Source organism: Pteronotus mesoamericanus, unplaced genomic scaffold (genome assembly GCF_021234165.1).
Source record: "Pteronotus mesoamericanus isolate MK-2021 breed Mesoamerican mustached bat unplaced genomic scaffold, CSHL_Meso_final contig_82, whole genome shotgun sequence".
Classification (NCBI taxonomy): Eukaryota; Metazoa; Chordata; class Mammalia; order Chiroptera; family Mormoopidae; genus Pteronotus; species Pteronotus mesoamericanus.
This window is the reverse complement of record NW_026555265.1, coordinates 28919932-28992020: the sequence shown is the minus strand read 5'-3', so window position 1 is coordinate 28992020 and position 72089 is coordinate 28919932. Positions and strand designations below refer to the sequence as shown.

Genomic DNA, 72089 nt, shown 5'->3' with positions numbered 1-72089 from the left:
GCTAATAAAACAGAGCAATCCTACTTGTTTTTAATGTTCTGCCAATGAACATACTGCTAAGAGCAATAAGTATGAAATAAATTCTCATATTTTTTTTCAGAGAGAATAGGTTTTCTGTTTTTTTGGGGTTTTTTTTACCATGAAGTTTGACCAAGTCAAGCAAAATAAACGTAGGTGGTAAAGCTTCAATTAGATATGTTATAGCACACACTTACATGTAGAGTTCCTGAGCAGATTGCAGTTATGGAAATAAATGGGTAGTATAAAAATCTCCATTAGCCTCTGATTTTTGTCTGGTTTTAGTAGTACGTGAGGTCTGGGACAGAACTGCCCTGTGTTCAAACTCAAAGATTCAACCTGGTACACAGCTTGATGTGTATAATTGCAGACACTTCTTTTCTCCTTCAAAGTTATTCATCCATCCATTCACTCGATTCACTTCAAGAAATGCATACTCAAGTTCTACCACTTATTTGTGGTACGATCTTGGCTGAGTTGCTAAATTCTTTTGGCTTTAGTTTCCTCATACATAAAGTACAGATACTATTTGTTACTATCTTATAGTATTGTTGGGATTCAGGAAGATAACATATGCGGTGTTTGAAAAGCCTTGGCATATGATGAGACCTCAGTAAGTGTGAAATCTTTTTTACTGTGTCCCAGGCCTATGCTAGGAATTGAAGGTATGGTAATGCAAAAGATAGGCTTAGTTCTGGTGCATGGTAGCTCTTGATCCAGGGGGCGTCATCATTGTAAGACCAGTCTCTGTGGGTCTCTAGTGTGTCCGCCTATCTTGTGAGCAGACGCACTGACAGCTTTTGTTCTGATTCTCTTCTCAGGGATGTTTAATAGAGACAACATTTGAAGACAGAGGTAGGGACAGTGTCACCCTCCAGAGCAGAGAGCAGGTTTATTGTCCATTAAAAAAAAATAATAATAATGCCTCTCCTTGTGGCAAAATGTGGGCAGCCAGTCAGTTCTGGATGACTGACACTTCCTAAACCTGGGATTCCTTTCCTGCAGTGCGACCCATTTCACGTGCTTGTCACCAGGACCTTGTAGACAATGGGTCTCAGGCAATCGTTGCAAATGTTAATATTTTGGCTACAGATATTGCTGTGAATAATAAACTGTGCTTTGTTTCTGATCCAGGAGTCTTTTGCTTTCTGCTAGCATCCAAGCAAACTTGTTAACTTCCAAGTTGAAAAAAATCTCAGATTCTTCACAATTTCTGGCAGTCATTATGTGAATTATCAGAAATAAAAAACATGTCTGTATAAATATAAAAATGTGTATATACACATACACACATATTCTCGTGTATATAAAAAATGAGGGTGGCTAAATGTTATAGGACCATTCTCCAGTAGGATGTGATAGTAGCAATCTTCTATTAATTTATTTAATTGGCATTAAAAACCTTAGAATTGGAAGAAAACATGAGAATCACCCAATCTAAACCACTAGTTAGTGCTGAGAGGTCATGCTGGTCTTACCTACCACTTTTTCTCCAATGCATAATAGAAAATTGGCACATAGTATGTACTCATTTAACACATAGTTTAATAAATGTACAAATAATTTATGAATACATGATAATGTATTAAATGTATTCTTTTTTACTATTTGACAATTTCCTTAACAGGTAGTGTGGATTTTTAAAAAAAGGATTCTATGGAAAGAAACCTCACAGGGTGATCTGATCATAAATTCCTAAGTAGGCAAGTCATGGTAGGTAGTCAGGCCTCAGGCCTATAACTTTTTTAGTGAAATGTGATAAGCCACCCCTGGCCGTCATTCTTGTGCATCTAGGTTAACACACCTTTGAAATACCAAACGGGGTATTAACACTCAAGAGAGCACATAACCTTATTAACTGCCTATCCCATAATCCAATCCCCACCTTGCTTTTTCTAATCTTTCAACATCCTTAGTTTCAAATGCATAAAAGAAGCTGCAAAACTTTTTTTTTTTTTTGGAGCATTTAAGATCTTGCTCTCTGGCATACATCATCAGTTTGGCTTAAATAAAATCTTTTAAAAATTATCTAGACATTTGGACATCTCTTACATTGACAGTAGGTACTTCTGCTTGGACAGTCTAGCCCATTGCTAAACTGCTTTCATTGGAAGTTTTTCCTTACTGTACTGTTATCAAACAGCAAGTGGGTTCCTAAAGCCCACCACCACCATGCGGGCAAAATTCTGGAGGCAAGGAGTCTTTATTCAAAAGCTACATAATTCTGGAATGACAGTTTTCTATGTGCATTAGTCACTTATGCCTATCAATTAAGGTTTAAATCTTTTTTATGTTAATTAGTTTCTTAGATGATATGATAAGGGATACGAATGGACAGCCAGTTAGACACCTTAGGGCAAGGTTTAAGAGGGTCCCCACCATAGAAGTTTCTGTCCCTGTAAAGTTGGGGCACCTCGCCCTCTTGCTGTGGACCTGGAAGTTCCCTGAACCCCATACTATGGGTATTTTTACGGGAGGCTTTCTCACATAGGTATGATCAGTTATTGAGTCTGTTTCCAGCTCCTTCCCTCTCTGAAGAACGGGGGAAGAGCTGAAAATGCAAAGCTCCTAATCCTGCCTTGGTCTTTCTGGCGACCAGCCCGCGTCCTGTAGCCCACCAAGACTCACCTTATTAGAACAAAAGGTGCTCCTAGTGCTCTTATCAGTTAGGAAATTAGAGGTGGTGGTTTTTTTTAAATTTGTGTTTTTTTCTTTTTCTTTCTTTTTTTATTGTTCAAATACATTTGCCAGCATTTTCCTGCCATCACTTTCCCTTGCCCCACCCATCCCCATCCTCCATCCTTCCCCACTTTGGCTTTTAACTCCTGAGTTCCCTTATCATTCCTCCTTAGTTTTTAATTTTCTTATTTCTATAGGATTAGTTTATAAACTAAAATAACATAAGATACAACAGTTACACAATTTTGGAAGAATAGCAGGCTTCTGCCTCAGAGCCCGTCCCCTCTAGAACACGCAGAGAAGAATAACCCTGCCGCCCTCTGCCAGTCCAGCCCGATCCTAGGCTGCATCCAGAGTTCCTTCCTATCCAAAATACTGTCCTTTAGGAAATGCAGGCAGCTGCAGCACAATCTTCCAGGCATCCTCGAGGAAGAGACCTCTGCCCTCCTTTTTTTTTTTTTTTTTTTTTTTTTTGTATCTTCTAGCCCATAGTTCCAGGCACTCTGGAAGCATTCAGCTTCTCAGCCAATCCCGTCCTGGGCTGTTTACTATTGCCTTGGGAACCTCCTCCTATGGCCCCTCCCTTCTCTTCCCCTGTGACATGATGAGATCTCTCTGTATAAGTATTAATCATGCTAGGAGGAAATATGCTCTGGTAACATAAAAATCACAAAATATAAGTGAATTACATTACATAACAAAGAAGTTTATTTCTCTCTCACATCATCATTAAATAGGGGGGTTAGGAAGCTTATCTTCCTAGAGGCTTTTTTCTTTCAAGTGATGACTCAGAAATTGTGACACTTCTATAATGTTGTTCTTTCCAGGAGTAAAACAAAAATGGCATTTTTGTTTCTACTATACTTAATTTAAATTAAAATTTGATTTCTTAAACTTAACTCATTAAATCTAATTTTTTCTTTGATCCAAACACAACAAAAACAGCAACTAAAGTTTACTCTTTTCCGTATGATGTGATAGACATTCCAATATTTCTTTCCCCTTAGTCTTGTCAATGTAAGAATGTCCAAACATGCCGAGAATTTTTATAACAATTTATTTGAGCCACCAGAGGATACACCTGGAAGTAAGATCTCAACAGACTGAAACAAATGCTTTCAAGAAATGACAGGTTGCAGCTTCTTTTATTCATTTGGAATTTAGGAAGATTACATGAAGGTGGGAGAAATCAAGGCTGGGATCAGATTACAGGATAGTTAAGATTATATGCTCTCTTAAGGTTGGTTACTTTGAAAAAGAGGCATTTCAAAGGTATTCTCACCTGGGTGCAGAGAAACAAGGGACAGGGCTCGCTTACAGTAAAGATAGGCCTTTTTAAAAAGAAGTTATGTGCCTGGGGTGCCACTACCCACCATAAGCTTCCAAATTAGGAATTTATGATCAGATTACCCTGTGATGTTACTTTCTACACAACACCTTTTTCATCTACTATCTCTACTTTTCCTAGGCTAAATGAGCGCAATTCCTCCAATGAGGCCTCACTTGAAACCCTTCTCAGATACCTTACCCTTTTGATTGTTTTCCTATAGCCATCCCTTAGGTTGTCAATAACATTTAAAGAGTGTCACTGAGAAATGAACACAACATTTCAGATATTGCCAGAAACACAAATTAGAGTGAACCTAAGTTCCCATGATTTAAACTCTAGAGAGTCCGAGGCCTCCAGTCTGTAATGTTATCTCATGAGAATTATAGGACACCAGGAAGGGAAATAAATATTTGTAAGCATTAATCGACACTTGCCGTATCGCATTCCATTTTACCCTGTCACCTCACCTCCATGTGGGCCCCTAACCTCAGGCAGGCATTGCCTCAACAGGGAGTGGCAACCAGGGAAACTAAAGAACAAAAATATCAAATTTATGACTTTTAAGCTTTAAAAAAAGCCACACGAGAAAACTTGAAGATCAAGTTTTTCCTGCCCTTGAAGAGATAAGAATTTGTGGACGAGAAGAAATAGGGAAGACTTGCAGAATCTTGAGTTAGACACTGGTGAGGGCATGTGAGGTCATGTGCCTGTGTCCTGTCTACCCCACTCCCACCCTCACCTTTGGAATCAGGTCCTGGGAAAGGAGGAGAAATAACATAAGTCAGGCATGAGTAGAATTTAAAAGGATACAGTATCTGTGCCTCCGGCATGTGAAGGCAGTAGCCTCACAAGAATGTCACCATAGCATAGGAAATGAGTAAAAATGACTATGTGAATGATCAGGACTAAGAATCTGAGGCAGCTGTGACACAGGCATGCATGTACTGACCAATAGCTTAATATTATTTCAGACAGGCAAAAAAGGGAAAATTCTGGAATGTCCAGTTTAATATGAAATCATTGTGTACACCCAGAAAAAGTTGAGAAAATCTTGAAGTAGCTAAGTTTACTTGTATTTCACCAAGAGTATCTTCTCTGCTTCCAGAAGGAGCGAATGCTACAATAGGGAATAAATTTTGTCTTAGAAAAGTACATCAACTCCTTTTGCATATCAAGGACACAACCTAAAAATATTCTCACAACTGCAGATGATTTGCCTGTGAGTGGAAAAGCTTCTAGATATGGATTTTGATCAAATTTTACATCACCTCCTCCATGCATTTGGCCCCACGACAGTTTCTCTCTTAGCAATAGTTTTACCATGAAAACACATGCACATTTTTGACTTTCTCATGGGAGGTATGAAGTTATTAAATGAGGTAAAAGTTTTGTAATATTTACAAATATTAAAAAAACAGCTTTGTAATATTTAAATTGCCATAAATATATCAGACTAAATATATTGGTCTATTTCTACCAGGTGTCTGCAGTCTCAGAACTAGGCTCAATTTAAGGTAAGTCGTTTGATATTACATTTTGATATTGTACAGAGAGACACCCTAGTTCAATGCTTCTCAAAATTTACTGTGCAGAGGAATCACCTGGAAAATCTTATCAAAATTGAGATTCAGAGTCAGCAGGTTTGGGCTGTGGACTGAGATTTTCCATTTCTAATAAGCCCCCTTGTGACAATGATCCTGCTGAACCACAGACCACACTTTGAGGAGCAATGCTCTAGTTAATGACTAATTTTTGCACATTTTATGATCTTAAAATAATGTGGCATCACATTCCCCTAGAATAGCTCCCGTATTTCTTATCTTTCCCATCTGTCGATAGAAAGTTCCTCATATTCTCAGCATATCTGAGGTTGATAATGTCATGTCCTGATTATCAAATTCTCTCAAATTACTTTTAGGGATTTTTTAAAAAATGTGTGTTATTATACATCAAAAAACAAACAAACAAAAAAAAAAAACAACCAACATGATATGCTTCCAGAGAAAGTATAAACAGTTCAGTCCTTGAGAATTTATGAGACTTAACCCCACACAGTTGGCAGCATATATGCCATTATCACTGTTATTCACCTTTTAAAAAGAACATTTATATTTGGATATTATAAGAAAGGAAACTGGACAAATATTAAGGCAGTAGAGATACTGTTTTATTTTAGTTGGTTTGTTTGCTTTTTGCTGTGCTGGTCTCCTTGAGATTCCAGAAGGATGGCGTCTTCTGTAGAGGACAGGCTGTTATCTCTCATGCTTTTGTCCCTCAGGTGAAGACCACTGCCATCTAGGTACGGAACACCATTGTAGACATTACGGATGACGTGGCCTGCTAGCTGCTAACAAAGCTTTGTAGAGAAAAGACAGTGGCTTCCTATGACACAATAGGTAACATTATCCAGAACTGCCAAAATTACCCATCCACTTACTATTTTTTAATTTTAATTTTTTTTATTGTTGTTCAGTTACAGTTGTCCCAATTTCCCCCATTCTTCTCCCCTGCCCTGACCCCTCCCCACTCCCTCAGACCCATCCACTTTCTTTAACACCCCCTTTAAGACATAATATGTATGCTGGTTAAAAGTTGGTCTGCGGAAACAGGTTGCCTGGGTGAATAATGTTGAGCAGATCACTTCACTTGTGACTTGATTTCCTAACGTGTATAATGGAAGTAATTATTATACATACCTCATGTAGCTTTTATAAGAATTAAATAAATTAGTATACGTAAAGTGCTTAAGATCTGCCAGGCACATAACAAGCACTAGATTATGTAAAAGCTAACAATGATTGTTACTATTCTCATTACTATTATTGCTGTTACTTTGTTTCCTTATTCTGATCAAGTTTCTGTTATGGTTAGATAATTTCAGGAAATCTACCCTTAACTATATCAGCATGCATTTGATTTTGCAGTCTCTTTAGACATTAGCATATGAAGGATGAGCTGCTATAATTTATTGTTACTGGAGATGATATATATATTTTTGAAATCTTAATAGACTTTTCTATTACTCAATTGTACTACAGTTGTACTAAACAGAATGACTGCTCATGTTAAAATCTTTAAAATATAAAGAAAATATTTAAAAAATATTATTCATCATATTTAACATTTTGACATTATTTTGTAGATCATATGAAAAGAGACATGTATCTGAAGACATAATTTACTCATCAAAGAAGAGACTGAAAATTAGGCTAAAAATTATGAAGGTATATAGTCTGTGTAAAGTTCACATAAAAAAGTCCTTAGCATCTGTGTTCTCCCTAAGAAACTTTGAAAGAGACCAAAGCCAGGGCATTTATAAATTAACAATCTTTCAACATTCACTGATCACAGAGAGAGAGAGTTCAATTCAAATTAACTTCTACAGGTTTACACTGTACCTCCCTTTGCTGCTGAGTCACTGAAGAAATATCCAACTCTGCCTTTCTCCTCATGGAATTTATAATTTTATTTTTTCATAAGAGGCAATTATGATAATTAAAATAATCAGAGCGACATACAGACCAATACTAATCCAGGCAGTCTTGATTTGTGAACTTTTGACTTGATGGCATTCTGAATTTATGATGGTGTGACGAAAGTACACATTCAGGAGAGACACTACTGCAAATTAGGAATTTTGGATCTTTTCTTGGGCTGGTAATATCCTTTACAATGCTTTCTCCTGATGCTGGGCAGAAGCAGCAAAATGTAGTATTTTGCCTAACTGTAGGTTATTTATAAGTGTTCTGAGCAGGTGTAAGGTAGGTCAAGCTAAACTATGACGTTTGGTAGGCTAGGTGTATTGAATGCATTTTTTATACTTACAATAGTTTCAATTTATGTGGGTTTATCTGGATGTAACCCAATTATAAGTCAAGGAGCGTCTGTAATTGCACACAAACAGGTCACCAAATATTACATAAGGTGGGGGCAATACAAATGATAATGGTATGAAGGAGGTCAATTTTCAAATTTTAAGGTGTGCTTCCTAGAAGAGGTGCTGCTTGTAATGTGCCTGGGATGTAGGTGGCATTTTGAATATATTCCAGGCATCTAAAGCCACAGGGACAATAATGTTAAAACATCCTCTCCAGTGACCTAGTTACACAATAGGAATAAAGTGGCAGCTGGGATGTAACTAAATTACTTTTAGAATTTAAAGATACATGCATACCTCATTTTTTGATAACACAATGCATGGAAAAACACAATGCATAGAAATCTGGCAAACGCAACAAAACAGTAGTAATTTTTGTTTGTTTGTTTTATGAAAGTTTGTCGTCTTTAAAATGGTCCAAAACCTTTTTCTTAAATGCAAAGCTTCTTTTGTTCTTATCAAATATAAATCACTTGGAAAAATTGTGATTTACTCTCCCTCTTCCCGGCTGACACCTTTTGTGAGAGTGAGAGCACCGCCCTTTGTGTCCCATTGTGCCCTAGCGACTGCGGGAAGTTGTGTGACATAGCTTTCCTGCTCTGCTTTCCTTCTTCTGAATGACAGCAACATGAGTCTTTGGCTTCATTTATCCTAAAATATTTAAATCAAATTATAAAACTAATATATATTAAAAATGAGAAATAAACTCAAACCAGACTGTTCTGGCTGCTGTGATTTATTAGTCCAATTGGACTTTGTCTGTGGCTAGTTAGCCGGGTGGGTTAGAACACAGTGCTAATGATGCCAAGATCAAGGGCTCAATCCCCCCTGGCCTACTTCGCTTTGTTCCATTCCGTGTAGAGAACTGTACCCATACTTAGGCCAGACTTTATGTGAATGTATTCCACTTGCCAGAACTGACAGAGGGAATGTAGTTAAATTAGCCCAAATCTGCCATTACTACCAGGAAAACTAACAAAGAAACAAACAAACTCAAGGTACACATTTAACTAATGGCCTGTCATTATCTTCCACAAGGACAAATGAACTTATTTCATGGGTAAGTACACACTCTGCTGATTTTTTTTTTTTAATAGAGACTAAGAAGTGTCTTCGTATCTCTTCATCTCATCTTTCCAACTTGGCTTCTTCTCTTATTAAATCTCTATAAAATATATTAGGTGAGGACTACTATGAAATCCTATTATTCCAGCCAAAGTTACTAAAGGAAAAAAAAGACAACATAAATTCTGCAGAGAGTGTGCTGACTATTTCAGGAACACATTCTGGTGGTAAGCTGAGGTACTAAGAGAGGGCTGTGGCAAACTTCCCGTGTGTGAGAAACTTGTGAAGAAGGTGTTTCCATTTGTGGTATGTCTCTACTGGGTGATGGGGATATTTAGTCTCACTTTTTATTTAACAAACCAAACTATGAGGATTCAAAAGAGCCTCATTATCAATTATAAGTAAAGGAAACTTCATCCTCAAAGCCTTTAAATGAGGTCTTCAACTTCTAACTAGCGTTGTGTGCTCTAATTTAAAATCATTGCAAGAGGGATAAATATTTTAGATGTTGAAAATTATCAGAAGGAAATAATGAGTACAAACACTATCTCTATAAGAAGTACTGCTCATGAAATTCTTGTATAGATGTTTTTAAAACACTCTACAGAGAAGACATGCTGACGGTTACAAGCTTAACCTTTAAATCTTACCAGGGTGATGAGAATAGAACAATGCAAAGCATTATAAGCATATGCCATGTAAAACTCTTACATGTCCTCCACCTTAGGTCTTACACTCTAGGCTGTCCTTGATCCTTGAATTCGCAGGACTGATGGTTGGCTTGTGCATTTAAAAAGATCCCCCAAATTATGTTTTTTAAAAAGAGTTTTTAGTTGTTCAATGATAGGTCTTATTCCAGATTGTCACCTCATCCACAATTTACCTAGGGAAGCTTGTGACAGGCAAACACTAACATTTTAAAGTTCAGCATGGCTCAGGTTCTCCCCTGTGAGCTTAATATGTATGATTTATTAATCCTCATAGGATTCGTATGAATATGACTATCTCCACTTCGGTATGATGACCAGAGTTTTGTCTGAAGCCAATGTTTGTGCTCTTTTCATTCTTCATGTGAACATCTGAGGGCCCAACTGTGGCCCTGGTTGTAGCCGTCTCCGCCCAGCTCGGCCAGCCTGCGCCCTCCTGGCAAGGAGGTCTGCCACTGGCGGCTTCTCCAGTCACCCTCATCTACGCAGCTTGTTGTCCTGTCCCGCTGCCTAGTCTGGCCACTCTTCCCTGTTCCATTCAAAGTCTCTGTTTCCTGAAGCAAAGGGTCTGTTCCTGGTAATAAAATGTTTTCCTATTTTTAATAGATTAGAAAGAAACTAAAAAAGAAGAGAAAAAATACATAGGAAAGTCCTTTGAGATTAAAGTGTTCAATTCTACCCAAAGAGACAATTTTGAAGCTACTTTTATAATCCCTTGCAATTAATTTTTCCATTGAACTTGGGAATTTTAAGAATGCCCCTATTTGCTCTTGCCAAACCAATTCTTAGAGGTAGAAAGGCAGGCTCAACAGGATTTTTAGTTAAATTGACCCATTAGGCGAATCATTGACCTAGGAAGTTTTCTCTGAGGCTTGTCAATTCTTTGGTGAATCCATTTTCTTAACCTACTTCACACAAATATGTGAAGGTGAATATATACATAGATGGTTTTATGAGAATTAGTGCAGATTTTACTATTAGACAATATAGTATAATTATAATATTTTGAAAAAACAAATGTGTTTTGGAATCAAATCTGAGGTCAAATCCTGGCTCAGCCACTCCCCTAGCCCAGTATTTCATTTCTCCGACCTTCAGCTTTTCCTTATGTAATATGGCAGTCATAAGTATTTCATAGGATTATTGCAAGAATTAACTAAATGAGAGAAAGCAATTTTAACATAAATGCTTGGTCCATTACGGAGCTTCATAAAATGTGAGTTCCCTTTATTATCATCTTCCCCATGAAAGCACAAAAAATCATAAACACCTGATCTTTATAAACCCCCTTTATTATTCTTCATCCTCTCATAAAAACACATGCTTTAAATTATCTAACAAGTCTATAACCTGCATTTTGGGTAGTAAAAATCTACTTTTAAACACACCCTATCCTTACAACTGTGACTATGTTGAATCCCAAAGGAAATTATTCTTTAATAAAGCATAAAATCATTACCTCATTCAATAAATATTTAATGAATACCCATTAGGTGCTATGATAGTGTAGTAAATAAAACATATATGTTTTATGTCTTTATGGACATAATGGAGAGAAAAAAATAGTTGAGAAAAAGCTTGCATTTCAAAATATGGTAAACACAAGGAAGGGGAGGGGTGAACAGGTTGTTATTCAAGAGAATAGTGGGTGTGGGACGGGGTGTACTTTAAATTCAGAAATGTATTTGAAGGAACATGTTGAAGCTAAGACCTAATGGTCTTAGGGGGTCGGGGACAGGGAGAGAATTATCCAAGTAAATAGTGCATGCAAAGACTGAAGGAGAGAGGTCATGGTATTTGTCAACATAAAAAATGTCCAAACTTGTGGGCAAAAATGTCCAAATTTTTATGAGTTAATGTGAGCAAAACTGATCACATATGCTAAGGAGCAAGATCTCAAATGCTCCAGAGAATAACAGTTTTGCAGCTTCTTTTACACATTTGAAATTAAAGAAGAGATGTAACGACTGGAGAAAGCAAGGTAAGGATTGGATTACAGGATAGTAAACAACATTAGGTGCTCTCTTGAGGATTTACGCCCCCTTTGAGGGGGATATTTCTGATATTTCTGTGCTAACTTAGATGCACAGAACAATGGACAGAGATGGCTTAAAATCTTTCACTTAAGAAGTTATGGGCCTCAAGCATGACTACCCACCACAACCTGCCCAATTAGAAGTTTATGGTCATAGAAGCCCCACCCCATTTTTTCATACTGAAGGATAAAATGGATGATGTATTCTAGAAAAAAGTTAGAGTTGACAGGGAAAAAGGGACAGGTTGTGAAGGTAAGCTGGGGGAGAGAGAGAGAGAGAATTTATGATAAAGAAGCACTATATTCCTATATTCACCATTCCACTCCTTCAAGTCAGTGAACATTGAGCTAGCCCAGAGTAAGTGTAAGATGAAAAACATGAATTTATTATTCCTTCAGTTGGTCTAAATTCCCACATGCCTCTCTCACTTTATGCGTATAGCTTGCCAATTTGAGAATGATTTTAGCATTTAAAGATTAGCATTTTTATGAAAGACATGGCTCCCAAACGTGAACCAATATTTCATCTGGTGGCCAATCTAACAAAAGGAAGCCTTTTCAATGCTGGAAACCAACTGTGTCAAACTTACTGAGGGGAGGCCCCCAAAACCTGGAATTTATTTATAAAAAAATTGCGTATTTATTCTTACATGTTTAAACTTCAGTCTCCTTCCAAGTACCCTCCAATGTACCTATTGAGACACTTTTTTCCCCACTGCTCAAAACAGTTTTTGAACTCACTGATTTTGATGTCTTTTAGTGCTTCTGCAGTTTTTTGTTTCACCTCTTTCTCAGCGCAATGTTTTCCTTTGAGGACTTTTTTCATCTGGGGAAATAAAAAAAAAGTCATTCAGGGCGATATAGGGTGACTATGAAGGGTGGGGCACAAGGTCATGCCATTTTTGGTCAAAAACTGCTGAACACTTAGTGCTGTGTGGGCAGGTGCGCTCCTAAATCACCCATCATGAAATGGGCGAATGTATTAAAAGAGTCTTCAGAAAAATTCACTGGGGCCAAAGGCAGCCTCTCACAACAATGCCAGCTTTTACCCTGATACAGATGGGTTTCGAGAACACTCACCTAGCAGGGGAAGCCTGTACTACAAGGGGCCCATTCTCTAGAAGGTAACTCTGGAGATATATATATGTGTGTGTGTGTATTTGTATGTACATGTGTATACACACATATACATATACACACACACACATATATCTCCAATTTATTGTGGGACATTGAAAAAATATTCAACAGTACTTTGAACCTTATATGGTCTCATTTGCTTCATTTATTAACTTCAGAATTCTGTACAAGATAAATATCCATTCTAGAAATCATGGGCTAGTTTTTCTAAGTAATTTGCATGTAGAGGTGAGTTGAGGATAGATAAGATTTCCTTTTTTAATTATTTTTAATGTTCAATTACAGTTCACATACATTATTATATTAGTTTCAGGTATACACCCCAGTGATTAGACATTACATAACTTACTAAATGATCATCCTGATAAATCTCACACCCATCTGACACCATACATAGTTATTAGAATACTAGTGACTATATTTCCTTGTGCTGAACCTTATATCCTCATGACTATTCTGTAACAACCAATTTGTACTTCTTCATTCATTCATCTTTTTCACCTATTTCCCCAACCCCAAAAGAAGAAAAAAATTTAAAAAATGAACAATAAAATGACAATAAATACATATCTATCAACAATTGAATTTAAAAAAACAAAATAAATGGACAAGCAGAACAGAAACAGACTCATAGATATAGTGAAAGTTTTGATGGTTGACAGCTGGGAGGGGGGTTGGGGAGATGAGATTTCTTCGGGTGAGAGGATAAAGTAAGATGAGAAAAGGGCCCAGGACTCAGCAATTAAGAAACTCAATATTTAGAGCTTAAGTAGAGGAGGATTTCGCGGAGGAAACTGAGAAACAATAACCAAAATGTAAAGAAACTGATTAAGACGGGGGATGTCATGAAAGGAAGCAAAGAGGGAATTTTAAGGAGGGGCTAATCTATAATGGTAAAATTTATGAAGCATCAATTAAGATGAAGTTTAAAAAATGAGCTTCAAACTTGTTAATATGTTCATTATCGGCAACCTTAATAAATGTTGGTGGGGTGATGGGGCAGAAATCTGATTGTAAGTGGCTCAAATAGTACAGGGGAAGGAAGAAAATGGAGAGAGCAAATTTGAGGGATTTGGGAATGGTGAAGAAGACATGAGGCAACAGTTGCAACAGGACATGAGTAAGTCCACCAGAGAAACATAGTTTAAAGCAGGTGATTCTGAAGGACAAATGAATAAGGAGGTTTTATTGATTTATGTACCAATTTCAACCTTCTCTTTTCACATCTATTCAGTTAATATTATTGCCACGGTCCTTAGATCCAGGCACCCGTAGTCCATCCGTGGCCTCTGAGCTTTACAGCACTCTTCACTGGCCCTTGTCCTATTGTGCCTCTCCTCACAGGAATCTATAGGGCAAAGGGGCACCTCACCCAAATCCCTTCCTTCTATTGTATTGTATTCCTTCTACTGTATCTCCATCAAACTATTACATTAGTTTCCTATTGCTGCTGCAATGAATAACCAAAACGCAGTGACTTAAAACAGTGCACATTTATGACCTACGAATTCTGGAGGTCAGAATTGCAAAATGGTGTCGGCAGTGCTGTGTTACTGTAAGGGATCTCTTGCTTTCCTGCCCTTCCCAGGTCCTTGAGACTCTGCCTTATTTCTTGGCTCATGGCTGCCTTCCAGCTTCAGTCATCCACGGATGTCTGTAGAGCCTTTTTCATTTTACATCACTATGACACTAACTCTTCTACTTTCTGCCTCCCTCTTAAAAGGGCTCTTGTGATTATACTGGACCCACCCAGATAACCGATGGTAATTTTATCTTAAAATCCACTCATTAGTAGCCTTAGTTCCACCTGCAATCTTAACTCTCTTTTGCTATGTAAAATAGACATATTCCTAGGCCCTGGCCAGGTGGTTCAGTTGGTTAGAGCAGTGTCCCAATACTCTAAGGTTGTGGGTTTGATCCCTGGTCAGGACACATGCAAGAACCAACTGATTAATGCATAAATAAGTAGAAAAACAAACAGGTGTTACTCTCCCCCTCCCCATCTAATACCAATAATTTAAATTAAAAAAATCCACATATATATCCATAGGTTCCAGAGATTGGAGTGTGACATCTTTTCACGAGGGATGTGATGGTGGCATTTTTCTTCCTAGAGCAACCATGCATCAGTACTGATGGCCTGAAAATTTCCTGTTCAGAAGACCCAGGCCCACCTTCTCAGAGCCATGATTTCTATCTAGAGCATGCTGAATTATCAGTGGGTTCAGCTTAGGTTGGAGGGCTGGCCAAGAATCAGCTGTTTAGTGGCTTGGAGGAGGGTTTGGATATACAGGTTAATACATCCACACATGTGTACTGCAGGTCCCATATGATTTTTTGCACTGATACCCAAATTAAGAACAAGGTTTGTTGTCAAAAAAAAAATCTTCAAAGCAAACAGAGAAACAAACAAACAAACAAAAAAGCTCCCTCTTTTTCCTCCCATCTTATTTCGAGAGATATTGAAAGATCCACTTTGTTACCCCCTAAATAAAACTGGTTTGAGGGGTTCACTTCATTAAATTCCAGCTGAAAAACTTGGGAGTATTCTGGGAAATTTGGTGAGTGGGGCCAAAAATGTAGTGGCTGTAAACCTCTGACTCAGAAGAGTTGGAAACATTTAAGGACATTTTGGTAGTCTGTTAAAATTGCAGTGGTTTGGATAGACACAAGTAGGAGGATAACAACAGATGGGTAGGATCAGGTTCCACATCGGGACTGAGCCAGAAGAGGTGGGAAAGTGTGAGAGGAGGAGAAAAGATAAAGGAGTACATTTTGAGAAACTTAAGCTCAAAAGTACAAATAATCAAGTTTCATCCCATTACTATTTTATTCCAAGTAATTGTGACAACTGTACAAAATAGACATGACAATGAGTACACCAGTGGTCAGATTGCATTCTCTGATCTGGGTGACTCACTATTGTTAAATGCAATTGGCCTACATTTCTCCCCATCACCTCACTCCTTTTTCTGTAACTCCAAGTTGACCAAAAGAGGATACGATCTAAAAAGCTTCTTCTTTTATGTATGTCTATATGTAGATGCTGAAATGAATATGTATGACTATGTACATATATGCACATGCGTACACCCAATGTATGCACTTGTGTAAGTATACATGTGTGTTTATTTGTATGTCCTTATCATGGCCAAAAGAAAAAGTAATGTGGCAAACTGAACCAAGAGTCAAGAGACCTGGGGCTTTGGTTTTAGTTTTGCCTCCTGTTCTCTATAGTTTAACCAGACTACATGTTTGCTTATTTTTGAAAGAAGATGTTTAAAACTAGATAATCATTTTGATTCGTTTCCATTCTAAAACCCATTCTAAAACATCTGCTCTCCTACCAGAAGTCCAACTTTGCTTTCCTGAACAGGAATTACTCTATATTTTGTTAATGAGCAAACAAAGACTCTCGCTTTGACATGCTATTTTCTCCCTCTGTATATCCTTCTTATAGATTTTACTTCTGGATAAAATGTATTATTATTTTCTCATTTTCTTCTATCAACACCGTGTAGAAATGAGGGAGGTATCAAAAAAAAAAAAAAGATAGTGCATTATAGGAAGATTTTGCCAAATACCTCCAGACTTTGGAGTCCATGAGTTATAGTGTTCAAAAACTATATCTTTGTCATACAATAAAAAATCTGCGGCATACCAGAGGCCATCTAGGTTGCCAGGAAGATGCAGAAATTGTTGGATCTAGTTCTGGCTTATTTTCTGAGTCAACAAATACATGTGGAATATCTTCTGAATGCTAGCTATACAAGCTATGAATGGTGTCTGCAATAGTCTAGTGGAGGAGAGAAATATTGAATGCATTATACCAAAAAATAAAATACCAACTACAGATATATTAACTTATTTAAAGATGAAGTAGAAAGTGTTAAATACTTAAAATAGGAGGTCTTGTTTTTGAGGAAGGATTGTCTCACAAACTAACTTTATGGCCTAATTCAATCACTTTAAAATTTAGGTCCTAAATTCTCTCATATCACAAGGCTCTTCTCATTCTAACATACAGTAAAAAGCCTGGAAGAAATCTGAAACCATGTTCCATGTTTTAACTTTCACTGATTTCATATGTGTTTGGATCCTCCACAAGGTATTAAGCTTCCCTAAAGTTATTTTTTTTTTTCATTCCTCTTTCTGCTTTATTTATTCAATGAATGTTTGCTAAGCCAGGCATTATTTGACTAGGATTCAGAGATAAAAGTCACAGTCCCTGCTCTCAAGCAGTTATGGTCATGTTGAGGAAACAAGCAAATAAGCAATTTCAAATCGGATAGAGGGTTATTAGGATGGTGGGGGAAATATTCATGGAGTGCTGAGGTTGCCTAGAGTCAGGGGCATCAAAGCTGGTCTTCAGCAGATGTTTTGGAAGATAACTCCTTGAAGAACACGAAGTTAGCCAGTGAAAATGGTGGGATGTGGTGTATTGGTGCAGATGTTCCGGTCATGCATATAAAAACATGGTAGTAGCAGATACCATGTTCCTTCTGAGAAAAGGAAGTCTCAGTTCAGATGGTGGAATGGACAGTTGTGGGAGATGGTGCCATAATCAGGCGCCAGCATTTGAGGGCTGGGACTGCAGACCGTGAGAAGCGACTGAGAAAATTTGTAAAAGTGTGATGAAACAGTATTATTTTGTTGGACTTGCAGTGGCTAGGACAGAAAAGAGTGGGGAGGTGAATTGTGAGGAATGGATCAGGGGAGGATTTAACCTGGGGCCTGGAAATCACTGAGAAGCCTCCTTCAGAAGTTGGGGTGAGAGATACTGAGTCAACTAAGGATTATGGCTGCAGAGATAAAGACATGAGGGGAGAGGATCCGTAGAAATGTAAAAGTTGGAATTGAGAGGACTCTAAAATCTCATGCGGGGAAAGTGAGGAGAAGGAAAGAGTGTTGGATAATTCTCAGAATTCTAGCTCAGCAACCGGTGAGTGGGAGATTTAATACCTGAGGTGCAGATTAAAAGAAGAGGATCAGTTTGGGGATGCGGGGAAAATATTAGTGTTCTTGTGAATGAGGTTCTTATGGAATATCTCTGTGGAGCCATTCAGACAGAAGCTAAACAAATGAATCTGGAACATAGGAAAGGGTGTGAACAGGGAATGTCAACTAGGGAAAAAGCAGTAATAAACATTTTAAAGAAATCCTTATATATCTTATTGCTAGGAATACTGCTCCACTATAAAGTACACAATTAAAGCCCAAACTGTTTAAGTCCTTAATAACTGTATTTTTAATATTCATTGGATGAAAGAATGGAAAAGTGAATAAGAGTTGTTACGAGTAGCAGAGAGTTCCCATCAATTATTAGTTTGTGTGTTTAAGAATGAGTTTGTATATATGTAGGTGCTAAACCACTGCAAATAGATAAACCTGTAAATGGTAGCTGAATGGATTTCATGGATTGTTGCTGTATATTGCTGTATGGAAACCAGGTTGGAAAAGCCAGAAAACGTTGACGTCCCACAAGAATGTCATACCATGAAGGTGTCGACTTAAAGCGAAGTTAACTTGTTGAAAACTGTGTTGCATTCCTGGCATGCGCGCCCTTGAAATAAAGTTTTAACTTTCACTTGCGGTTATAGTTAAGGCAGAGGATATCCCAGTTTATTTTGAGCCTGCTCAGTTTCACCTCTTTGGCCTCTGAGTTTGTTGTTCCCTGTGAAAGAAAGCTCCTTGGGGTTGCGAAGCCCTCGCCCAGGCAGCCAGGTGACGGAGACAGGGTGGGAACCCGCGGAGCTCTAAGGGCGCGGAGTCTCTCGCATACCATTCCCCTCCCACCATCGTCCCACGGCCGGGAGGCGGAGAGGGCTTCAAACTTCGCTCCAATCCGCAGCCGGCCCCGGCCGAGGTCCCCCTGCTGGGTGACCCGCCCGCTGCGGACCGAGTTGGAGGAACTCCGCGGCTCTCCGCGTCAGAGCCTGGGGAGGCGAAGCGCTCCCGCCTCCCCCGTCGACCCCTCCCTCTGCCCCTGCCTCCCGGTCCTCGCCCAGCTGGGAGCGCTGGTGATAGGACGGGCCCCGGGCGTGCATTGTGTGGATGCAAACCCGAGCTGCCCGACCCGGGCCAGGGCTGAGGCTCCGGCTGCCGTCGCCAGACCGGGCACTGTCATGCCCGCGCCGCGCGGCGGGCCGCTGCGTTCTCGAGCCGCTCTATAAGCGCGCACAAGGGGACCTCCGGAGGGGCTGAAGATGAAGGTGCCCGCGCATGGGCTCCCGCTGATTGCCAACCCTTCGCGAGCCCGCGCCCCGCACGGAGCCCGCGGCCTCCGAGGACCCGCCTTCGCCGCAGTAGCAGCTGGAGCAGCGACAGAGGCGGCGGCGGCGGCGGCGCGGGTCGCGCGAGCGCGTAGACCGGCGGCGGCAGCTTGGGGGCCGCCGCTGCCCCGGCTGCCATGAGTTGTGCGGAGGTGATGTATCACCCCCAGCCGTATGGAGCGCCCCAGTATCTGCCCAACCCTGTGGCAGCTGCAACCTGCCCCACAGCCTACTACCACCCGGCGCCCCAACCTGGCCAGCAGGTGAGTCACCGACCGGGCAGCCTGCCGGGGGCGTGGGCGGGGGCGAGGGGCACCGCGAGTATCGCTCTGGGGCTCTGGCGACGTCCGGCCGGGACCGGTGGCGCGGAGGATGCTCTGGGACTTGCGGGAGCGCCCCTGAGCGGAAAGCCAGCCGAAGAGAGGAGGAGAGGCTTCAGGAAGGGACGAGCCTCCTGGGGGGACGGGTGGGAATTCGAATTGAGGCAGTGCCCGGCTGGGGGCTTCATTGAGTGTAGTCATCGGGGCTCAGAGGCTACCCTCGTAGCAGCCACCCTAGCTCTTAGGGCTCAGTTCTCTGAAGCTCACCAAGGGCATCTGTCTTAGGAGTCTGTGAGTAAACTTCCATTAACCAAATATTTTGTTTCCTTTGGTAAGGTAGAGTGTTTCAGAGTTTTCTCGATTAGAGGGATGGAAGTGTGTCACCGACACCGGGGAGGCTACCTGAATAATGAGATCAGGAAATGGCCTTTTGGGGATTTTTATGGTGAAACATGGGTCTGGTGTAACGTCTAGCAAACGCTACTAGAACTTCTTGCCGAGTGTCTTCTTACGACAGTGACTTAGAGGACAGGGATTGATCCCCAAGTTCCTCATTCACTTCTCAAAATTAAATTTTTGGATGGTAACACTAGTTAATAACATTAGGTGTTTCAGGTGTACAATTCTGTAACACATCACCTGTATAATAGCATTGTGTACTCGCCACCCAAAGTCTTGTCTCCTGTCACTATATATTTGACCCCTTTTACCCGATTCATCTTCTCCCCACCCTCATTCACCTTTAATTCCACCAAAGCCCATAGGTGGAATTACAGTTCAGTTGTTGAAAGTGCGTTGTGTGTCCCCTTCTGTCCAAGAGGTACCCTTGGATCTCTGGTTCTCTACCTTGCCAAGAGTGACTGGGAACGCGGTTGATGAAAGAGGTTCAGGAACCAGGGAGATGATATAGTTCCTTCAGAAAGGAGAGTAAGGTCCTGGGAAACCTGGCACTAGGTGCCCGTGGGTATTCCTCTCTGGACACCAACCAGAGTGTGTGTCAAGGCTTAGAAAGCACTGCTTAAAACACATGTGAGTATGAGGCACTGGGTTACACCAAAACAGGGTCTTCAGATCCTGAGAATTAGACTGCGTTGTTTCGGTGAGACTTAAAAAAATACACTTATGAAGACACTTATCAGGGAACTGGATATGGTTAGAAAATTGCAATCCACTGAATTTAAGGATTTTTTTTTTTTGTTAGTTTCTTAGGAACAATGCGTTTTATGTTGGTCCTAAGGGTGTGGCTCTTTAATTAATCTGGCTTTTAATTTCTGTATTTTCTTTTCATCTGTTTCTTTGCTAGATTTGTAGTGCTACTCTTTGGAAAGAAATCATAACTTCTCTTTTGAATTTAGGGGCTGTGAAATCCATCTGATTCTAAAAGAGTATATGCCACAGATTTATCTTGCTCTCAGTATGAGGTTAACAAGGACCGATTAGAACAAAAAAGGAAGGAATCCTACTTTCTTGCTATCATTATTATTATTTAATAGTTAGCAGGTTCAGCATTTCAGAGAAGGTTGCTTTTGGGGAGGAGAATGGGAAAACATTTTGTAGTTTGTGGTCAAGGGTGACAGATTAAAACATTTTGGCTATATTGTTGGTTTTTCTTTGGCTTTAAATATAAAAGCTACAAATAATGGAGAAAATCATTTAGTGCAAATTGGGCAAGTCAGGCAAAGAGGTGATGGGAATCAGTTTATGTGTTTTATAAACACACAGTCCCAGATGAACCACCCTTTCCTCCTTTCTTCCGTCTCTGGGACTGTAGAGGCCTTCAATTATCAATTGGAATGTGGGCATGCAACAGACTCAAACTTTACTAGACATGCAGGAAGGTATTTTTTTTCCTTTAAAAATAACTTGAAGTAGTGGATGTTGTAAAGACGACTTTATTTTATAGAGTTGTAAAAGTAATTCTATTAAAATATGAGTCTATGATGGGTGTTAGTTTTGTAATCATTTTTTTGAGCTAGAAAATAAATTCAGTATCAAAAAAATTATAAATTACAAGTCATAACATTTAGTTTTCCGTAAGAAATAACTCCAATCCTTTATTTAACCTTTGCAATAGCCCTGAGACTCCATTCCCAAATTTCATTCTTTTGCTAAGACCATCAACAAACTGAAGAGTGAACCTTCTTTGTTATGTAATTTATCAACATTGATGAGTATCACATATCTGTAAATGATGATCAACTTCCAGGATGCTTTCAAATTCTGTAGACCTTGTTTGAATAGATGTGAGGCTGAGTTGACCTAAATAACTTGGTTGAGAGATATGCTTGGAAATTTTTATGTTGCTTTTATCGAAATGGCTTGTTTGAGACTAATTTTTTAATCAAGAAACCATTTGCCTATAACTGGCTAACAGATTAAAAAGAGGCTTGATATTATAACTACTGTTCTTTTACTGTTAGGAGTTTATTTTGATGACCTATATTTTCTATTGGAAAAAAATGAATCAGGAAATTCTTATCAGGCTGACAACATTTTTAGACTGTGCGGTGCGTGGGTGAAGTGGGACTAATATTGACTTGGCCCTAATGTAGTCATTGGAGAATACATATTTTGGTTGTTTTTGCATTCCATAAGGTTTTATCATTATTATCCATGAAGATTATTTTCTCCGTACATGGGAAGTGACCTCTAATAGCATCTTGCCTGGGAGACAAAAATAAGGGCTACAACTTCTAGTGCATTTGAAGATTAATTTGTTGAGGAGCAAAAAGGAAAAGCAGAAAAAAAATGATAGAGTTATAAAGAAAGTTTAATGATCATTTATAAAATGTTAGGAAACAGCTTTAAAGTTTTATATTACTTCTATATTCAGTTGTCGTGTATTTTTGAACTGATTTTTTTCTTCAAATCTGTATAGCTTTGAAGTCTTGTAGACTGGTGTATATTTTAAAATGCTTCATTATAACGGATTTTAAACATAGGTATATGTTTCCTCTTAATGTATGATTGTGTAGCTGAAAATTCTTTTTGAAACTGTAGAACTTTATACTCTAGGCATGTGTACTTTCAGCTTTTTCCTAACAGCACAAGTGTACACTTGAAATACTAAGCTACTTTTTAAACTGAACATGTATATTGTAGGTGGGTAATATGTTAGTATCTTAAAGCCAAAGCTAACTGCATAGAAATCAGGCAACGTTGCAATGTGTTACCTAGGCAGAGGGTAGGCTAAATGAATCAAAGTGATATATAAATAAGTCTGAAGGGAAAATTTTATAGGACCTGATGTTAATTCCTAGAAACTGCATGGATGTGCCTAAATTTTACAGTGTGCTCCACAGAGTCAGGATTTGCCGAGGGCTGCTAAGCTCCTTGGTCCCTGTGCCTACCGTCTTTTTATAACCTTAGTAATCAGCCCCTCGCATCTCAAGAGAACTCTTGACTCAGTCTCTCAGCACATGCTCTGAAGGCATGATGACCCTGCGGAACGTGCATCGAAAGGAATGCACTCGTATCCTAGCAGTGACAGTAGGGACCAAGCAAGAAAATTCAAAATATATGTCAGGAGAAATTGGGCAAAATGATATGAAATCACAGATTTTCTTCACAGAAATCTTCACAGATTTCTCATCTTAAATGCAGACAGTCTCTTGTCCTCTAACCCTGCCCCGCTTCCTATATTTATAATGTTAACATCAGGAAGATGCTTAAAGCAAAGCCTTGAGACTTGTATAATTCATAGATGGGGTAGTGAAAGTTGAGAACAATTGCTAGTTTTCTAATTGGACATAAGGATGTCTAACAACCATACTTTGGGCTTCATATAAGTTAGAGTACATTTACTCTGTTCTCTTCAAGAGAGACAGTTACTGCATGCATGCTTTCATTTGAAAGAGTTAAAGAACCTTGGGAGGCAGAAGTCCAGTTAAAAGTTTGTAAGGAGTTTTTTTTGTTTTTTGTTTTTTGTTTTTTGTTTTACCCCAAACTCTTTCTTTGGACTTTGCCACCTTCGTTTGGTCATAAAACTTCTCTGAGATTCTGTTTGTCAGGGGGAAAAAAACTAAAAACATACCTCAAGCCCTCCTTTTATAAATGGGAATATGGATATTCATAGGACTGAGATGCCTGGTTAAATATCTCAAAGCTAATTGGGGATAAAATTAGAATCATCACAATCCCCTGTTCTCCCATGTAGCATCTTTCCACCATACCATGAAGTCTCCCAAGATTTTTTATTATTGCACAATAAGCTTATTCTTGTCTTTTGTGCTCCAAATCAACTTTCTGATAAAGAAGATTAATATGCAGTAGACTTTTTTGGCCTTGGAGCTTGAAATTCTTTCCAAGTCCTTGGTAGTGTGCTTTTTCAGTTTAGGCATTCCAAAGTCCTTTTGCAAGCATTTGTATTATGCTAATGACTTTTGCTATCCATGTCGTATCCTTTGTTGATGAGGTAGAATATCCACTTAGCAAATGAACATTTATTTATTTAAAATAGTATGCAGGAAGTGGTATTAACAGTCAGCTTTAAGTGCCTCATATATCATTGCTATTCAAACATAAGTTTAGATTCATTAGGAGGAAAGAATACAATTATATCTTAGGTAGTTTCAATACACAGTCAACTTATTTAAGGAGGAGTATCTAATTTTCTTGCAACTGTAAACAAGGACTTAAGTAGGTTTATAAGAATTCATACAAGACTTCTTTGAGAAAGACCAGCCCCTATAATTCCACACTACACAAATTAACTCGACTGCAGAGACTTAGAAGATTCAAGTGCCCCACAGTTTTATGCCCTCCCCCAATAACTTTCCAGCCATAAGATTCAAAGCTAGAGAAGAAAATTGAACTTTAAAATAACTAAACTGAGCTGTTGTGTCTGGCATTCAACTAGAGTGGAGATTACAGTAACAATAGTAAATACAGGCTTACGATCTATAAAATCATGTATAGTGAGGATATGTTCACCAGGAAAACAAATGTCAGGGCAAGGTAACACTATTTGGAAATTTAAGTGAAGGGTATTTTGGATAAGTTCAAGGAACTCCTACTTCATCTAACACTTACTGAGCCTAAACTATCAAAGTTTGGGATGGCAGGGAAATGTCCCCTACCAAAGGAAATGAGGGTGTTCAGAAGGTAGAATCATACTATGCACTGACCCTTTGGGCTGTTATGGAAGATATGTTGAGCTGACTCTGTTAGGCAGTATATACATTTCTGTTTTATATCTTTCTCTGTGAAGGAAATTTTCAGTGAGACTAAAAATATTAAGCTCAGGATGCTTAGGCAAATCCTAAAGCAAATTCATGAGTTAGGTGACTCTCATTCTAAAACCTGGGTGCTTAACCTGGATCCCATTATGCCCATAAGCTCTGTTTCCAGTTAGCTTTGAAAAAAATTTCAAAACAAATACATCTAGTAATAGGTAATAACTTAAGGTATTATTTCAAGGAAAATATTGTCTTATGACTCAGTGATTCTACTTCTGGGAATATATCCGAAGAAACGCAAAACACTAATTCAAAAGAATATATGCACCCCTATGTTCGTTGCAGCGTTATTTTTAAAAGCCAAGATTTGGAAGCACCCAAGTGGCCATCAATAGATGAGTGGATAAAAAAGTTGTAGTGCATTTATACAACAGAATACTACATGACTATAAAAAATAAGGAAGCCTTACTTTTGCAACAGCATGGATGGATCTAGATGATATTATGCTAAGTGAAATAAGCCAGTCAGAGAAAGACAAATGCCAAATGCCATATGATTTCACTTATATGTGGAATCTAATGAACAAAAGAAACAAAACAGAAACAGACTCAAAGATATGAGAGCTGTCAAAGGGAAGGGGGTTGGGGGCTGAGTGAAAGAGGGGAAGGGATTTGGCAGTACAAATTAGTAGTTGCAGAATAGCTGCAGAGATGTGCATAGCAGCGTGGAAACTGTAGTCAATAATGTTGAGATAAATGGCTTTGGGGCCGGGTGGGTGCTTGGAGTAGAAGGGGGATCCGCTCTGCAGAGGGCTTGGTTTTCCCAACACTTTGCTGTACATCTGAAACTAGTGCAGAATAGTATTATATGTAAACTATGGTTGAAAAATAATAGTAAAAAGCTACCTTAAAGAAAGAAACAAAAGCTCTCTAATATTTGAATATCAATGTCTGGCAGAGACAAATGAAGGAAATAATTTGGGGCAAAACTGTGCCCTGAACCTTTCAAAAAGCATATTGTTAAGCAGCTGGTTTTCTGCTTTAACTATTCATTTTGGGAGACCCTACGAGGGCCTTGAACCATTAGACCCAAACATCTGCCGCTAGAAGCAAGTCATAAATGCCATATTTATAGATATTTATAGATATTTCAGTGGATACCAGATTTATGCCAGTAATTTACACGTGTGGTCTGAACTGGGGTAACTGAACTATTTTTCACTTATCTCGTAATTTAGTATAGGAAAAAAAGAAAAGAATGACCTAAAGTAAACAGGTGTCTTTTGCTCTTAAAAGTATATTATTTTCATATGCCAGAACATTTGTCCATGTGGATTTAGTGAGGGGACTCAAAGGGTGCATTCTTTCTTGTTACTGTGAAGGCAGATAAAAGAAGTACCGAAACTAATTCCTAGGAATTGGGCTAGATGACCGTGTCTGAAAATGAATTAGTCTTCAATGGTCTGTAGGGTTTTTTTGGCTAGTGTCCAGCAAAATCAGATGAGGCAGCCAATGGAAGAAACAAAATTAAGTGTGAATTTTTCTAGAGCTCCAGCATGCTGCTTATTAGGATATAGAATTGGACCAGAGTTCTAATATAATTAAGTCAAAATTCCTCATTTTCAGAAGAGGAAGCCGGGGGCCAGAGGGTTACTCAGACGCATGGACTAGTTTTGGTTAAATCCCTTCTCTCATTCCATCCTTTCTACTATGCTCCCTTCCCTTCTAGGTTTCCTTTGAAAAAAGAAAACAGTAACTTACCTAATGTTACCTTCTTACTTTTCTTATTTTTACATTTTTGAATATTAGCTACTTGGAGAAATAACACTGTTAGCTTTATGGATAAACCACAAGATTCCCTTTATTTTCTATTACCCTTATAATATTTTCCCAACTACGAGTTCAGAGACAGGCTATGACTTTCGTCTTTGTTCCTCCAAGTCTTAGTTCTGTTACTGACACAAAATAGGAATTAATTGAAAATTCAATGAATAACAGATACATTTAAAAAAAATGCAATCATACCCTAAGTCTTGTAATAGGCTTATACAGGCATACAAGTAATTTATACATTGGTAGTGTAGTTTCATTCCATAGTAGCTGGTTTGAGAGAGAACACATGCCCTTATTTTATGATCATTGCTTAAAACATTGTGGGAATGAAAATTTTGAAATTCTCTCTAAGACTCTGGCACATTTTTTGGATCATCCTCAAAACTGGAAAATTTTCATCCTTGGAAGAGATGGGTTTGATTTTTGATAATGACCAGAATCACTGAGAGGCAAGTGTGCTACAACATAGATGATCATGTTAATATTATTTTTGGTTTGCTCCTTCCAACTGTTAAGAACAAAACAAATGAAAAAAAGGAAACAAACAGAATCTCAAGGTGTGACTGTGCCTCACAAACCGGCTCTGCTCACTCTTCCAAAATAAGATTTCCAGAAAAATGGTAAACAATTGTCGTATGTGTCTGACTTGTCAGGGGCGCAATACCTCTTTACATATAGAAGTCCAGTTTCATCTAAATATACAGATATTTTGCATTTCTTAATTGTCATACTTCTGATGTATGTTTACTAATTTTTTAAAGCTGTAGATAACTTTGGACTCTCCTTAGTGAGCATGTGATGCCATGCTGACTCTGGGTATCTGTTTATCTATTCAATTAGAATAAATATCATATAGAGACTCATTTCATTCAGTCTGTTTTCTTGGTATATGCTTTGTAGTCAGGCAGAAATAGGTTCTAATTCCATCTCTGCCATGTGATAGTTAGGTGAACCTAGCAAAATAAGTCAGTTTTTGCATATGTAAGTTGGGAATAATTATTCCAACAAAATATGTTTGAGAGAGAGTTAATCAAAAGTATATTAAAAATTTGTGGCATATCTTCCTTATTTTGACCCACCCTGCCATACCCTGATTTTTTCTCTTCCAAATAAGCTAAGAGTAAAAATTTCAAGTCTCTGAGATATTTTTAAAAATCTGTTATTCAAGTGAATTCAGAAAAATATGATCAAAGAGCAATGTGCTGCTTTCATGGACTGTACAATATTGAAACAGTTACTCCTGGCTAGTATTATAGGCTACTCTTATAGACTTTAAGCATGTTTTGAAAATTAAAAAAAAAATTATTGCATTTAGAGAAGATAGCCAGGAGGGAGGGAGGCAGGGAGGAGGGGGACGGGAGAGAGAGAGAGAGAAGGAAAGATCTGTTTTCAAACATCCAATGATTCATTAAAATACTTTTGTTTCCTTAGGAAAAAAAGTTTCCACATATGCACAGTAATCATTTGGCATTTTGTAGGCTTAAGCCTTGGGGAGTTAGTGGTATTTGGCTCCTGACATGGAAGTCTTTCTCTTGTCAGACAAACCCTTTCCCCTGCACATTCCTGTGCAAGTTTGTTTCTGTTGTGCCTGATGGCAGGCGATGAGGTGGTGGGTATGGTTTGCACTGCCTAGGCCTCCTCCTTCACTCCACTCCTTTAACCTCTTCTTGGGTCAGTTTTAACTTAGTGGCTATTAACTCATTCATTGTTTCACTTAACTTGGGTGTCGTTTTACCTGGATAACAATTGTTATTACTCTGAGATGGGGATGAGCCGGTTCATGTGTGTTAAATAAACCAACTTTCAGTTTTTGAAGTCTCTTTGAATGGCTTCTTTATTTTTGTTAACAATTCTTCAGGGTCTCATAAGAAAAGCAAGCACATTTCTGAGATATTTAAATTTTTTTAGGAAGTGATTGTATGTTTTGAGAGAAATATGAACTAGGCTGCCTTTCTATGTTGATTCAGGATATCTAGGTTTTGATGATCTGAGATTTATTCTCACCATTGGAAATTTTCTATATTTTTCTGAAGAAAGAAGATAACACTAAGGAAGTTTTATTTCAGGGAGCAAACACCAAGGCAATACTGAAAAGCGCACATGAGTTACATAGTTTTAAAAAGGCAAAGAATTGATTTACAGTCACTACAGCACAGGTCATGGAAAGTAGCTGAGACTTGAGTCTGTGGAGAAGAATATTAGCATGTGGTCAATGTCAGCATATGATTCAATTGCTGTTTAAATCCTGTGTTGGTTTTCTTCATGCTCACACTCAATGTTTGGAAAACGTATACAAATTAAATTTTACTTAGCTATCAGGCTATTTGGATACTTTAGAATTTTCCCTTTGAACACTGATGTTGATGATGAGGCTTTAAATGTGTGTGTGTGTGTGTGTGGTGTGCATATGTGTTGTGAATGTAAATATTTAAATTGGTTCACTGTAATTTGTGAAAACTGACTCAGCTTTATGTGAAAAAAGTACAAAAGGGAATAAATGATAGGTATGCCTTTTTTCCTGCCTATTGGTAGATGTATCATAGGCTCCCTATTCATTTTATTTGTTTGATAGTCTCCAAGAAAATTTATTTAATTAGAGGCCTGTCTTAAAGAGTTGCAAGAGAAAAAAAGTATATTTTATAAGCATTCTAAAAATTTTTACTTAAAGGAATCATTACAGTTATTTTTATAGAATCACAGATGTTTGCATACAAGGGAAATAATATATTAGTATGTATTTATATAAATGCATATGTACATATACAGACATATTACATATATGTGAAATATAGAGTATAGGGAATCGATGTGACCATCAACAAAAAATAATCTTTAAAAAATAGATTAATAAAAGGTATTATGATACAATAGCAGATTTTGCTCAATTTCCCCCATTTTATATTGAAAAGTATGCCACTTTTAGATTAATTTATTTGTAACCAGCCATTCGACAATGGTTGAAAAAGAATAACAAAAATTAATTCACATTTAGAAAATAGTATAATCTTAAATAGGTAGAAAATCTATAGATTAAACTCTACTGCCACCAATTAAAAATTATAATCTTTTATAATTGGTATAGATCATAATATTATGCTACATTTATATCAGTGTACACATTTTTGTGTATATAACACTTTAAGTAATTTTATTTAATCTAACAATTGATTGCTAATTGCGATATAATAAAACATTGCCTTTCTTTGGATAGTTAACACAGCCAGGACTTAACCTAAAGAATAAATGTTAAAATTAAACAAATGAAACAATAGTTGCAAAACTTGATTCTCAGGAACTGATATTGAGCTGGACATTAACAGAAAAAATGAAATCAATTTCATAGATAATAATGAACTCTTGTGGACAGTGAAGCTACTCTGTAGATTGGTTTTAATTTCCTTCCCATATAAAAACAGTGCTTCTTTCCTAATATGCCAGAGTGTTCGGTGGAGAGTGTGTATATATGCTAAACATGATGACTTCAAGTGAATATGCACATGCCCAGAGAATCAGTATTGTGATTTGACTAATAAATTGTAACACTCATTTAATTTTATAATGGAATTTAAAGCTAGGCGTAACTTTAGAGGTCATTTAGATAACTTTTATACATTTTATACACGACTCATTTTATATATAACTTATGTTACTGTGGTGTTTTTACTATTGAAGTTAAATGTGAACATGTTCAAATCTGTGCAAAACAGACTACAAGAAATATAGCTACTCACTCATTACAATCACCACTCAGTTATTACAATTACGTCAGCAAGATATGAATTAAATATTTATCAACAAATGATAATTATATTGACACACATTTCAAATAAAAAATCAATACACTTGTTTACACATAGGTATGAATAGCAGCCCCTAAATAATAACCAGAAGTTCATAACGTACCTGAACTATTCAGGACTTATTTCACACAAGGAGAACATATTCATTGCTAGGGGAAAGGGTTTAACTTACTGAATGATGCTTTTATAATTTGGGGCTATACATTTCATACCTAGTAATTACTTTAGAAACGTAAGAGCCTAGATTGTGTGTTTTGATAACATCTGCAAAGTTATGTGCTTACTGTGTATTCTAGAATGATTTATTTTTTTCAACTCACATTCACTTCCCAGTGTGCATTTTTTTTCTGAAATTAAAGGATCTGACAAAGGAAATTAAAACCTGACAAAGGATCAGGTTTTGCAGGTGTACAGACAATACAAAGCTAATTTCATCATTAGGATAATGAATTTTATATCTTTAGCATTACTTTCTTATATCTATTTTACATTGAAATTATTGATAACAAAAGTGTTTAATGAAAATGTTGGGAAATACCAAAAAGGGAAAATAAAAAATAACAATTAAAAACTTACCAGCCATGAAAAACAATACAAAATATAACATTTTGGCAATTTGTATTCCCACACTAGATACCTCTCCCCTGCTCTCCTCTGTCACATACATGCACACACATATATATACCTGCATGTTTTTATTACACATTCTGGCTCCACCACTTACATGCTCTGTGAGCTTGGGCAAGTTATTTCACTTTTCTGTGCTTTAGTTTCTTCATCTCTAAAATATGGATAGTAACAATAACTATATTATATTGTAGAACTGTAAGCATTTAGTTGGGTAATTAATATGTAAATGTCTGGCAGAATATAATATATGAACCATTATTATCACTATAATGATACATATGTTTTAAAATATTTTAAGATCATCAAAACGTTCTCATTTTAATTGAAACCCATACTAGCCATTGCTAGTATCTTGTATTATTTTCTTTAAGTCACAACAATACCTTTTTTTTCTCTCTATGATAATGGTGGTACATGGAACATCTGAAAAATATGTTCCATGCAAAATGAATTTTCACACAGACTTACTTTGTCACTTTTGTTTGATTTTTGAGAAATGAGTTGGGCACATCTGCCAAATCCTTTTATAAGATGTTACATTTTTGTTTTTATCTTAGTGTATTTCATTTATGAAAAGCCCTCTTCTTCTCCACCCCGCTCTCAGACAGTTAGGCCCCCTATCCCCCGTTTCTCCCTGTTCCACACTATAATGTTGTTCTGCATTAAATGTTTAAAATTAAAAAAAAAAATGGAAGAGGAAAGAAAAACAAAAGGAATCTGTCACATTTTTGTTTAAGTCATCCTTGTTTTGGTATACTTAGATTAACAAAAAACTTCCATACTCTGAAAATATACAATCCAATAAAGGATTTTAACTGTTTTTCCCCTTAAATTTGAAATCGATTTTTTTTAAGGGTGGGAAGGGTGGTTTGGGGTGGGGGAAGATGGAGTAAAACAAATGAAGAAGAATCAATTTGAGAATATATGTTAATTTTTAGATTTTTAAAAATTGAAATGTTAACTAGTTAATGCTCTGTTACAAACTGTCTGTGATACTGTGTTTTGTTTATTCCATCCCAGAAGAAGTTAGCGGTATACAGCAAGATGCAGGACTCTCTGGAAGTCACCCTTCCCAGCAAACAAGAGGAGGAGGAGGAGGAGGATGAGGAGGAGGAGGAGGAGAAAGACCAGCCTGCCGAGATGGAGTACCTTAACTCTCGCTGTGTCCTTTTCACTTATTTCCAGGGAGACATTGGGTCAGTAGTGGATGAACACTTCTCAAGAGCTTTGGGCCAAGCCAGCATCCTCCATCCAGAATCTGCCATTTCAAAAAGCAAGATGGGGCTAACCCCCCTATGGAGAGGTAAGAATTTAAAAGCAGATGCTCTCCAAGGCCCTGTCTCTGTTTTGCAACCGCCTGTACCAGGTTCCAGCTGGAGACTCGCCCCTGAAGACGGATATCCACTTGCTTTTTAATTTTTAAGGACAGCAAGGAATTTCTTTCAGACAAACAGCTGGATCAGTTTTGTCACATGTGGAATGCAGGGTTGGAAAAGATGCAGTCACACCCCTTAAATTCCTCATGGAAAGTAGTGATGCAACTGGCCGGGGTTTATAGTGGCAGGATCTAGCTGCGAGGCACCATTCCTTAAGCCCCGATGGCCCAATTTGGATGTCTAAATAAGAGGCGTGTCTGGATCAGCTTTTAAAAATTAGCTCTTGCTCATTCCACTAGGTGCTACGTGGTGACATAGCAGAGATCTGAGTCTGACCCAGGAATACAAACTTTGAAAGCCTCTGTGTTCTCTTAATAACTTTCTGTGTCTTGCTTTGTTGTGCTATTAACCCTTTGCTGTGTGCAGTCCAGATATTATTGACTCTATCTACATGGTGTAGGCTACTGTTTTTACCTCGGTAAAGTAAAACAGTAGATGGGACATCCTCTTCTTTATTTCCTTCTGTATAGAGGTCACAGAGATGTGTTTGAATCTAATTACTAGCTCACTGCAAATTGTTGGTTGACATCTTCAATGGGATATTTACAAGGTTAGAGAAAAAAATAATACATCATTCCAATAATAGTTTTTTTAAGAGATTTAAAAAATTTCTTTATTTTTAGACAGAGGGGAAGGGAGGGAGAAAGAGAGGGAAAGAAACAACAGTTGTGTGGCTGCCTCTCGCGTGCTCCCCACTGGGCCCTGCAACCCAGGCATGTGCCCTCCTGGGAACTGAACCAGTGACCCTTTAGTTCACAGGCCAACACTCAACCCACTGAGCCACACCAGCCAGGGCTCCAATGATAGTTTTAGAAAAATGTGTTATAGAAGTTTTTTCTTTTGTTTGTTTGTTTTTTTCCCCCCTGAACTTAGCAGGTTATTTGAAGCATCTAGTAAAATGGATCTCAAAGTGTGGTTTCCAGGACTAGGTACATTGATATCACATAGGAGCTTATTAAAAATGCAGATTCTTGGGGCACACCTTAGACCTACTGAAGCAGAAGCTCAGGGGTAGAGTTATCTGTGTTTTAACCAGCCCTCTCAGTGATTCAGATGCAGGCTCAAGTTTGATAATCATTTATCTTGCGCTGTTAAAAACACAGATTGCAGGCCACCTAACTCAGATCTACTCAATCAGCATCCCTAAAGGAAGGCTCTGGGAATTATACTTTCACAAGTGCCCCAGGTAATCCAAAGATGAGGAAAGGCTGGTCACCTGTGGTAGGCTTCCTGCGGTTGGGGGCAGGTGAGAGGTCATGAGTGGTCGGTCCCCTCTCAGCATCGGAGGAATGGTTCTGCTCCATTGTAAGAGAGCTGGGCCTGATCTGTAAATATGATGCTTTTCCCTCCCTTCCTTCTTCCGGCCCTCCCTTCCTTCCGCCCTCCCTCCCTCCCTCTCTCCCTTCTCTCCCTCCTTTTGGTAAATATGAAGAACACTAAAATGAGCAATGACTATAAAGGGAAGGTAGAATACAATAGAATACAAACTCAAGTGACTGAGACCTTGACAGAGGTGAATTGGGAATCATAATTGCTTATTTGATTAGTGCATATTATAGACTTCCCACAGAACTGAGAAATTAATCCTTGGAAACCTAAGATATTGTGTAATCAACCGATATCCTATTTGGTAGCACATAGTGAATATGTTTAAAGACTTGTAGAGGGTAAAAATAAGAAAACTTCAATGAATTAGCTGTCTTTAATATTTTGGTATATCAAAAATAAATCCTATCAGGATAATCCATGCCAGGAGAGTAATAAATACAATACTACTTCTTTTAGAAAGCTGACGTACGTAATGCTAGTAATCCTCTAATCTGGGTTGTAGGAACAAGAGGCCAAAATTATAGCTAGATGCAAGAGTGATTTGTCTATAGCATCATCATCAGAATAGTTTTAAGTGCGGTGCTGTACATGTACCAAAACTCTACAGTTCACTGTTTTTCCAATAATCTGTATGACTGAACAGAGAAGACCTTCAGACAGATGTCAAATTTTGATATAGAAAGTATAGATAATGGTAATGGTTTAGTAACTATTATTACAATTTTCTTGGTATTATCTTAAATTTGGCCTTTCAGTCTATCTCCTCGTTTACTCATTGACTTACCCAGCACGTATTTATTAAGGTCTTACTATGTTCTAGGTAGTGGGAATGCGCCAGTGAACAGGAGAGTCTAAGCCTCTACATTCATGGACCTTTTTAGTGGAATAGACAGCTAATAAATGTATAGTGAAACTCAAGGTGCTATTTTCTTAGGGCAATAAGAAGCAGTCTCTCTGAGGCCATTACATTTGGGCATAGACCTGGAGGAAGAAAGAGTGCTCCTACATGAATATTAGGGGAAGATTATTTGAGGCAGAGGGAATAGCCAGTGCAAAGTCCCTGAGTAAAGATGGAGTTCAGAATGTTCCATGCGAAGTAAAAATGCTGGCAAGTGTGGAGTGAAATGAAGAGTGACGGGTAGAAACAAAAATTTTTAGAATTTTTTATGTCAGTTTAGTTTATCAGAGTAGCCCAGGCAAACACAGTGTGCTCTTCAATTTCCATCTCTTGATCTCCCATTAATTATTTTCCCTAATACTCAGGATAATGCATCTCTACATGGAAAATCTGGAATAAATATGAATTAAATGATTAAGTGACTGCCTTAGAGAAACCACAGATTAAGTGACTGCCTTCCGTGTACCCCAGGTTAGAATACAAAAAAGTCTTCAATGGAGAATTTATTAGCAATAAGTTGTTTGACATCATTGATTACAGTTTTTTATATTTGTAAACTAAGTAAAGTTCTGTGTTTTCAAATGTATCATTTACTTTCCATTTGTGAATAGAACTTTGCTTTAGTTGTTTCTAATTATGAATCAGTCAGTTTTAGATAAATATACATAACTTGGATACGATTCTGATTCCCATGTCTAGCAAAGAGAGTTTTGGGGAGTTTTGTATTAATTGCCAGAGCATTACAGGTTTGGAGAATGCAGCCTTCGGATTGTTTGTTTTGGGTTCAAGTTTGGGCCTTATTACTGTCTGATTGCAACGTGATTTGGAATTAAGTACTTAACAATCTGTCTGGGCATAACTTCAAGTACATAATGTATGTTTATTGATACCCACTTCCTAGGGTTATAATAAAGATTTTTAAGTTAAATATATGAAGAATTTGGCATAGGGCTTGCTGCGAGGCACTAAATGAAGGGCAGATGCTTTTTCTCCTTTTCTTAAGTGGGTTTCCACTCATTTTGCACATAGAACACCAACCTTGGGTCTTCATACGGAAACGTTGCTTTTTGGAAGTTTGGATTTCTGGCAGAAACACAGTGTGTTGGACATAGTAGGGACTTCGGGCTACTGAGAGTGTCAATGGCCATGGCAGAAAGACTTTCGCAGGAGCTGGTGACCAGCTGTATTAAATTAAAAGGTCTAATTGATGGCATGAAATTTTTACAGGGCTGCACAAGTGCTACAGTGCTACAAAGGAATTTAAAACTGAATTATGTTTGAATGCAGAATGTATTTACACAGTAAATCTTTAGACAAGAATAGAGTGTCAGCTAATAATGGAATAATGGTCATACTTTGTGTATCTTGATGGTGCGAGCTAAGTCCTCTTTAGGCATTTTGCAGCTGTGAGACAAACAATTGACAAGAAATATTTGTACTTTGTTTGGCACAATATTGACATCAATTCCCTCTTTTTTTTTCACTGTATTCTAACAGGGATTAAATAGGGCTTCTCAGTTAAGAGAACCTAATGAATCTGATTGTTCCCTTATCCCCATCCAAATAGAAACATCAGCTCCAAATATGTCTATGCATTGATCTCAGTGCCCAAAACCTAATGAATCTGAATGTCCTCTTATCCCCATCCAAACAGAAACATCAGCTCCAAATATGTCCATGCATTGATCTCAGTGCCCCAGTACTATTAAGAAAGGGGTGTGTGTTTAGAAAAGGGTAGTAGTTGGAGCCTTCGCAAAATATATCACTGACTTAAAAGCCATGCTGAATCGTAAACTTTCTGATATTTTTTTTCTTATTGTAGTGTCAAAGTAATTGTTGCTTGATTGACCTAGTGGTGTGTGCTTGGAAAAACTAATTCTGGTAGGAAAGAGCTCTCAAAATGAGTACTAACCTAAAACAGCAAAAGGGAGAAAGGGAAGGAGGGCCGCTTTTCAGAGCTGGCAGGGACTGGGAAGGAGATAGCCGAGCTCGTCCTCCAGGGGGCACTGCTGAGGCCATCGCCTCTGGGAAGTTTAGAACAGGCACATGGAAAGAAAGTGAGGTCTGCAGTACCTCATCGTCCTGCTTCCAAGGAGTGCGGGCATCTGATAGTGCCCCTTGAATCTCTCATTTTAGAGTCACAAGGCCCATTCTGAGTAACTCTAGAACGAAGAAGTAACGAGAGGGCAATCTTTGGACATAACGTAGTGCCTCATTCCTAAGTGACAGAAAACTTTGGAGCACATATCCTTTCACCTATGACCCAACAATTTATTTTCATGGGAAGCAGAACAAGAGAGTGGGAATTAAATTATTGTGTGGACCCTTTAGGTTAAGAATGCAATAGCAATTTTCTCCCACTGAGATTAATACAAAAATAAATGTTATCTTTTAACATTGATGTTTTAAATCAATATTTATTCAAAGATTATTTTCTGGAAATTAAAAAAAAATAAGATAGTGGTTCTATATCATTTTATTGTCCCATTTTTCCTTTTAATATAGTTTTCTAATCAAAATTAATACACTTTAATTAAAAATATATAAACGATGGATTTTTCTCTTGCCTATATTGTTGGCCCTTAGATTTTTTTTCAGAGACATTTAGAGTTCATATAAAAAGTATCCCAGCTACTGTGAATTGAAAGAAGCACTCCTCTAAATCTCCAAGGTTTATTTCTGGTATAATCAGACAGCGAGATTGCTGGGTATGCTTTGGGTGGGTTGTATTGGACAACGTATCAATTTTGTCCTTTTGTTGTGGTTTAGGAATAGGTTGTGTGTGTATAACATTTTTTAATCCCAAGTGCAAACTGAACCAAAGTAAAGGTTTTCTGTACATGCCAGAGTGTCGGTGTTAACATCATCCAACTATCAAGCAACACTGATCCCTCAGTCACCACGGAGTGTTAACATTATACAGTTCTGAATTGCCTCCACTAACCTGAAAAGTAATAATAATGCCTGGAAATAGCTCGTGCACAGTTTCTCATATGCTTTTTCATCCAACAAATGTGGCTGTGATTAAGTTCTCTAAGCAAAAAGTCATGTAATGAAAAAAATTTACATACATATGAAATAAGTACACTGATTCCCAGGCATGAAAAGAGCATATCATCTGTTTCTTTGTATCAGTATTTTTTCCTTAATAATCAAGTGACCAAATAGTGGTTTTGAAGTTTAGACTTTTCCATAAATATATTTTCTATTCGATACCATTTCATTTACTTGTAAAATGCAACATTGTTTTTGAAAGGGTTGTATAGATTTCTGCAAAATCTATATTAATCTCAGGAGACATACCAGCTTGGAAAATACTAAGTTGCTTCTAATTTAACTTTTCCCTGGGGCATTTTAAAGCTTTGTTCAGACTTTATGAAGTGCATTTTAAAAAATAGAGTTCCACTTTCAATGATAATGTGTTCACTAATCACAATACAATACTTCATAAATAGGACAAGATTTTTGGTTAGGAATTTGTTCATTATTCACATTTGTACATGCATATCCAAAATGCTTAAGCATCTATAAAATAAAATTGGGCCCATGTACATATAAATGAAAAGAAATAAAAGGAAAGCATCCAGAAAAATGACATACATTCTCTGTACTTTTGATATTTTAATGGTGGATTTCAATAAGGGGAGCTCTGTATTTCTGGCACACACCTGTGGCTTGGGTTCAGCAGCTTTTATAATGGGATTCTGGTCCCACCAGGAAATGAAAGTTGTGAGTAGAATGAAGGGTTCGGTATCAAAGGTTGCATCTGTGAGAGCCAAATGGTAGATCGATGGTGGCAACGCTGCACTAAGTGATGTAAGGAGCCTCTATAAACTCCTTGCATGGGCTCTGAACTTTGCACACTGACAGCTTCCACAGTGGGTGTGACAGAAATATTCTGTAATGGTCATCGCTTAAGGCAAATTGAATTTTCTTCTCACAGCTTATACAATTTTCTTCCTTGTCATTAGCAGCCATTTTTCATATGTCAAAGGAAGACCATTCTTAAAATATATTCGCCCTAGTGCCATTAAGTTTGATTTTAAGGGCTATTTTCTGATGGGGATTACGACAGAACAAATTCATTCAATGGAAAGTTTTCCAGGACTCTTTGAAGAACTGAGTAACAATTTCCACTTCCATCCTTTGCCTTTTGAAGATGATCATTTCCTAGATTTCCCCAAAGGGGTTGAGATCCACGGAGGTTCCGTGGGGGAGAGACTTGAATGTGAGACAAGAAGAGCTGTCTGTCCATAGAATGAATGGGTTGAATGATGACCACTCCGGGTTGTCCGGGAGAGAATGGGAAAGCTGGCAGCTCTGGTGCCCCGGCTGCTGGGGAAGCTAGAGAGAGGAAGTGTTTGAACACCGCAGCAATGTCCTGAGTATGCTAGTCTAGTCACATTTGTGGTGGTCGATTCACATTATACAAGCTTTCCCTGAAGGTAAAACAAACAAACAAACAAACAAACTGTTTTGGAAATTTATGAAATATGTCAAACTTCTGAATATAAAAAATATAAACTTCTGAATATAAAATACAAACTTCTGAATATAAAAGTACCTTTATTTCAAAGTACTTTTTAGGATATCCTTGATTCAACTGAAAGATCTAGCAAGGTTGGAGGTGGGGTGGGGGGTGGGGGGGGTGTGTGTGTGTGTGTAACCCAGTATAAAAATACCATCTTACTCTACGTGCATGACTAACATGTTAAAGCAACCTTATCTTCATCTTTAGATAGAAATAATTTGTAGGCCGCTTTACAGAAGGATAGAAGTGTGGAGCCAGAAGATACTTGGAATGTTCATTTGAGTGCTTCATATTTTAGTGGAAGAAACTTAGCTACAGAGAAGTCAACTGTTCCATCTTGGGGTCATAAAATGATATAGAGTAAGAGCTGGGTCCTAGTGCCCTGGCTGAGCCCTCTAGACCCCCAGTCCAGTGCTCCCACACCACACCACAGCTGCAGGCTATCGCTGGCGGCATCACTCTTCCTAAACAGAGATCTGACTGTATCAGTCCCTAGATTACAACCCTTCAAAGCTCTCTGAGAACTTCTCAGGACAGCGCCCACATTCAGTATATGGTTGGCAAGGCCATACCCTCCTGTGTCCTTCTTGGACCCTACTGTAAATTTTTGCCACCTTTTGCCAACTGAACTCTTTTTAATCTTTCAAATGCTACTTTGTGTGTGTAAGTGTGCGTGTGTGTAAGTGTGCGTGTGTGTGTGTGTGTGTAATTTTTGGCCTTTTTTTCACATAGTTTTTCATTAGCCTTTCACTACTTCTTCACAAGGCTAATCTCACTCTCCCTTTCAATTTGGCTATCACTCCCTTAGGCGGCTTCTGCACCTGCCTGTGTGCTTCCCCTTATAAGAGCACCTACTATGCCACATTGCACATGTCGATTTACTTATCTGTCCCCCATCAGATTGTGATTAAAAGTGACATCGGTTTGATCATCCTTGACCTCTTTATGTTTGGAACAGAGTAGGTCATCTATAAATATGTTAAAAAGATTGAGTGGAGAAACTGAATTTAGGCAGAGTTGGGGAGGATTATTCCTCTTTCTAATTTATCTCCAAGTGCTATTCTTTGATATTATTTATCCTTCCCAAACATGTTCTCAAACCCAAACTCCTACTTGAATCTCGATTTCCACAGAACTTTCACCGAAGTCCAATGTTGAGGTTAGAGTTACAATTGTGCCCTCTTGTGGCACAGCTGTGAAGAATGCTGGCCATCGAGGTGGCAGGCTACCTGTCTTCGATCTCTCTTACTTGCCAGCTGTGAAGTCTTGGGCTTCTTCCCTGCCTAGATTTCTACACAGATAAAATGGGACTAACAGTAGCAATAAAAAAGCGATTAACTGCCTCATAGAGCTGAAGTGAGGATCCATTGAGATTATCCATGAAAAGCCCCTGGCCTAGTGTGGGGCATTTGGTCACTATAATTAAATATTAACTACTGTTATTCTCAGCCCAGAGACTCCCAGACCTCCAAAGAAAGAATAAGCTTAGAATACACTCTTTTTGAAGGAAAATGAGTGTTGGTGAGCATACTTAAATGCAACCTTACTTCCATTTGTTCCTTTCATCATTAAAATGTTTAGTTTGAATAAAAGTTCTATTTGCACTCAAAAGAAGTTAGTAAACATCATTTCAGACCTACCTGGACCACATCTATGGCGTAAGTTTTCTTTACCTACGAGGTAGAGACCTATCACCTTTGCTCAGACCTGATGACAGCAAGACACTCAGGGGGAAATGAAGCTTTTCATCCCAACTTGCACACCTCAGTCTGGATTGCGACTGCATAAGCCAAACAAACTAGGGTTGGGAGGGCAGCGGGGACTCATTCAGCACCTAGAACGCTGAGCATGGACTTGGCAGGGGAGCTCAGAGGCTTCTCTAGTCTCAGCTCACCTCTGTGTGGGGAGAAGAAGTGTGTACTGATTAGCCTGCTGTAAAATATTGAACATGTAGAGGCAAGTCTGTCCCAGAACAGAATCTTATGTAAATAATTTATTTTTCTGTCTTCTCAGACAGCACAGCTCTCTCAAGTCAAAGGAATAGTTTCCCGACTTCCTTTTGGACCAGCTCTTACCAGCCCCCACCTGCACCCTGTTTGGGGGGAGTTCATCCTGACTTTCAGGTCACTGCACCCCCTGGCACCTTTACCGCAGCCGACCCCAGTCCCTGGCCAGGACACAGCCTGCACCAGACTGGCCCAGCCCCTCCCCCTCCCGTGTCTGAGTCCTGGCACTACCCTTTGGCATCTCAGGTGAGCCCGTCCTACAGCCACATGCACGATGTGTACCTGCGACACCACCACCCCCACGCTCACATGCATCACCGACACCACCACCACCACCACCACCCTCACCCTTCTGCCGCGTCTGCCCTGGATTCCTCCTACGGGCCCCTGCTGATGCCGTCAGTGCGTGCAGCCAGGATTCCTGCTCCTCAGTGTGACGTCACAAAGACAGACCCGACGACAGTCACCACTGCTACCTCAGCGTGGGCCGGAGCCTTCCACGGGACTGTGGACATAGTGCCAAGTGTGGGGTTTGATACAGGTGAGCTGGGGGGGATTCCTCCTTTCCATAAAGAGAAGTAAAAGCTAAGAAATATTTAAAAGCGGGGGGATATTTTAAGTACCTTGAAATATTTTTTCTTTCAAATGTAAAGTTAAGCTTTGTCAATATGTTTATAGAACCTAACCATTTTTGCAACAGTTCCTGCATTCCTGCAGAAACTGGTATGACTAGTTCACGGAGAACAGCCTGGGAAAGGTCTCGGAACTTTTCTACCATCTCTTAGGCTATGATCAGTTCCTTTGGACTGGAATCTCTGGTGCCTTATGTTTATCAAGTGTTGAGTCTATTCTTTAAATCTCCCGTCTCTGCGCTTTATACTGTATGTAATGCCTAACAGCAATCATAAATAGTATGTTTCAGTAGTTTTTCCTTCTCTTCTTTTTTGTTAGGTTTTATTGAGATTTATAAAACAAACTACTTTCTGGAATGTAGCCATGGTCTACTGTTTGAAAAAGATGAGGAAGTGTATTTTTTAAAAAAACATTTTCCTTCTCCTTCCCTTTCTTTGCCTTCTCTTTTTTTCCCCTCCCTTTCTTCTCCTCCTCTTTTCTCTCTTTCTTTCTCTCCTTCTCTTTGACTTGATAAAACTACTATAAAGTTTATATTCAACAGATTGGTAAAAATGATAAGGGAAATATTTATTCACAGAGCATTTCTCTCCTCTCTGGAAACGTCATGGTGTTAAATGTTTGAACTTAGCTTTTGGAACAGACTAGTCATATTAACAGCATCAGCAGTTCTGCATTCACAAAATCACAGGCATCAGAAGCTAAACAAGACCAATCAGGGCAGTGATTATATCCCCAGAGTCTACATTTCAAAGTCACCCACCTTCACCTCTCGTCCCAGGTTCTTTCCCTGGGAAACTTTGTGACATATTAGAACTTCCTCTCCAGAAATTTAAAGAAACTCACTCTTTTCTTAGTTTTTCTGTGGTGTGCAGGATTTTTAAAGTGAGTGTTGGCTCACAGGAGAGGACCCCCCCCAGAGTAATAAATGCCCAGCATCAAGTGGCATTCGTTCTGACGTGAGTGGAAGAATCTTACTTTAGTTACTGGTTCTGCACTGAGTTTTCCAATTTGGGCCATTGCCTGGCCTCACCTATTTCAGCTTCCTAATGGGTCTCTAGGTTCAAACTGCTTTTCTAAACAAACTACCAGGAGACTTGGTTCTCTCTCTCTAGGAGGGGAGAATGTGATGGGGCAAACTACCACAGGCTTCCTTTCTTTCTTAACTACATACTAGCAGAATGAAGATGACTCTTGAGTTGTTGGATGCCTGAGGCTAAATCTGAATAGATTTCCAGTTTGGTGGCTGCCATCACGGGTAGCCAATTTCTGGAAGCTCTTTCCTATCTTCCTCACATGGTACCTGTGTGGCCAGAGTTAACAGTGTCCTTAGTAGGCAAAGGGGATGTTCTCTCCTTTCTTAGTCACTTTGGGCTGCTATAACAGAATACCATACTCTAGGTGGCTTAAACAACATTTAGTTTTCACAGGTTTGGAAGCTGGGAAGTCCAAGATCAAGGTTCTGGCACTTTCAGTGCCTGGTGAGGATCCACTTTTTGGTTCACAGACACTGTCTTCTCAATGTTTCCCCACAGTGCATAAGGGACAAGGTAGCTCTCTGGCATCTCTTTTATAAAAGCACTAAGTCCATTCATGAGGGCTCTACCCTCATGACCTAATTACCTACCAAAGGCCCCACCTCCTAATACTATCACACTGGGCATTAGGATTTAACCTATGAATTTTAAGGGGACAAAAACATTGAATCCAAAGCATTCCCTCTGTCCATTCTGTAGCATAAAGATAGAAAATGGATGTGATCGCTTGTTGCTCTTTGTTTCTAATTCTCCGTTATATTTGTAGTTGTCAACTTGGGTGTAAGCCTGATTCACTTGCTCATTGTTCAGAATTTCAGCTTTAAATAATTTTTGGGGGGATGGAAATCATCCTCCTACCTTTTGGAATTAGTGGTTTTGTTCTCTCTGAGCTATAAATTTACGTTATTGAGTACCCACTCTATAAGGTATTGCCAGAGGTACTTTATACATACTGTTGCTCATAATTCTTAAACTAATTCCGAAATAGGTCTTCTTTGATTCATTTACAGATAAGGAAATAGACTTAGTTTTTCTACTTGAAAATTGCCTAAATTGTAAATACCCAGTTCCTCCCCAAAGAATTGCTACAGCAGCATCTCCCTGAATATGTATGTAAACTAGATTACTATTCATTTAGACTGTTAAGTTAGACTATGAATAGTTAATAATGACAAGAGGATATATACCTGTTGTATGTATGCAATGCTACTCTTTGTTAGTGTGGTTTTAGGATGGTGATCATAATTCATCCTTGTCCCATAGTTTTGACCCAAATGAGAAAACAAAGACAATGAAATCAATGAGATAAAGGTCAAATTATTAGTATAATAATTGATCATTGTGTAATCATTGATCAGGTTAAATTGGAGATCTTAGATTAATTAGGCTTACTCTTACAACAGGACTTTGTAGTATCTTGAGCTAAAGTTAGATTCTGGGAGATCCATCTCTAGGGAAAATCTTAGAGTTCAGAGAAGGTTCCCATAGACATCTTCCTTGTCACAAAATTTAGAGCATCTTTACTGTGAAAAGAAATCTGAGAAACATTATCTGAAGTGTGACCCTGGTGTGCTTACCATACAATTGGCAGTAGCAGCTAAAGCATGCACTCCCCTGTACGGGTGCTGGCCTAGAAAGAGAGAGGAAGGGGCTGATCCATGTGAGTTCACTTTCCTCTCCTAACTCAGGCATCATATCAAATATCATATCTCTCTTCCTTTGAGAAGAGTTAGAGAGGAGTGTTTTAGGTCAGTTTTGTGAAGAAACAGACTCTAAGATGCAGATTTGATTATAGACAATTAATGGAGTAATGTTCTCAGGATAAAAACTTTGGGATGTGAGAAGAATTGGGGAGATGTCTCACTATGATTAAGTTTAACTGAGCCTTCGTTGATTCTGCAGGGAGCTCTGGAGCTCAGGTGGCTCTCTCTGATTGTGCTGCCTTAAGTCAAGGTGGATGGGCTTTTGTATTTCTGCATTGACTAGTGATTGGATAGATTTGCTTATGGAAAGGGGGACATTACATTAGGCAGGATGACTTTATTCAGCTGAAGGCAATTCCCAAAGAGAGAAACAATGGAAAGTCATGAGCTGACAACAGGAGGGGAACAAATGTCTCAACGCAATGGAGAAGGGACAGTGGCCCCTCACAATATCCACTACAGGGGGACAAAAAAGAATAGTAACCCTTCTTCCACTTTTCCAGCTACTTATTAAATAACTGAAGTTTTTGGATAATAGGCAAAAGCTAGGAAGGTAAGATAGTTTAGAAGAATGAGAGATGGGTTCCTCTATCCAATCTGTGCAACCTTGACCTGACCATGCAGCCCAAGAGAGTGGCTCAGTTCAGGACTCAGCATCAATGTCAAGTGGCTACTGGGCAGCAGAGGGAAGAGCCTGCATTCGGGCGAGTCAGGCGTAAAACTTCTCAAAACCCAGGTGCGTTCCATTAAGAGAGAAATTAATACAACCATTTTTGAGAGCAATTTGGTAAAGGATATGACATTTTCATCAGTAGGGGAAAGGTTTAATGATTTTAGGTGCACTTATATTTTGCAACCATCTGTAGGAAATCTGATGAAAGGAAGTTTTAGAGTATCATATATGATGAAATCTAAGGGTCAGTACAATTTTTCTGTGAAGGCCCTGATAGAACATTCAGCACTTTGCAGGGCCATACTGTCTGCCTGTCAGCACGGCCCAGCTTTGTTTTTGCAGGGCAGAAGCAGCCACAGTGCAAATGTAAATAAATGAGGATGGCTGTGTCCCAATACAATTTTACTGATGGGCACTGAAATTTGAATTCTATATACTTTTCATGTATCATGAAATACTGCTCTTTTTTATTCCCTTTTTCTCAATCATTTAAAAATCTAAAACCCATTTTTTGATACTTACCTTATGGGCTGTGTCTACAAACAGACAAGGGGCTTGATATGGCCTGTGGACTGCAGTTTTCTGACCTTTATACAATCCTGTGTGTGTAATTTTTCTCTCTCCATACAAGCACACACGCATATGCACTTGCACTTTCTCAGTGAAAATCATCTGGAAGGATATACCTCCAGTTTTAATGATTATTACTCATTAGGAGTTAGTGGGCATTGAGCTTTGAAGACAGACTGCTCTTATAAGCCCACCTCTGCCACTGGCTAGCTGCAGGATTTGGGCAAAGTACCTGACCCCCTGGATGCCTCAACTTATCTTTAAAAGATGCCTCTGGGTTGTTGTAAAGATTAAATGAGTTAAAGATATAAAACATTTAGAAATGTGCCCTGCACTTAATAGGTATTCTATAAATGCTAGCTGTAAAAAGGGAAGGTGTACAGCCCCTTGCCCCTTTTAGCTTTTTAATTATTATTATTGGGATATACTTCTTATGTTATATACTACATCATTTAAAAATGTACAACCCAGTGGGTTTTAGTATGTTCACAGTATTGTATAAACATCCTCACTATCTAATACAAGAACGTTTCTGTCACCTCAACAAGAAATCCCATATCTCTTAGGACTCAGTCCGAATTTCTCTCCATCCACCCCTTATGCGCTGACAACCATTAGTTTACTTTCTGTCTGTATGAATTTTATTTCTTTGGACAGTTCATATAAATAGTCATATAAGGTGTGACCTCTTGTGTCTTCCTTCTTTCACTTAGCCTGTATTTTTAAGATCCATCCATGTAGCTAGCATGTGTCAGAACTTTACTTCTTTTTAGGAGTGGATATTATGCCATTGTATGGCTATACATACCACATTTTTTTTTTATTAATTAACTGCTTTGTTTCTATTTTTTGGCTAATAAGAATAGTACTGCAATGAACCTTCATGTACAAGTTTTGTTTTCACTTCTCTTAGGTATATACCTAAGAGTAGAATTGTGGGGTTGAGAGAACTTCACTTTTTATTTTATATACTTCTATATTTCTTGACATTTTTTTAAAGGAAATTTATTATATCTGTAGTTAATTAAAAAATTGTTACACAATATAATAATAAAGTTCTGAAGTTTTGTAGGCAAAATTATCCTACAACAATTAAGTGGAACGGTCTGTCTTTTCTGAAGGCCCCAAACTGGGATGGGATGGGATGGGTTGAGTGCAGTGGCTTAGCATGAAGTCTGAAGAAATACTCATTCTCAGACTCCTGCCTCCACATGCCTCCTTAAATTTTGCACCCAGGGTGCTTCGCTTGCCTCCCCTGTGTGCTGGCTCTATTTCGTGTCTGGCCTGATTTGCTTTCACGTATTGCTCCCTTTTTTGAATGGATATTGCAGATCTACAGATTGGATCATAGGGCATCTGTGTCTGCCCTCCTCATGAAAATACCCGTCTTTGCCCAAACGCTGCTATCCCAAATCCCACGTTAGGCTTCTCCCATTCCTTTTAACAATCTCAAAACTGGGTTTCATGAGAACAGTAGTTTCGGCAAGTGAAAATATGAGCTTAATTAAAAAAGAAAAGGTCCATGGTGAAATTAGTTAGCATTGCCTACTACATACCTCTCTTTGAGGTCACAGTTCACTTTAGCATGGAAAAAGTTATTATTCATTCTTTAGCAAAGAAACATGGTAAATTTTAATAGGAGATATTTTCACTCTGATATTTTTATGGGCTCATTTTGTTTTTAGCATACTTACTAGCGTTTCATGGAATGGTCTTTGGGAAGTGGTATATAGCTTGTATTTCCTCATAATAAAAGCCAAGTTTTCAACTTTTATCATGGACTTTCACCTTACATTAAGCTGCTGTAGAGATAGGTTAAAAGGGTAGGTGGGGCCAAAGAGAAATACCTAGAAGGGAATGGACAAAGAAGGAGGCAGTAGTCCAGGATATGGACTACTAACTTCAGTCAGCTCAGAGCATTGTTCAAGGACCTCTGTGTGCCAAGAAGAAGGGAGTTAAATGTGGGCAGACTTGTGGTTGGGATACAACCTATTATTAGATATGCATATGTGAGCACAAGAATATGTCTCTTCCTATCATGCTCAGATTTTGTTTTGTGATGACATTAAGTAAATTCTGAACTACTATTCATCTTTCTGTGGCCATGACTATTTTACTGAAATGCTGACATTCTTATTTCCTGTTATTGCCAAGAGTTTACCTAAAATAAGAGGTAAAATGTTCCATCTCCCAGCCAGCTTGAATTAATATTTTCAAGTAAAGATTTGTTAATGAGGGTTATTTATTTTTTTTACTGAATAGAGTTGACTTTATTTATAACTTCCACTTCATCCACTGTATTTAAATTTACCAAAAGGATAAGCAGTCATGCCTTGTGGTATGACTTCTTCTTTATAAACACAAGCTGCTCATGGCTTGAGGTTGTTTTCATCTCTGGATACACAGATTTATTTTTCTTAGGATCCCTCATGATATTTTAGCTACAATTTTGTTATAATTTTTTTTATCATTTTGAGGAATGTCACAGTTACTCAATATAAAATGCTCATAAACAGGTTGGAGTTGAAGTACACATATTCTTTTTGCTAACATACATTTAGGTAGGCTAAAATTAGCACTCTCCCCTCCAAAATAACATTCTGTGTTATAACACAGCTTCAGGAAATGTGGAGGTAAACGGGAATTAACATATTGATGATGTACCTCTGGCTTCTCAAAAAAAAATTTAGCATGTAAACATTGGCTATACATTTGCAGAAATATTTGATTGACTGAATGATTCTGCCCCAAAAGCTGATTAGAAGCAGATATTAAACACTGTCTCATTCATCTCTCACTAACAACCATAATTTCAGCTATGGAGTGAAATCAAGGTTATGTATCATAGAATAGGACATTTATCCTTGCTAGACAGAGAAAAACAAAACTACAATAGCTACTAGATTTGCAAATTACTAAATGCAGGCCATGACAATTTCAATGAGTACAGGAAGCTATGTTTCTAGTATTCTCTCAGGTGCTGAGGCATAAATTGAATTATTTCTGGAGACTTTCATACCAATGTACTTAATAAACCTGCGAATAGAATTTTTCTGATAACAAACCTGGAAAATTTTTTGAGGACTTAATGTCCTCAATAGCCAGGAAGTACTGGGCACCAATGAAGAAGTCTGGAGGATACAATTGTCCCTCTTATCTATGCCTGTCATAGACACTTTGTGTCTGATAATACCATAAAAGTCAAGTCACCTTAGGTGGTTTTCCAAATCCTTTATGTTATAAGACATGTAAAGTACATTGAAAAATTCTGGCTTAATCTGAATCTTTTAGTTTGAATGTTTTGTCAAAGAGCCCTCATTTACAAATCATGAAATTATATTTCAATGAAACTTAAGTCATCATTATTATTGTCCCAAATTGTTATATAGTGTTCACTTTAAAACAAGTGAATTAAACTATCTCAGCAGTTAAGATGCTGTGATCAGTTTTGCTCAATACTATACAGATGCTTTACATTGCTCTTTGTTCATAGAAACATACATCTCTTTGTTTTATCAAAAACAGGAAGTAAAAAAGCAGGGAGAAAAATAGCACTAGAGCAGCAAATGGAGAGGGAGTTTCCCTCCAGGAAGGAGGGTTGGACATCAAGTTACAACTTGCTTTTCCATCCACCCTCTAAGTTTGCAATCTTGCTAGATCACATCCCAAGACCCATGCCTTCTGGTAGGTGATCTGGTGCTAATAGCCCTGGGCAAAAAAGATTGTGATTGTGTTTAAATTGTCACATTAACTATGCTAAACTAGTTAACATCCTCTTTTTAAATGTTACTAGTTTTAAATGTCATTGAGGATAATAAGGGAATTAAAATCATAGAGTTTTATATCCAGTAACATCTTGGAAATTATTTCCCTCTCTGAACATATACATTTGCAAAAGCAAACAAACAAACAAACAAAAAACAAAACCAAAGGAAACCAAGAGTTACCAACCTAATATATTAGAATATTTACTTCATATCATAATACTCCCATTCTAGACTTTTAAAATGAGAGAGATAGAGAGGTGTGGTAAATTTGGAGAAAACTCATTTGAGAGTCACAGTAATAATTAACTGGATAGTACCATTTATATAGAATATTAAAGTACTAAGGTGTTTCTCACCCTGGAGAAGAAAGGACATCAAAGTAACACGTTGAAGGTGGCCAACTACAAAGTTTCCCTCCCTTCAACACCACCTCTTTGCATTGAAAATATCTATTTGTTGTTTCAATTTTGAAGGTTCTGGGGTTCATTGAAGTCTACCCTGACATTATTTGTGATTTTTATAAACAAAGAAGTGAGGAAATTTTCTTTAGTGCTATTGTAAGATAGACAAGGAATAGAAGCTTACTTATCATCATTTGATTTCAGCAGGTAGACACATTAAATGACATTCTATAGAAGCCAACCCTGTGATTTCTCAGTGTCCTAGGGCTGAGTTTTGCTGTTCAATAAATGTTAATAGATTTTTGGATACTTACCTGGAGGGCAGTAGCCGAATTTGGATAGTTGAAGTGTCACAGGGCAGTAGTTGTTGATTAAAAAATACTAGGCAGAGCATTTATGAACTAATACTTTCTTTGGACTTTTAAGAAAGCTTATGATTCAGTAGCAGTAAAGACTCTAGTAATTATCAACCAATTTTTCACACTTTCGGCAAAACTTTTTCTTTTTCATTGCCTTATGTCATAAATCTATGTTTCACTGAGAGAAAAAAAAATCACCAAAGATGTGTTAAAATATTTATGCACTCTTGAATGGCGTTAGCTGTACAGGGCACATGTTCAGAATGACAATTTCGTGATCAGAAGGGTAATGGGAACCATCTTTGAGATGCATGGGAAATGCCAGGAGATCCTAGCCAGAGAGTGAGAACTGCATGAAAAGGACCTGGATGGTGAATCAGAAGGAGAAGTGCATTCCAGAGCACTGCTGTCAGTGCGGAGTATCCGTGGCTGGGTTCTGCAGGACCTTAATGAAATTCCGCGGCTGTCCCGGAGCCGTGCCGATCTTATCCAGGCTCTTTTCTGGGCCTTCGTCCACAGAACGGTGCCATATGTCACAGTGCCCAAAGCGTGGGATTTTCTCTCACAGATCTTCTTCCTACCTTACAGGGTGAGTGCAGGAGCTTCCTGAGAGGAACCTGCATGTTTTAGGATGTATTTGCTTAGTAATACAAATAACCACATGTGTACGTGTGTGTGTGTCAATTCGAATCCCTGTAAAATATATCTTGCTTTAGGGAAAATGCTATTTTTCTTACATTGCTGATATTAAGTTATAAGGTTTTTAAATAAGTAAACCAGAAAATGTATTACAATTGAAAATACTCATAAACTTTGGCCCCATGAGTTTATGTCACATAAATATAAGCAGCAGCATATGAAGATATATGCACAAAATTGTTTATTATGACAATGTTCACAGTAGCAAGATGCGGAATCAAATGACTGCCATGAAGGAGGGGATCTATGAGTGAATTATGTTCTTTGTGGTATTACTGACTAAAAAAATAAAAAATACAGAGGCATATGTATGCACTTCTTGTCAAAAATGGAGGACAAGATTTTTTTTATGTGTGTATGTCTGTGTGGTGTGTGTGCATGTACATATAAATTAATAAAGGCATAGAAAACTAGTTTGTCAACATGTGTTTACTTTTAGGGCTGCAGATATTGGGGTCACTGATTTGTATTTAAAGAGGAGAGAAGAGTTTAGAACAAAAAAAATCATATACGAGGTCTGTCCAGAAGGTATCTAACCATGCAATATGAAAAATAGAGACATCTATAGAAGAAGATACTAGATACAAGATACATTGTACATAGAACAATGATGCCTCATTTCCCTTACAAGTAGGTACCTTGGGGCCTCACACCGTTCTCTCAATTGCCATCAGCTGCCTGCTCTATTTTCTGGACTCTCATATATGGCCTGAAATTTCTTCCCTTTCAAAGGTGATTTTAGTTTTGGGGAGATCCAGAATTCACTGGGCACCAAATGTAGGTTACAGGGGAGTGAGTCACCTGGATGATTTGATGTTTCACAAAAAATCTCTGCATGATACGTGATGCACGAATGGGTTGTCATTATGAAGTTGCCAATCACTTTTGCCCATAGCTGTGGCCTTCTGAATCATACAAATAGTTCCATGGAGGAATGTTCAAGCTTAACACAAAATTTGATGCAGATTCGTTGCTCTACTTGTTCAGTTATTTTGAATATGATGGCCACACAGCACACATGCTCACTCAGTGACATCTACTGCTCCCACTGACTAGTACAGTGAAGTCGTCATTGTTCACGCATGCACATTCCAGTCCACTGTCCTTGACTGCCAGGTTACATCAATGTCCAAACCACTCTCGTTATATTAACAATGGTTGGACTTTTCCTGGACAGACCTCATATATGTGTGTTTTTATGTATGTATATATATGTATATGCATATGTATTTGTATGAAACAGGAATAGGTAGGAAAAAAGGGAGGAAAGAGGGAGTTAATTTTATTAATAATTTATTCTTGTCCTCAAATCACTTAGGGGCTCATGAAAATGATAGCCAATATGGAGAACTTTACAGAGATGTAGAAATGTATGTCCAGAGACGTGAAGAGAAAAAACAGAGGACCAAAATAAAATAGATTATGGGACCCCTATCACCACTTAGCTATATTACGTTGAGTAAGTCTCATAACCTCTTCCTTAGATGCAAAATGAAAATGGTATGTCCTACTTTGACACAACTGGGAGATTTCATGAACTAATGCCCAAGCTTGTGTTTTCTAGATAGTGACACATGATGCAGAACTAAAGCTCTCATTTTTCTTAATAAATATGGTGCATTTCACACAGAAAAAGAGATTCACACTGTAGACCATCATGGCATCATATTCAGATGCTAGCTTTAAATGTCTTTGCTACTTCCTGTCTGTATCTAAGTTAATTTGTATCTGTTCTTGAAGAATAGCTGTGATACTTGTTGGAGTTAAATTTCCTAGTAGTGGTGTTTGCTGGTATTGGCCATACAATGAAAACTGGGTGCTTTTTCCTGATTGCACAGAGTGGGAGGGGTGGGATAAAGCATAACGTTAAGGATTTGAAGAGTTACCTTTTAAACATGGTTTTCTCTATCTAGAACAAACACTTTGCAGTGTGGAATGAGAGGGTACTAAAAGCTCTCCGATGAGCTTGTGCATTGCTGAGATGTTTGTTCTTGTCACTCATGAAGGGTCCCAATGAAATTTTATGTGAAGAATAAGGAAGTTAGACTAAGCGTATAACGAAACTCACCCAAGCCCTGTTAATAATTGTTAATTTTTAAAACCTGTGAACTAAAAATTGATTCATTCTCCATTTGAGGATTAGTTTTGTAAACAAGGTTTTATGGATGGCTCCCTGAAAATAATTTTTTTTAATTGCAAGCAAATTAGACAATGCCTTCAACTTTTGATTGTTCCTTAAAGGGGTTGTCATCAACGTGCTGTGTTTGGACTGGGGAATTTTTCAAACTCTCATTTCTTGCCAAGAGAAACTTGCATGTTCACCTGAGAGCAGAGCTATAGAGGTTAAAAAAAAAAACAACCCAAAAAACTCCTGGGTAATTCTAGCATGACTCCACATGGGAAACCATTGAAAGCATTAAAAGGCCTGTTTCAGGGGTCGGTGTCTTTTGTATCACCAAATTATCTTTTCAGGAATGCTTTACTATTTCTCATATCACATATAAGAGTACATCTAAAAGAAACAACTCAAAAGAAGAAATCTGTTTTAGAACTTGTCCCCAGACAATTTTACATTAGCTTTCAACAGGCTGCAAAGATTATATACAAAAATTCTATATGCCCTGTGGAATTTATAGATTCTCTTTATTCTCTTTCAGGCTGCCTAACTCTTCTCTTATTGTTCTATTTATCGATAATATAAGGTTTCACAAACAGTTGTCTGTGGCCAACATGTTCTGAATTCCTTGGCAAAAAGATGACCAAAAAAAGTCTTGCAGGAGATCGTTGAGAGGCAAAATATGCTGATTTTCATTTGAATACAGCCTTATATACTGGAGATTTAACTTCATAATTTTTGTCAACCACAGGCATGTGTTATAATACTTATTTTCATGGCTGCTTTGTTTGAGCGGTATCAGATGATGCTTAGCATCCTCATAATCATTGAAGTTCTATTTATGTTTTCTTGGATTAGACAGACTTTTCTGGATAATGTCAGAGAGCAAGTTTATGAAAAATTACTGATGTCAATGTAGAATTGATGTATATGCAACATATCTCATTCTTACTGAATATTTTCCAATATGTTTTGATTTAATGGAGAGCTTGATTACTTAAACCAAGTAGGCATAAAATAGATTTGTATTTTTGTAATTCTGAAGCAATCATTAAAATTTTTGTGCCTTTAAACCACTCCTACTCCCAGGTAAAGTGTTTCCTGTGTTAGTATTGTGTTGCTAATTATGCTTTTGTGGATAAACAATGGATCCAGATGAGCTCTTCCTCTGGTTGGATTATCTCTTTTCTGCACCATAAAGCTGTCACTGCATAACCTAGAAACCTCTTTAAAGATGCATGTTTGGCTGCATTTGTTTTCCAACAGATGTCTGGATAGTTAGAATCTCTTGAGAGTACTATAACTTGTGGTTTCAGTTACAATAAGTGATCCAAGCATTTTTTGGATTTTCTCCTCTCCAGTTCTGGGAGAAAATCTGTAGAAGAAATTACAGAGGGTTTTCCATTTCACTCTTCCACACTCCCTTTTTTCTTTATTCTTTGTCTCTGTCTTCAAAGTTTTTTTATATCTGCTTTTTGAGATTGAGGTCATTGAATTGGTAAGCAGTGTCTACATTCCATATTGCACCTTCTGATCCCAGGCTTCTTTTACCCAAGAGGTTATCACACTGACATTCAAATTTTGAGCATGGCAAAATGCTCTTATGATCAAAACTAACTCAGTGATTTGCATTTTATATTGTCCACAAGGTCGGTTTTAAAGTGACATTCAGATTTGTTACTCTATATCCTGATGCTTAAAGTACTTGCCGATTTCCCTTCCAGCAGGGCATTTTAACATGCACAAGTCTGAGGAAATGGATGTTGCTAAAGGCAAAGGCTGCAGGTTCTGTGCAGGAGAGGGTTTGCGGTTTTGGAGGGAGTAACGTTCTGGGAGGGCAGACAGACGAAGGTGTTTTGCTGTCCGGCCTGGAAGGACAGGCGCAGCGGGAAACACCTGGGCACTGAACTGCTTTGTCACCTGCACTACTTGCCGCAGGTGTGCAGGTGCTGTGCTTCTTACAATAACTTAGTAATTTATGGTCTACCAGTAATGTCAGGTTCTGTGGGGTTTACGTTTCTACTCCTCTGTTAATCTGAATTTAAAGATACTTTGACAAGTTCAGACAGTTTTCACCCCATTGTTTCTGACAGTACTACAATATGAAGATTTTAAGTCAATTCTAAATGTGCCTTGAGGAAACATCTTCATACACAGAGAAACCTCCCTCTGCTAATAAATCATTACACTGTCATAGTTAGGAGCTTTTATTATTGTTTTAGTGTGTAAGACTTGTAATGATAAGAGAGTAGTTGTAATTCAAGTGCCATAATAAATTTTACCTTTTTTTCTGTTCAAGAATATATCTTACTTGGAATGACATTAAATGAGAATTATTGTTCAACATTTAAATACTAAGTATGGAGGTACTTAGTACTCATCAAACTGGCAAAAAATATTTGTAATATATGAAAAACAAGTTATTATATCTAATATACAAAAACACTTAGAAGTCAAAGAGGAAATTAATTTCTTGAAAGCAAAGAAAATTGGCCAAAGATAAAATACAAAGAAAGAAGTACCATAATCGCCTAATGTTCAGCTTCACTAATGCTGGAAGAAATACAAATTGAAACAAATAGGTACTTTTATTCTATAAAAATAATAATAGTAAAGAAATTATGATTATTCTTTTTATATCTTCTTTTTATATCTTATCTACTAAAATATTCACATAAGTAACATTCACATATTTGTGCATGTCTGTGTATTCAAATGATGTAGCTCTATAGAGAATTATGTAATTTATGGTATGGGGTATGAGGGATATTGTGCAGCCTTTCCAAAGGGTTTATCTACATAAACTGATATGGAATGGCTTTCCAAGATAATATTGCTGGTGAAATAAACATGTTGGAAGCACAGTATAAGTAGTGTATTATGTGCATCCAAAGTGTACTGAGCAAGTTGTTCGATGACGGAATATTAGATAGAACTTTTACTTTCCAACTATTCCATAACTTGGTTTTTAAACAAGAAATCTATGATATTTTGAAATGATTTTTAAAAAATGTTTTAAAAAAGAATAAAGGAAGGTCTCCATGGCGATTAAATATGATCTATCTTGATGTGCACCTGAAATGAAATCATAGCTCTTAAATTGGGTCTCTCTTGCTCTTATTTTTCCCTCTACGTTAGTGTTAAGGTGCTACCCCCACATAGATCTTATTTAGAAATTCTTAACTAGCATTTAAATCGATTGTCCAAGGGCTCAGACAAACAAATGCAGTTGTATGATCATTACCAGTGATAATTTTATAAAGTAGGAGAAGATGATATGACTGTCTCTAGCATCACTTTGTTTGTGATAATTTCTCATTGTGTCAGTGTTAGAGGTCAAGCTATTGGTGAGGATTGGATATTTTGATATAGCATCCAATACAATGTTGTATATGTTTATATGTATAATGAGTATGACATATCTTTACTAAAGCTGGGACAAAGCAGGGATTCGTTTTTTAAAATGTAGGAATAATCTACCAGCTCATTGTTTAATAGTAAGCATACTGATTCAAAGGGGTTTCTAGAGTCTTATTAACTATGAAATTAAAAGTTATATTTATTCATTTAAGTATTTTCTTTACTTTTAGGTCATAAAATAGCCTACCCACACTTTCAGGTTTTATGTTTCTATTTTTCTTCTTTTTATATCAACAGCACGTTCCTCTGTGTATGTTTACCACATTACCTTTTTTATCACCAGTAATAAAATTAATTGGAAACATATTCAGCTTAAGAGCTATAGTCAATGGTGTTGTCAAGTGATTATGCTTCCTTAGAAGTAGGATGTGCTCTTCTAGTGGACGTGACTGACAGTAAAACAATCTCTAAAACTGTGTTGTGCCAGAGTTTGGTTTTCTCAGTACCTCAATTTATTACTTATTTTTACTCAATAGCAGAAAACCTAACCTCATCAATTCTGAGTATTCTTACCTTAACCCAATGATCTCTCCATTGAGTTTTCCCATTTGGAGATAAAACTTCTTCTCAGATTCTTGCCTCACTTTCTCCCTGGGGTTTTCTTTCTACTCCTAGAGTGAGTCACATCGCAGAAGGGGTTGCTGTCTGATTTTTTTGGTCTTGCCATTGCAACCCTATTCTGGCCTTTGTTTCCAAGCATATTCCCTCCTGCTATTCTGCCCCTCTATGCCTTCTCTGTACCATGTTCCCCCTGTTTAACTTGAGTTCAGCTTCTTAGTGTTTGTGATCCTCCAAGATGCCCAGGCCATTTCTTCTACCATTGGGTACCCACAACCTAGCTATGTAACATACTAACAAGCTCACCAGAACTTTTTCTAAGCTAATGTTCATACCCTCCTTGGAGAGCCCATGGAAAATTTAGGATCCACAGAGGGAGAATTCTCCAGGGTTTTCATGCTTTGACACATGCTGTTGCTATCTCTACTTCTTATTTCCAGAGTCTTTGCAAAAGTTGAACCTGTGAAGCTATTGCCTCCCAAAAATCTCAGTGAGAAAATGAGGAAATGAGTTTTGGTGCCTTGTTAAACAGATTGTTCACATTTTAAAGGGAGATCATATTATGATCTTTGTTGACCAATATTTCTCTCCTACTTCTAATTATCCTAAATTTCTTTTTCATGTTCTTACTTCTTTTGCACTCTTTCTGGGTCTAGGTTTTTGTTTTTTGTTTTTGGTGGTCAAGGGGTAGTGGTGATAGAAATCAAGTGAGAACCTGGGTCCATGACTGACATTTCCTTGTAGGTTTTTCTCCTAACCAAATGCCAGACTCTCGAACTCTGACGCCAGCAGTGTGATGTTTTTGTTTTCAGGTTCATTTCTTGCAACCGCCTCCCAGGCCAAATGGCCACCTCATGTCTTCAGTGTTCACAGTGGGGAAGTTTGGGGATTTGAATATCAAAAAACATTTCAGTTAATATGACATACTCAGTTGCATGATTAAAATACATAAAAATACATCTGAAGTGTGACAAACTACTGTGTAAACATTTACTATGTCTTAGGAAAAACATTGCAGATATACAGTTTAGAACATCATCACTAAGACAGCTATTTTGTTAATCCCAATATCAGTTCTGTTAAATAAAAGTGTTCAAAACAGTGCAAGAAGAATATAGAAATGCATTAACATTTCCTTGAACTGATTTTATGAAGGGATTTTGACTTGAGGTGTTAGGGAAGCGTAGGCTAGTGTCACAGCCTACGGCCTATATGGTCCATATAGAAGGAGCCATATACATTGTGATTAAGACTAGGGACTCTACCTTGGAGTGCCTCATTTTCAATGCTAGCTCTATTGTTTGATAGTTGTATGACTTTTCATAGTTTCAATTTTCTATTTGTATAATGGATATTATAGCATGATGAGTATCATTAAACAATACATTTCACATAAATCACTTAGCACAGTGCCTGGCATATTCAGCCTGAAGAAAATGTTTGTTAACATAATTTTTATGATGTTTATTTTCCTTTCTACCGACAATCTCGTTGACTAAGTGATAAAGCCAACCTGGGTTACAAGTATCGAGAAGATATAGATGAGTGGTTTCAGACAACCAATGGGGAGATTTCAGGATATGTTATGAATTTATTTTATAGACGTTTAAGTTAGGGAAGTGAGAAAGCAAGAAAGCCTGAATAGGAACAAAGTAACAGCAGTGGATTTTTCTTCGGGTAAGAAAATGTAGAGAAATCCTAAATATATGCAGATCACTTAAGGATCATGGGTTAATGATATATGCAGCCCACAAAAAATTCACGGATTAATAATTTTTGTTCTCTTTAATCCTTATTGGGAAAATTCAATGTACTGGGTAGCTTTTTAACATCCTGATCTACCCATGTCAATTGTGTAACAATAAAAAAAAATCCTGCTTCTATGTTGCAATTTAGTAGTAGTAGGGCTTGTTATTGCTTCTGATTGTTCATTTTCTTGTGCTTTATTTATTCCTATTTTGAAATTTACAGGTATGAATACCTAGTAATTAAAGTAAAGGTTTTATTAATGTGTCTTCACCAAGAAGGAGCTAAAACATAAGACCACATTAGATATTTAATGCATTTCAGGTCATAGATGAATTGATTTTTTTAAGGTAATGCAAAGACTTGAAAACAAGAACAAAAATGAAGAGATGAAGTTATGATGAGAAAATGCCTTATGTTATTCTGGTTGGAAGATTTAGGGCTATGTTAAGTAATTCGATTCTTGTCCACAGAAAAAGGCTAACACGATTTTGAAAGAGTCGTATGTCTTTGCAAAGGAAACTAGGGATTGCTTTTATTTAAGGGCGGGGGGGAGACACTGAAACCGCTTGATGATTCCAACACTATTCATGACTTGCAGTGCTGACATTCTATAGATTGATGGAGTCTTCAAGTGTGGAAATACTGAGTCATACAGAAGATGAGACATTTTAATAATGAAAAAAATATTTATGCAGTCAGCAGATTGTCAGTTAAGGTGGTTTAGATTATAAGTCACCCAACAGAGACTATGGTAGGTTGTAAATTATTCTAACCACTCAATCATCTGAAAATGCATAAAGCAAGCTTAGAGAGAATTAGTATACCCCAAATACTTTTATTTCTTGCTCTTTCCCCTCTTTCTCTCCTTTCTCCTTATCCTTTTGTTTTGAAATGGGGGTGAGGGGGAAATTGTGGATTATGTATCTAAGCATAATAGTAGTACACATAAAAAAAGAATTAAGGTGGAACTAATCTTTCTTCAAAATTGTTATATTTTCCTAATATACAAATGGTACAGAATGAAGACAGAGACATGGTTCTGTGAGTTGCTTCTTTGTCTCCTATTTGTTTTCTCTCCCTTTATGGAGTCTGTTTTATAAATTGTCTTTATGTCTCCCATCAATGACTGACTAATCGTGTCTGTTTTGTAATAATACCCATTGTTTTATAAAATTCTTTGACAAGTTGGAGGGACAGGAAATTAAATCACTGCAGCTGTTTTGGTAACAATTACAGTTGAAAACCACACTGGCTCATTTAACAGTTCTATTTCTGACATCCAACCCAGATTTAAACAGTTTTAGATCAAGGATCGAGGAGACAGCTTGTGATCCTAGCACCCACACAACAGCAATCAGGCTGCATTTCTATCACTTATTTAATAGCCTACCCTTCATATTTTGGTACTTGGTTTTAAACAAATTAAGAGCGCCTTGACTGGTGTGGCTCAGTGGGTTGGGCATCATTCCTGCAAAGTTTAAGGTCACCAGTTTGATTCCTGGTTAGAGCACATGCCTGGGTTGCAGGCCAGGTCCCCAGTTGGGGGCGTGGGAGAGGCAACAGATCGATGTTTCTCTCCCTCTGTTTCTCCCTCTCTTCCTTTCTCTCTAAAAATAAATTAATAAATAAAATATCTAAAAAAAAAAATAAACAAGTTAAGAGCTACCATTATTCTGATTCTTTACAAACAGTTATGCCCCCGGACAAAAATAAAGGAAACTGAAGAAAGTGACCTTCAAGTGGGTGTAACTTGAAGGAGCTATGCTAATTACTCATATCAGAAATTAGTCAATTGACTTATGAGTACCCAGTCAGAGTTACATTTTTTGTTTTGTTCCCTCTATGATAAACTTCTAATTAATTTAGCTATGAGATGGAATTCATACTTGCTCACATATTTTCCTTTTGTCACTATTATTTTAAATTTACCTGTAAATTTTATTTTCTTGTTATGAAGTTTGGATATTTGTAAGCTATCTTAAATATTTCCTGGAGGGAGATATGATAAAAAGTATTAAATTTATAAGTAGAATATAAGTTTGTGCTATTAGCTGCGAACAAACTACGTCTCTTTTGTTGTCAATACTAGATCCAGTTTTTAACCATATCTAATTGTTCATCATAATTCATAACAATCCCACAATGGAATACATTTCAAAATAACAAAAAGAATTTATTCACTATTTTAGTCCAAAAAGTATCACTTTTGTTCTGAAATGTATTAACTGAAGTGCTGCCTAAATGCCCCAAAGATTGGTTACATTATTTTTCTCCACTATCAGCTCCTTTTAAAATTATAAATAAAATGGGTTATTTTATTTTGTTTTTTTATTCACTCATATTCCAATGAAAATAAGAACCACAGTAAAGAATTTGTATTGTACAAATAGCTCTGCTCTGATCTAGACGTTTTGTCACCTTTTGGTTGACATTTTGAAAATTTTGAGCTCAAGCACAGAATTTCCTTAGAGATCAAGTGTTCCTCAGGTCATACCTCACAGTTGCCTAGATTGTCTTTTTGGTTTCTGTACCCAATGCGTTGTAGATTATGTCCATTTTTTGAGTGCTACATATATGAATGCTTTCATTTTTCTCATTGTCACTTTTTTTAGGTCTACAGCACCAGGACAAGAGCAAGGAATCACCATGGTACTGAAACACACAGTTTCAGTAAGTGAGATTGGAGCGCACTGGGAAAAGATGCTGCCAGGATTTCCCATTCTGCAAGGGGACCCAGTGGACATGGGAGGAGAAGAAGAAGTGTCAGCCAGCTGACTTTCGTTTGGAGCCTTTTCTTGAGAAAGCAGAGTGGGTCCGAGACATTGAAGAAAAGCATTTTGTTTTTGTTTTTGTTTTTCCCCTCATCTGAGCCTCTGCCAGCTGTGCAACTCTCTCTCTCTCTCTCTTTTTTGGTCTTGCTTTTATCTTTTGATTTTTTTTGAACCAACCAGCTTGTCAGGAAAAGATGAACCACAAATGAATATGCTCATTCTTTCAGGAATACAATTTTATAGCTCTATGTGCATCTATTTTTGTAGAAATACAGAAAGTTTGATTTAGCATTGATGGGCTATTTTTGAGGGATGTATTTTTTTTAGTATTGTAAAAATTGTTAAGTTCTGTTTAAAGAACTTGCTCTCAGATAAGCACTGGCAAAAATGTGTAAAATGCTTGTCTTTAAGATGTCTGTGATATGCTCTGTGCTTTCTAGGTTACCTCAAGTGTTTGATAGTTTATCCCTTTTTACAAAAGTAGCACCATAGCCAAGCCAATATAATATTGTATTTCATTAAATCTCAGTGAAGATTTAACTCCTTGCTAGCTTACTTAGCTTTGAATTATATGTATAGCTTGAAAAGGAACTTTTTAAATGACCACACTAAAAAAGAATATTTCATTACAGTTCTTTGATTTCTCCCAAAGAGTACTTGTAGGTTGATTTAAAAAGTTTTGCATAAACTTACAATCAGATGGAGTGTTTGCATAGAGTATGTAATTCCCTTTCTAGTCCATCTGACTTTGATAAGAGAAATCGGAGTTTATACCAAACTGTTGGAAAAAATGCATTTAACCATGGTACCTTTGAGTGCCAGTGACTTATTTTTCTTGTTCCTAATTTTTCATTCATGGCAATTTTTAAGGTCATATTTTAAGTGTTTTTTTTTTTCCTGGAGGTAGTTTGAAGGGATAATATTTAGGAAGGTACTAGAATATTACAAAGCCTTTAATTCAATGGCTTTTTCTGATAATAACCTATCATTACCTATTATCATGAATTGAAAACTAACATATATGTAATATTTTAAACATAGGTTTTTGCGAGATTTTTTTGGTTTAAATCTGATTTATGTGATTCAATTCTTTATAAGAAAAAATGTAGGGCAAAATGAAATTTGGATTTATACCACAATAACTGAAATTGGGTTAATAAATTGACTATTTGTTGTTTGAAATCATTGAAAGCCTCAGATTCAAGCTGACATGCCCCTCAGAATCTAAATAAGGTGAAGGTGGCATTATCAGTATGACCCTGCCAAGAAAAGATGAGGAAAGTAGCAGTTAATGATATTTTAAGGACTTTTAATGCAAAAGTCCCTTCTTTTTTTCCTTTTTTCCAGCTCTTTTTAGAGGTAGGTCATATTAAAAAGTTAATATTATAAAGAAGTTTTTGTTTGATAAAAAAGTTTCTCAAATTTTTCCCACCCTTGTCCTCACACATGTGAAATACAATGTTTAATGAAATACCACTTTTCATCTTAAATGTGTATATCATATATGTGAACAGTATAGGTATAAGAACAATACAACCCCTGCTTAGCTAGGCAGAATTCTCTCACATACTTTTCAAATACTTCTCTTAATTGTATTTTATGTACTAGTTTTATTTCCTGGTGCATCTCATGAGTTATAAATCTATACAATGTCTTCTTGTATTCTTATCACGCTACATACATTGTTTCTTCTTAATCAGACTCTCCTTAACACACTGCACATTTTTACCTAATGTGAAGTCCACTTTTAGGGTATCTTCCACTTATTAATAACATGAACTTAGGTTTCTAGAGCCTGGCTTGGTTAAATTATCTACATTTTGATTTAAAATTTGATATGTTGTGGTTGTTTGTCATTACCTAAATCTGTGGAGCACAGAGTTGAATGAATCTGTAAAACTGATTTGATCTTGCATCTTCCTGAGTTTTCACAGACAAGTATTTGGTAGTTCCCATGGGCTAACTCAACGAAGGTTATTTATTTTTCTCTTCTTCCCTTGGAATTTATTAACTTTCTGTGCAGTTTCTCTGAGAATGGTGTTGTATTCCAGCTCATTTAGATCATTCAATAGGATTTTCCCAATTAAGAGAAGAAAAGAAAATTATTGACTCTCTGCTGTTTTCCTTATTCTCCACTGAACTGAATGGAAGGAGAGAGAATTCACAATGAGATAGCTTCATCCTGAATTGAGGCTGTGTTCTGAGTCACTCCTGACAACCATACAATAAAATATTTCGTGGCTCTGAGGCCCAAGAAAAGCTGGGGACCTAAATTCTGCCGTACACAGGCAAGATTTGTAAGCGAGAACGGGCCCAGGTGGTGTTGGCATAGCAAGGATTAGATCTTTGCATATACAAGGAATGGATCAAATCGAAGTAAAAAGAGAATGAGTGCATGTCTATAATTGCCTGGCATCCCCTTGATATGATCATATTACTGTTACCATCAGAAGGTGTATACAAGAGGATGAGTTGGAATTGAGCATGATATTCTGAATTTATTTTAAGTTTAAAAAGCTATCACCCTCTGGGTCTGGTTTTTTCACATCAAAATGATGCTGTTGAACTTAGAGTTTTCTGAAGTGCTTTACTGAGGTCTACCACTTCCCTCCTCAATTTCATGTGCAACCACTCTACCTTGGACAATTTTGTAAGTTATTCCAGCTTTCTAAAGATCTGTGAGCTAGACTCTAGAAAATTATCTGATTTATTTTGACATCTAATCTATGCTTTGATCTAAACTATCATGAGTTAAAGAACAACATAATACTGACAAGTTCAATCCTAAAGGGTTATTGGTCCTTCACTGTTTGTTTGAAAGGGGTTCTAAACTTTTTAAGAATCCATGTTCCTTTATAAGAAGGTTAACCATCCACTCCTAACTTACTCCTTTATTTTTTTTCTTCTCATTTCTCTTAAAATTATTTACAATATTATTTTAAGCAAAAATGGCCAGGATTGCCTTGGATTTTGCAAATGAGAACTAGTGGGTGACAAATAATTGAGGAATTAATTTCTTTAACTTTATAAAAAAAACTTTAAAAACACAAATTCTAGACACTGACATAAAACATGCCATTGAGGAGCTCATTATTCCTGATGCAAATAGTATTTGCCTAAGCTTATTCTAAGACCTGTAGAATATATGACAGACTCTATCTAACTCTTACATTTACTGTCTGGTTTAATGCTATATTTGTAATTTAAAGGAGCAATCAGAAACCATATTTCAAGAAACTGCATTCTATTTCTTAATGAGTGTCCCTCTGTTAGATAATATTTGCTAAGTCAGTCAATGGGGCAGTGGTATCAAGTGGTGGAAGAGGAAAGTATTTATGTTAGAGTTCTCACATGGGGATGAATAGAGAAGTAGAATGAATTAATGGAGAAGAGCATTGAGTTGAGCATCAGGTCATTCCGTGAATTTTGGCTTAGCCACAATTAGATGCATGTGATTTGGGGTTTCATTTATTTGTCTCATGAGTGAAGTGGGATAAAAATACCTACTGGCTGGTGGTGAAGGTTGAAAATGACATGTATGTATATAATCAATCATCAACTCATAGTAGATGTTCAGTAAATGACAGCTGCCACAAATGTCTATCCGTTGAGTAAATAGATCATAAAACTGAGCTCACCAATGTCCCCTCTCTTGACTTTCCATACCCATTTCTGCAGCAGTGAAAATATGATTGTGCTTTTCTGTAACAAATTAATGCAAGAGATTCTGCCTTCTACTAGGTATTGAAGATAAAATGTAAATTTCTTAAGTGATATTTAAGTGTTCCATTTATGAAGGAAAATAACAGTGGTATGTAGGTTCAACTCTGAGTTTTATTGCATGTTCCAAAATTGTGTTTATCCAGGACCCTATGGATTATTTTCTCCAAAATTAAGGCAAACTGCTTCATTAAATGACCAAAGTTTGTATTTTTCAGTTATATTTTGGGCTTCCTTAGCACCTGGAATAAAAACATCTTTTTTGAAGTTATTCAATTTTTTTCTACTTGCCTTGGAGGAAAAATTGCAAAATATGGTGGAAAAAATTGTCCACATGTAGAGGAGAAAAAAGAAAACCATTTACGATCTCAGTCAGCAGATTTACTCTGCTTGAGAAAAAAAGAAACAACTTTAACAACTTTATTGGAAGCAGATGTTGACACTGTGTCAGTTATTGAAGATGGAAAGTGTTCAGTTGAACCATTGCGGTTACAAAGGAGTATTGATGGCAGTTAGAATTCCTGTGATTGATCACCTTCACAACAGACAGGACAGCAGAAAGCAGGAACTGTTTGAGACCAAGAGAGCAATCAGCCTGCCAATTTTAATATGCAGGATCCTATGGATGCAGTTGTGTTTTATTCTTTCATCCAGGATAAAAGACACATCTTTTAGAAAATTTAAGGCTTTTGAGAGAAAAATTAAAATTTATTTCCTAAAATCATGACCCAAGAGTCCTTTAAATCTCGTATTAAAACATTAAAAGTATTATTAAATTTGTTATAGAAAAAAATAGGTTAAAGTTTTAGTTCAATAATGTATGCCAAGGATGAGTATGTAAACTACACAGAAGTGGGTGACTCTGGAGATTGGGGTGTGGGTGGAGCCTGCAAGGAAACCTCAGTCTCAATAGCTTCAAAATATTAATTACCTTAGTAACTTGGTCATGGATATTGGTCACAGAACAAACTTTGTAGGTCTTTTTTTTGTTTAGTGCTATCTGGGAATATTATCCCATACACTTTTCCAAAGGATAGAAAGAGCCATTATTATTAAAATATCTTAATTTTTTATTTCTTTTATTGTCCATTGTGCTTTTTCTTGTTTGTGTGAAAAATATTTTTATAGTTTTAAATAATTGGTCAAACTAGTTCTCTTGAAATTGCACATGAATTCAGTCTGATAAATTTATCTGAACCCCCTTTTAAAATTCCAAGGAATAGTAAGTGTAATTTGCCAGTTCCATTGTGTAAGTGAGTGATGACACTTTAAAAAAGGGCAGGTCACCATCCGTTAGCTTCCTTCTGAACAGTTTTTGGACTACTAAATTTTGACCTAAGGATAATTCTTTTAGTATACAAGATTCTTTAATTAGCTTTTATGGTATATGCATAAGATGTGAACCTTTTAAATGATATCCCTTTATACTAATTAGGTGTACATATTTTCTTATGTGTGGCTGGCACAAAAATTAATAATGACTGACTTGATTTAATTTCTTAGGATATTTACAACCTCGGATGTTATACCTGATTTAAAAATATTCCGTGCATTTTTCTGGGTATACAATAGAGGGGATGGTTTTCCTGTGAATTCTTTGTATTATTTTACAGTGCATATGTTGAAAGGAAAACACAGATTCAATTTTTTTCATCATATAGCTATAAGTAAAATAATATACTTTTATAAAAAAATTATGTAGTATGGTAAACATATTTGTCACTTGATTAAGTAAACTGAAAGATAATGATAGAAATACCTTACAATCTTGAAATACAGTGAAATTACAAATTTGTTACTTTTGTGAACAATTTCATTCTACCTTAATTTTAAATTTCCAGAAAGACAAATTAACTAATACTAGACATATTGTCATTCTTAATTTACATAAGAATATGAAATTCATAAAACTTTGGCTTTAAAACTACTTATAAAATTATATTTTGTTTTTCTGTTTCTCTTGGGTTTGGGGAATGAGACTTTTTGTATTTCTATTCACTCTTCAAATTCAGGTGCCATAACTATGGGTTGATGATATAAGATAATGGAGGCCTTTGTAATAAAAACAGATGTCATCTTCAATTTGTTCAATAAATAATTTAATGTGAACTTAATGTTTATAGTTAATGTAGCATTTTGGTGTTGAATGCATTTCTTGAAAGTAACTAAAGCTCTCTGTGTTCTTTTTATTTAATTAAACAACTTATACATATCTTTGGAAATTAAAACATCAGGGGGTTTTTTATGAGGTTCATTTAATTTCTAGTGTCAAGGAATGTATGAAAAGGACCCCAGAATAAATGGAATTATATTTTGGAGGGTTGGCCCATTGTAGTACAGGCTACCCCTGCTAAGTGCGTGTTCTAGGAGCGCATCTGTGTCAGTGCACCAGCTGGCATTGTTGTGAGAGGCTGCATTCAGCCTCAGTGAATTTTCTTTTTGAAGACGCTTTCAACATGTCTAACCATTTCATAATGGGTGATTTACCAACACAGTTGCCCACACTGCCCTGAGTGTTCAGCAGTTTTTGACCAAAAATGACATCACTCCCATGCCCTACCCTCTCTATTTACCCCATCTCACCCTGAGTGACTGTTCTTTTGTTTCCTGGGTGAAAAAAGTCCTCAAAGGGAAATGTTCTTCCCATATGGAAGAGGTAAAACAAAAAACTTAAGAAGCACTAAAAGGAATCAAAATCAACAAATTCAAAAACTTTTGAGCAATGGAAAAACTGTCTAGATATGTGTATTGCATCAAAAGGAGAGTACATTGAAGTGACTGAAAGACTGAATACATAATATTTTATCAATAAATTCCAGTTATTTCTGAGTCCCCTGCCTCCCGCATATGTTACAGTGAGGAATGTGTTAGAAAACAAGTGTTAATAATGGAAGAACAAGCAAAATCGGCTGTATTACATAACAACGGGAAGCTTCTATGTAATCTTTTAAAATGATGTTTCTAAAGTTATCAATTGACTCTTTGGAATACACACACACACACACATTTACATTTATTGATACAGAATTTGCTATAAAAGTAGTATGGAAAAAGAAATGAAACTTTCCTAACAATCGATTGACATTGAAGAAATGCACCTTAAAAAGAAGTCCAAGACCTTATATTTTTAAAGGAAGCTGGAGCTTCCTGACATGGGTCTTCTATTTCCTTACTAAATGAGCCTTTAATTTGAAAGTACAAAGTCTGAAAATCAGTATTTAAATTGGTAGATCCTCCAGCATTACAAATGAAATAATTTGGCAAAGGCTTTTGAACTGTCTGTCATATATTTAGACTAGACTGGTCTTACACGTTTTCTAGGGATACTGTAAAAATTACCACAAATTCAATGGCTTAAAACAGTGCAAATTTATTATATTATGGCTCTGCAGGTCAGACACTTGGCCCTGGTCTCAGTGGGTTAAAATCAAAGGGCCAGCTGCCTGCCTTCTGGGTACTCCAAGGGAGAATCTGTTTCTGTGCTCTTTTCGGGATCTACAGTAACTTGGCTGATGCCTCCCTTCCTCCATCTCCAAAACCAGCAATTTCTGGTCAAGTCCTTCTCATAGGGTATCACTCTGACCTCTTTTTGCCTCCCTTGTACACGTTTAAAGACTTCTGTAATTATATTGGCTTTACCTGGATAATGCACAATAATCTCCCCATCTCAAAATCCTTAATTTAATTATATCTACAAAGTCCCTAAATGTTAGGCAACATATTCACAGGTTCTGGGGACTGAGATGTGAACATTTTGGGGGAGCCATTCTACATACCACCATTACCATTAGATTTCAATCATTTTTTTATCAGCCTTATAAGCTGGAGGAATTTATATTATCACTGGAATTAGGGCATGTTCTATGCTTGCAAGGGTCATTTGTGTGAGATTCATATTCATTTAAATAATTGCATATGAAGGAAATTCCTGTTGCTCTATTAAACATTTTATGTGATTATTATAGTGCCTTGGCATCCAAAGGGTTATGTGGTATTTATTTCAGACAGGCACTCAGGGGGGTGGAGAGCGGGACATCTGGTGCAGATTCTTCCTAGCTGAAGTGTGTTTTCTTTGGGGACAATCACTACCATTTAATTGTTTTGCTTCCTTTTTTGGGAACATATGCCCATGCTGTGATGTTCTAAGTCTCCAAGCATCTCATTTGACTTGCTTATACACATTTGACTAAATGTCTATGTATATGACCGCATTGACGTGGTAAAGCTTTTACATTTCTGTCTAGATTGAATCATTGCATCTGCTATCAGTTAAGCAGTGGAAAAACTGTTATGGAAAGCAAACATGTTTTGATACATTTAATGTGTAAAGTAGGTACCTCTACTCTAAAATGCAGTTGATCAATAAATGAGCTAGACTCTCTTAAAAACAACACTCAGGCACAACTGTTTTACTTTCCATACCAAGTTTGGCTGTGGCTGAATGAAGAACACCAGCATTGATCTTTGCTTTGCACTTGTACAAGAGACTGTTTGCAGGGAGCCAAATATAGCAACAGAGGATTTAATATCCTGCCAAAAAATACAAAATCTGTTCCCCTTTAAGCACGATACTCTATCCTTTTCTTGTGGATCTTGCTAAAATAAAAATATAGCTTTAAACAGCCCCATTCCTCCTGCTGGAAGTTTCCTAATCTTTTACAAATGGGCTATGTGTGGTTTTGTGGTGGTTTATGTTTCCAAAAGAAAATGGCTATATAAAAAAAATCTATCCAGTGTTATGATTTTTCTTACAAAGAAAAGTCAAAAACTTTATAAATCAAAGATAACAGTCAACAGCAACACTTTGGCGGCTTCAGGACTAACCAAGGACCACTGGGTGATTATCTATGCTTCATTTTGAAGTGAGCCAAAAATAATAATTTGAAAAATCAGCTCCTACAACCCGGTACCACCTTTGCCTTAAAACGTGGGTGTTTCGCTCTGAATGTTGTCTGATTGTTTTCTTAAAAATGTGGGTAATAACTGGTTCTTCTGCTCCACTTACAATATATATATACAAAATTTTAAAGCAGTTTTGAAAACATCACCAAGAAAATAAGCTTTCCACTGTAACAGCTTTACCAGACATCTCTGTGTGGGATTTTAAAACAAACACAAGGCTATTTGGAAATACTTGGTATATGTAAATATGCAAAATATGCTGAACAGTGCTAACAGCTGTAGGGTGTACTCTCTCATCTTCGAGCAGAATATTTTGGTGACAGTGGTGGCTATTTTTTCCATCTTTGCTTGTCATTCCTCCCTCTTGTCTCCACCCACTCTCCCATCCACAATATCCTTCAAAAGCACATACTTCACACCCTTCCGCCTTGCTTCCACACTGCCTCCAAGAGGATCATTTTAGTAGATTCCCACTGGAAAAGGTGGGCGGTGCTTTGCAGGAATGTTTGAGTTATACAATGTTGTAAAAACTGCGCTTTGGGGAACTTGCTTGCACTTGCTCTGACACCAGCCCGCACACGGCCCAGGCTCTCTGCCTTCCAGATTCCAATAAGGCTTGTCATTGCAGGGGAGCAAAAAGTCTAGCTGAGAGTGGCCTTCTGTCTTGATGATCTCAAAGATCACACAGTAATCATTTTGAGTGTGTGCTATCAGGTTCTGTAACATCAAGACGCTCAGCCATTTATGAAAATAAGCTTATGCCTTTCTGCCTGGAGCCAAAAAGGAGGGGAGGACCCCAGAAAATAAGTCTCTTCTTGCAGGTTTTTGACAGGTTTGTAGAGGAGAAGGTAGCAAATGTGAAGTGAGAAGCCCTGGTTCCACGGACTAGTTCCTCTGATAACTTTTGATACCATTCAGTCCCATGTTTCTTCAGTTTCCATATCTGTCCGATTAAGATCAAACAAAATGATAAATGTAAACTGCTTCGAGAAAACAGTAAGTACTATGTAGATACAAAGAGATAGGAGCTGACATTCAGCCTTCTCTAAACCATGAACATTAAGTGAACTTAAGGAATTCTTAGAAATAGCAATATGTAGACAGCATTATTTAAATAAGCATTAATCTTATTTTTTTAGTAATTTAGGGACTTGGGGATATCATTAGTTAAACACTTACCCAGGGCACGAGTCTACAAGTGACAGAGTGAAGATTCAAACTCAGATTTAAACAAAAAAAGAATCTCTTAACACCGTACTGCTCCCACACAGTTCTTGCTATTGTCCATCTGAATGTATTTTCTGTGAACATATTTTAGTACTCGTAGCCAACTGGACTAAAAAAGACAGTAGGAGGAACTGACAATGGCCAGAAAGGGGAGGTACTTTAGAAGAGTGAGCAAGAGCAATGTGCCAGAGAGAGCTATGACAGATTTGCAACTGCTGACACTCTTTGTAACTTGTGGATTTAAAATCAGTTCTTCCCAACATATTCTTCCGGTCTGAAGGATCATGGTTATTTTTCTACTTGAGTCTACTTCAAATCTCATTAAAATAATCAATTATGGGTTGGAAGAATTATAACTTTTTGTTTTGATATCTTACTTTTTATCTAAAAATGTCAATTCCCTAATATCTTTAGTGATGAGTTCTTGTTTTGTCTGCTAAATAACATCAAAATCACATTTTAATTCTGATTAATTTATACAGTCAAGGTAATATTTGTAAAGTATCCTCTCTTCACACACCTTGAGGGTTTGTTGAGACAGTACTAAAAGTGATAAGAATAAATCATTTAAAAACATACAATACCTTAAACACCTTCTCTGTCAGAAAGCTAAGATGTTGCAAGAAGGTTTGGCTTTAGTCTTTTTACACTCTACTTGTCAGCTGTTTAGTGTGGGTAAAATTATTCCTCCCTACTAGTAAAAA

At 37.3% G+C, this 72089-nt stretch overlaps 1 protein-coding gene across 2 annotated transcripts; it reads left to right on the top strand.

Annotated features, from left to right (window-relative positions):
- Positions 1-18893: 18893 nt before the first annotated feature.
- On the top strand, positions 18894-62896 carry VGLL3 (vestigial like family member 3). Of its 2 annotated transcripts, none has more exons than XM_054585234.1 (4): positions 18894-19386; positions 31907-32186; positions 41091-41624; positions 61378-62896. In XM_054585234.1, exons 1-4 carry the CDS (start codon positions 19261-19263, stop codon positions 61419-61421), a joined length of 984 nt encoding a protein of 327 aa, XP_054441209.1. In that variant the 5' UTR covers positions 18894-19260; the 3' UTR covers positions 61422-62896. The 2 variants fall into 2 exon arrangements, with proteins under 2 accessions (XP_054441209.1, XP_054441208.1); XM_054585233.1 differs by having other exon boundaries at positions 31904-32186.
- The last annotated feature ends 9193 nt before the right edge of the window (positions 62897-72089 follow it).

Coding starts and splice junctions, on each gene's coding strand:
- VGLL3 (XM_054585233.1), top strand. CDS start 19,261: ATGAGTTGTGCGGAGGTGATGTATCACCCCCAGCCGTATGGAGCGCCC. Junction 19,387..31,903: donor CGCCCCAACCTGGCCAGCAG/GTGAGTCACCGA, acceptor ATTCCATCCCAG/AAGAAGTTAGCGGTATACAG. Junction 41,625..61,377: donor AAGTGTGGGGTTTGATACAG/GTGAGCTGGGGG, acceptor CACTTTTTTTAG/GTCTACAGCACCAGGACAAG.